Here is a 70,599-nt window from a genome sequence, read left to right on the forward strand (position 1 = left end):
CCATTCACCCTTTAAACACACAGGCCAAAAGGAAAATCGCACTCTTCATTTCAAACATGGCACTGGAGCCCAGAGCCCAGTGGCTTCACCTTAATCAAGTTGCCTCCATCAACACTGTCACAAAGGTCTATGATTTTAACTACTTAAGTTTCCCTCTGACTTGAGCCTTTCACTGCTTTTCATAGGCCCTCACGCATACATGGTCTTGTTGCTCAACATGTTGGAAAATATCAGCTCCAGGAGAAATTCCTTTTCCCTTACATAGTGGTGGGCCTAATGAACACAGAAAGCCTGGAGACTAGGCTGTGTTCACTTGGGGAACTCTAGGTCCAGCAAAAGGGGATGGTCCCAGGGATCCCACACCAAGACAGCTTTCCTGGGGAAGCAGATTATGCTTAATCCTGAAAACTGCAAATTTGTTGGATATGTCATCAAGAGTTAACCATTACCCCAGGTCACTGAACTGGTTTGGGCCGAGGCAGCCTAGAATGACAGGTGACTGCAACATTCCCCCAACAGACCATCTTAGGTTGAGAACCCAGAAGAGGTCGCCCCTTACTTTTATTCTCCATAAGAGACTGAAAAACTGTCTGGATGCTTTGACAGCATTTACAGCTGCTCAGAGAAGCTTCTGACTCCATCTAATAAGCCCCTGGCAGCCATCAACCTCTCTAATTGCCATATGGGTGAAGAGGTGGGAATTTAAATAAACAGTGGATTTTGAAGATGAACAATGTTATGGAAGGGCCTAGGCATGAGAGCCAAGCATCAAAGCATGAGCACATGTGTCTCTCTTGACAACATAATCCCCAAAGCTCAGAGAAGCTGGATGTGGACCTCCCGAGCATCTGCCTCCTTGGCATTTATACCACAAGGAAACACACCAGTTACTCAAGAAAGTACAGGTAGCACCGAAACCCTCCAGATTCCTTCTGGTTCCTTGTCTACTCAGGCAGAAGAGGTCATTACAAGGCCCAATGCTACGACTCTGAGTGGCCCTGTTCCCTAATGCCCCTGGCTCACATAAAAGGAAAAGGAGGCCATGTGCGGTGGCTCACGCCTATAATCCCAGCACTTTGGAGGCTGAGATGGGTGGATCACTTCAGGTTAGGAGTTCGAGACCAGCCTGGCCAACATGGGGAAACCCCATCTCTACTAAAATTACAAAAATTATCCAGGTGTGGTGGTGCACACCTGTAATCCCAGCTACTCGGGAGGCTGAGGCAGGAGAATCAGTTGAACCCAAGCGGCGGAGGTTGCAGTGAGCCAAGATCATGCCACAGCACTCCAGCCTGGGCAACAGAGTGAAACTCCATCTCAAAAATAAATAAATAAATAAATAAAAAGGAAAAGGCATATTGTTATTCCTCCTGTTTACTTATATATTTTACATATATAATATTATCATGACCCTGCTCCTTTACTGATGAGGAAACTAAGGGTCAGAGAGGTTAAATGGCTCTCTCCAAACCTCAATAGCCAGTGAGTACTGGGGACAGGCATAGGATTTACGGTCCCTGTGACTCCCAGTTTAGTGCTCTTGGTGTCTCCAGAGAATGAGGCCTATACACTGAGCTTGTCTAAAGCATGTGGGAGGCCAGGCATGGTGGCTGACGCCTGTGATCCCAGCACTTTGAGAGACTGAGGGGGGAGGACTGCTTGAGTCCAGGAGTTCAAGAACCGCCTGGGCAACATGGTGAAACCCTATCTCTACAAAAAATACAAAAATTAGCCAGGCATGGTGGCAGATGTCTGTAGTCCCAGTTACTTGGAAGGCTGAGGTGGGAGGATCACCTGAGCCCGAGAGGTCAAGGCTGCAGTGAGCCATGGCTGTGCCACTGCATGCCACACTGGGTGATAGAATGAAACCTTATCTCAAAATAAAATAAAATAATAAAGCATATTGGAGCAAGTGGTATAATTTCTAGGGCTAAGTCTCAGCCAGCTGCCAGCCACCATGGGCCTTAACTCAGGACAGGGTTTCGTCCCTATCATTCACACTATGAAGAAAGAGTACCCCAGAGCAGATGTTCCCCAATTACCCTGGGATTCCTGGTCTACAGGATAATGGGGGCCTGAGCTGACACTCTTAAGTGCTCAACACCTAACAACCTGTGACTTTTCAAAAACAGAAGTCTAGAGATGTGATCACCCCACATATTTGCACGGTTTTCCGAGCCCTTTCCTGCTCATGATCTCATCCAACCACCCTGACAACCTTAGCCATACATTTAATTGGTTCTTTGAAGGTTTCTGGGTTTCCAGAGTCAACCTGTTCATACAAAATACCCCAAGGAAGGGATAGCACCTTATACTTTTATTGGCTCACAGCTTGGCAAGAGTTAGCAGCTGGCTGAGAATTAGGCCCTGAGAAGGAAACAGGATCAGGAGGGACTGGGAAGGGGTCAAAAGGGAAAAGAAGAATGAGATGGGGAGGTAGACATGCCCCGATGCCCTCCCAGAAGCCCGCCTCAGTTTTGCAGAAAGAGGTTCTACGTAAGCAGAAAGAAGTTCCCAGCTCCCCCAGCCCCCCTGCCACCCCTACCAGCAGAAAAACCAACTTTACCCATGAGGGCCAAAGGTACAGAGGAACAGAAGAAAAAGAGAAGAAAAAGGAGAGATGGGAAGACAGAATAAACCAACCATCGGAGGCTCTTCAATCTTAATTCATTTTATTCTACAAAATGCTACTCAACTGAAAGTGGAAATGCTAACCCCCCTCCCCCAAAAAAATCGCAAGGGAAAGAAGTTTTAATATGTTCTTTCTTCCATAGCAGCAAGCTTTTTCTAACAAGCTTTCTTTAGTGCAAATACTGTAGGCTTGTATTACATACAGTAAAACAACAAAAAAACAACAACAAAAAACACCACCGGAAAGGCTTCCAAACAAAGCTACTCCTCAATTTTCAAAACTATACAAAGATTTTGAGCTTGCGGTTCTGCCTGGAAGGTCTATTTAGGAGACTCTCCAACGGGACCATTTCACCATTACTTTAAAAAAAAAAAAGTGCCCAGAAAGGTAATTAAATTCCCCATAGAGCCATATGAACCATATACAACTTGTTTGCCTCCAGAGTCTTACAGCTGACTTTACTCCACGTCATTAACATATCTCAAATACAGATGCACAAAGCTTATTTTCTACTATACACCAAAATACTATATACATACACATCTCCCACGGCAGAAAAGACACCCTGATACCCTACTCTTTATACAAAGTCAAATATTTTCTTCCTCAAAATCAAGTAAACACAAACTAAAATAAATGGAATAAACTTTTAATCATACAGAGAAAATAATTTTTGAGAATCAGGACAGGATCTTCCACTGTGTTCTCTTACAATGTAGATGTCTTGGCGACCACTGTCCCCAGAGGAATGAAAATCCACCTTTAAAAACAGAACCTTTTTATACAGTTTATACAGCACAAATCACAAATCACTTTAGAAACAAAAATGCGTTATCCTAAATTAAAAAAAAAAAAAGGAAGTGAGAAGAGAGAGAGGAACGGAGTATTTTAATGCTATCAGTTTCTATTCAGGCTTGATACAACATAAAGAAGATGTAAACATTTAAAATAAATAATAAAATAAATGTCAATTTCTTCTCCCCCTCCCTTTCCCATAACCCTCTCAAAATTTGATCCAGCCCCTCCCGAACATGTCGTCAAGCATTGGATAAATTAAACCCCTTGGTTGATGTATGGCCAAAACACTAGAAGCATAAGAAGATGCCAGATTCATAGTGGGATGACTGGGTTTCCTTTTAAAAAGTTACAGGACACAGGCACGCCTGGAAATGTATACACACATGCGCACGCACACAGCCCAACCTGATAAATAGTGAGATGCTGGCTTTTAAGATGAATGCCAAAACAACTCAACAAGCAGAAGGTAGCAAAGACCCCTTAAGTTTTTTAAAGAAAGTTCACACATCACATATCCTATTGGTCCCCAAATTCTCTCAGGACTTGGGTTACCCCTCTGACCATCTGAGGAGTGCACAGGAGCACATGGTGGGGTAGAAGGGGAAGTATGGAGTGGGAGAATATTATAGGGGATAAGTCCTTGAGAACAAACATCAGACTGAAGGCAATCTTACCTTGGATCTTGAAGACAGTCCTTCTCACCTCTAAGTGTTTCTGTTTATCCATTACTTAGGGGCCTCTTATAAAGAGATGTCCTCATCCCTTAGTCTCATCCTAACGAGGATCTATATAAAAGCGCCTAACACAGTGCCTGGCACATAGTAGGTGTATTATTTTCCTTCCTAAAGGGGGCACAAAGATGTCCGATCAGGAAAGGAAATCGACCTGAAAGTTAAATGGCGAGATTGCATTTGCACTGTTGGTCCATCAAGGAAAAGAGAAAAAGTCCCAGTGCTCCAGACAATTCAACCACACTTGGAATCAAGTGAGAGCAGAGGGAGATTCCTCTCCCCAAAGCCTGAGAAAGAGAAGCAGCAGCCCCAGATGGCACTTGACTTTGAGATGCTTGTGTGACACACCTGGCCCCCAACACAGGCAGAATGATGTTTGACTTGGAAAACCTCCCCAGTGAATTCTCCGCTTGGAGCCGGCTCCAGCAATTTCCTAAGCCTCAGCCGGGATCTCCTCTCCTTCCTGTGCCAGCAGCTTCCCCATTCAACTGGCCAGGGAGAGGACTATTCGCAGAAAAGACTGGCCAGGAGGCCAAGAGGACAGTGTGTTTTACACCAGCTGATCAAAGTGCCTGCCCTGTGCCGTCCCAGAGCTGCCTGCAGCCCAATCGGAGTCCACACCTCCGAGCTGCCTCGCGAGTGGAGCCACGAGAAGCACAGAAGTTTCTAACCCAAACACAAAGGCAGCCCCAATGCAGCCAATGCAGCTGTTCCCATAGCTGGAGCCATGGAGGTGTCTGGTGATTTTGGAACAAGGATGTGTGTGTGTATGAGAGAGAGAACTTGGAGGGCAAGCCATAAGGAATTAAAACTCAGGATATGCTCATGACTGAGGTGTGAATATTCAGTCTTCCCCAAATCAAATCACCTCTGACTTTGGGGAAGCTGAACAACCTCCTATGACAAAGCCTGGGTGTCTTCACAGGGAACGTAGCTCAGAGTCCTCTTACAGTCCTGTGTGTTGGCTGGACATTTGCCTTCTGCTGGTCCCAACACCAACACAGCTTGAAATCTGAACTGAAGGCAAGTTGTGCCTCAGGAATTTGTCCAGCCTGGCCACAAATCAGGCTGTGACCTGCACGGGGATCTTTGCTGCACAAAGTGGGGTATAAGGGGGCTTTTAGAAATAAAAGACAAGAAAGCAGCTTCATTTAAGAAATACCTATATGCACAAAAAAGAAAATAGCTCCCACCTGGCTACAAATACCACTTGAGATGATTACCCCTGTGAGAGCTGAGTGCACCCCAGTTTTCTTTGCCCATCTCCTGCTACTCCTGGCTCATTCTGCTGCTTGGATTCATCTCAAGCCAGAAACCCAACTGCCCAATCTTCTTAGAAGGGTCCTTCCCAGAGCCCCTGGGAAACCGGGAGGGCGGCATCACAGCCAAGGGATGCAGGAAATAACATTTTTAAAGTATTTTAAACAAAATCCTTTTTCTTTGAAACTCTCCTTTCTGCATCACTTGTACATGTCACTTCCAGTCCCACTGGCCCATGTACTTTAAGCATACGGCTGTTCCACTCTGTGTGTCTAGTGCACAAAAGCTGGTCATGTTCATGAAATAACATGCGAGGGAACAGCTGTGTGAATGTGTCACTGCGTTCTCCACGGGGGATCTTAATTGATCTTTCAAACGAGGATACTGTGACCTCTAGAGCTGAATCCCCAGCAGCAGAGTCTTTGCAGAGCACAAGCCCCACAGAGGCTGGTTCTGGCCAGGAGCTACTCCCTGGATTCCTGTCAAGGCCCTGCTGGACAAGAAACTCGGCAGGAGCCATACCCTGGGAAGAAAAGGCTCAGAGGGGTGGGCAGCAGGGACCCTGCTGAGCTGTGCTCCTGCTGGAGGTCAGGGGGACCCTTCCCCAACCCCGTGAAAGGCGGCAGCTCTCCTGCAGTGGGAAGCAAAACATCCTATCTCCAATTCCAGCAGCCAGAAAGATTCAACAGACAACCAGGAATGGCGCATGAGCCACAAGCCACAGCGACAGCTCAGGCCAGCTGCTCACAGCTTGCTTGCTGCCTGGGCCAGAAGAGCGCACTGGGGTGGGGACAGGGGAGTGTAAAAGAGAAAGCATTTGATCCAGCAGGTGGCAGATGATCACAGAGGGCAGGAAAGGCCCGGCGCCCTGCGGGGAAGTGAGCAGCCAGGACAGGCTGAGCGGGTGCTGGGGCAGCAGCTGCTGCAGACGCCACTCCAGTGATGGCCTCCCGCCTCCCTCCCCTGCCTCTCCATCCTCAGCAAATGCTTCTTTGAGGCTTGGGGAGGGGCTGCCTGGCAGCAATCTGGGGAAGGTTCAGGCCCACGCTCATTAAATCTCTGTGGGTGGCGTCACCCTGAGAGCCAGGGTGGGGGAAAGGCGGAGCCCGGCAGGGACTTGGAGTATAATGTGTGGCTCCTAGGGAGGGACGCCTCCCTGGTCTGGAGAGAAGGGTCCAGGGGCAGAATGGCAAGGCAGTAATTACAGGAGACGCCCTACTCAAGACACCAGGCGAAGGGAAGCTGGCTAGGACACCCGTGTGGCTTTGTTGGCATTATTCCTGGCCTGGTAATTAGGCGTTTGGCAAACCCAACCTGTGCCCCACTGTCTCACTCACACCCTGTCTTCTGGCCAGGTCGCTCCTCCAGAAGCTGTCTCCGAAGGTGGGCAGGAAGGGTCCTCTGAGCCTCCCAGTGATGGCAGCATCTCCTTGAGAGCTCAGGGAGCCCCGCTGGGAGTTCTGGAGATGGTGACTGGGAGGCGTCAGGGTAGGGAAGGCTCTGTATTGCACTTTGTCCCCTTCTGGACAAGTCAGCCCCAGCAGAAGAGTCACCTGCTGCCCCATCTCCAGAAATGAAGAGCTTTAATATTCAGACCACCCAGATGAAATGTCGTGGCAAATTTGATAAAAACCAAGAGGGAGTGAAACTGATGCTGGGGGAGGGAAGGGGCAAGTCGAGGGAAGGTGAAACCAAAAGGCACTGAGCATGCGTGGTGGGGCAGGGAAGGACACCATCACTCCAGAGACAGTATGGTAACAAAGGGACAGGAATGGTCCAGGCCAGCTTCAGGCTCTTCAGAAGCCAGAGAGATGTCCAAGTCTACCAAACCGAGTTCTCCAAGACTTTTCAAGAAATGGGATTTGCTTGCAAGATGAATGAGGGACGAGGTCCCATGGCTTCCAAGAGATCAACCCAAGTCTTCCAATACTCACTGCCAGGTCCCACCTGGGTCCCCCAGAGCCAGGAAGCTCCCTGGCAGGTCCCCCTCTTGCCCTCACGACCCTGGAACGCTTGAAGGTGCTGGTCCCTGGGAAGGAGGAGCGAGCAGGACCCCGTCCGGAGCTGGGGAGGGAGGTGCGCTGGGTTACAGAGCCAGCAGAGTGGGGGAGTTCAAGGAGTCTGATGACTGGTCCCCGCTGCTACTGCTTCTGCGGTGAGCCTTGGAGCAGGACTCAGAGGGAGATGCAGGTGATTCCTGCTCCAGGACGCTAGGATAGGTGAAGACGAGGTTCGAGGTGCCCGGAGTGACAGCAGGTGTGGAGGTCACCACGATGGGGGTGTGCAGGGGCTCCTCGCCGTAGAAGCCCCCAGCAATGCTGATGGGCTTGATGACAGAGCGCTGGGCCTTGTCCAGCCCCGCCGATGAGGACGAGGGGCTGTCCTCTTCCAGGGGCTCCTGTTTCACCACTACAGCGCCCACCGCGCCACCCCCGCTGCGCATGGGCTGTAGCCCAGGGGCTGGGGGCGATCGGCGCTCATCGGGGCTAATCTTGCACACTGGGCCGTGAGCCACCAACATGAACTCCAGCTTCTCCTTCTCCTTCTGCAGCTCAGCGATCTCCTTCTGCAGGCCTGACTTCTCCTCCTCCAGCTCCTCTGTCTCCTGCCACGGAAAGAGAGGGATGTGAGGGACAGCAACCTGCCAGGGACCAATCTAGGCAGGAAAGAGAAAACCAGTAATGTCCTCAGACACTGTGAGAGCAGAGGCTCACACACCTAACCACAGACCCCAATGGTCTGAGTCTCTCGGTCACCTGGAGGCTCAAGATTCCTTTCATTTCCAAAGAAGGAAAGTCAGCTTGGAGAGGGGGTAAGACAACAACTGCAGCTGCCATAACCCAGCACCTACTTCGTGCAGGGCACTGTGTTAAGCATTTCAGAGATGATCTCAGTCAATCTTCCAGGAGTTTTTAGAAGCAGATGTTATCATCACCCCATTTTGCAGATGAGGAAACTGAGGTTCAGAGGGGTTCCGTTAATTTTCCAAAGTCACCGAGCTAGCAGGTGGGGTAGCCCAGATTTGATTCCCAATGTATCTGACTCCAGGGTCTATGTGCTACTACTATGTTCTGTGGCCTTGGTGCCAGGACTGCCCCCTCGGTACCCCTGAGGAGTGAGTACTGCAGAGATCTGCATGGAGAAGGGGGCACAGAACACAGCTCTACCCACCTCTCTCCTTCTCTTACTCCCCAACCGCATGCCAGCCCACCTGTGGATGGATAAACGCTAAGCCCTAGGCTGCTAGAGAGTGGAGACTTTGTCATGCATACTGCTGTATCCCTCACGCCTAGAAGGCTTCTCAGAAGTGCTCAGCAAATCCCTGTGGGATTATCACAGCCTCTCCTCCCTTTTTTCGCTCCAATTTCTTTTTTTTTTTTTTTTTGAGATGGAGTCTCACTCTGTCTTACCCAGGCTGGAATGCAGTGGCATGATCTTGGCTCACTGCAGCCTCTGCCTCCTGGGTTCAAGCTATTCTCCTGTCTCAGCCTCCTGAGTAGCTGAGACTACAGGCACCTGCCACCACACCCGGCTAATTTTGTATTTTTCATAGAGATGGGGTTTCACCACATCGGCCAGGCTGGTCTTGAACTTCTGACCTCAGGTGATCCGCCCGCCTCAGCCTCCCAAAGTGCTGGGATTACAGGCATGAGCCACGGCGCCCGGCCTTTTGCTCCAACTTCTTAAGCACATATTTCAGGACTCCCAGAACCCTCAGAGAACATTTGGTTCAGCCACCATGCTTGACACAGAAGTAACGTGACAGCCTGAGAGGGCCTGTGAGGATGCCAGGATCACCCCACGAGGAGCTCAGCCCCCTTCTTTCATCCCCAGCCAGAGAAGCAGAGGCAAGCAAGTGCACGTGGAGGGGCCGCTGTGGGAGGGGAAGAGGTGTGTGTCACCAGCCTCCTCCCCACGTTTTCCCTAACATGGATTCCTGTTCATCAGTGAGGACATACGGGCAAGGGCTTCGTTCAGCAGAGTACAGCATATTCCGGAGTGAAAAACAGTTTCCGTCTGTCTCAAGGGTCTGACGAACGTCATGAGCTTCTGAGAGGCTTCCTGTGGAGGATGTGGCTCAGGGGCCTGGGTGGCTGGGTCAGAGGGCGGGGGGGCAGGGGAGTAGGGTGTGAGGCCTCTTGGAGGAGGGGAGGAAAGTAGAGGAGCCTCAGGGGGCAGGGCTATTCTGGGGCGGGTGGTGAGGAGCGCCACATGGGGCACAGCTCCTTGAAGTGCCAATCAGAGAAAGGTTAGTGGTGGGAGGGCCTGCTGAGGAAGTGGATTGTGGATCTGCCTCACCTGGGAATGAAGAATTCCCACTCATCCTCCCCGGCTCTAACACCTCCGAGGGACATTACTACAGGCATCACAGAATTCACGCAATTCAATTCATTCAACACCCCAGAGTGAGGGCTGCAGGACAGAGAAAGACAAGCCTAAGCGGGTGGATGGTACCTGGGAACATTAACTCAAGTGAGGGGATGGGCCAGGCATAGTGGCTCACGCCTGTAATCCCAGCACTCTGGGAGGCCAAGGCAGGCAGATCACCCGAGGTCAGGAGTTCAAGACCAGCCTGGCCAACATGGTGAAACCCTGTCTCTACTAGAAATACAAAAATTAGCCGGGCATGGTGGCAGGCACCTGTAATACCCGCTAGTTGGGAGGCTGAGGCAGGAGAATTGCTTGAACCCAAAAGGCAGAGGTTGCAGTGGGCTGAGATCATACCACTGCACTCCAGCCTGGGCGACAAGAGTGAAACTCCATCTCAAAAAAATTATAATACAAAAAAAAAGTGAGGGGATGTTTTCCAAAGCCCCATCCTGGGCAGTCACTGTGAGGACCACTGACAGAGTCTCTCTCATCTCCTCACTCTGAAAGCATTCCACTGGGGAGAGTCAACACTGGCTCGGGGCTTCCTCCACACAGCACACGGCCCTTCCTGCAGGGCTAGGCTCTGAAGGGAGTTACGTGACGTTGGTCAGGTCAAGCTTAACAGAGGGAAGGGCAGGGCTGTGGGTCCCCAGGTCTGGCAATTAGGCGGCACGGGAGAGTGACTCACAAGAGCAGCATGCAGTACCATGGCCACAGCTCTGAGTTCATGATAGAGGTGGGGAACCCGCCTGCCCATAAAGGAAATGAGAAAACCCCAAGAAAATACAACCCGGCTGCCACGTGACCCATCTCCATCAAGACCTCTCCCTGGCCCAACCCAGAGTGCTTAGGCCAGGCTGGGCCACTCCTGGTGGCGGCAGGCATGGGAGCGGCTGGAACCTTGGGAAGCAGCCCTGGATGGGGCAGGTCTGGACCTGCCCTGGCTCCCACCCTCCACCATCCCTCACCCAGGAGCCCCCACAGTTCTGTGAGCAGAGAACACTCATGTGCTGCGTAAAAAACGTGGCTAGCACCCCCACAGAAAGTTGTTCATTTCTTCCCTCTGGGCCCTGGCTGGTGCTAAACGCCACCTCCCTCCCTCTCCTTTTTCAGTCAACACAATGCTGACCCATGTGTCCAAAGGAAGGAAAGCTCTATCTCCACTGACTCATCTGTAGGGCACTTGTGGGTAAGGAGACAGCTGTGGGAGAGAGGATCAGGACCCCCGGGGCTCTCACTCCAGCCCACCCAGAGGTGCTCCCACCCTACGCAGAGTTCCTCACCGCCTGCAGCTTCTCTGTCAGCTCCCGGCGTCGGTTCCGGCACTTGGCTGCAGCCAGCTTGTTCCTCTCCCGCCGGATGCGACGCTTCTCCTCCTCTTCAGGAGACAGCTAGAGGCCAAAGCCAAGGATCACGATTAGAACAGAGACAATGGTTCACAGCATTTTAAAAAAACTGTATTTTAAGTAAGGCAAGAAGCCCTTCTGGAAATGCAGAAAGGAGCAGGAAGGGGAAGAGGAGCATGGCTGGACTCAGAGGCCCCAGAACATGTGGATCCCTGATGTCTGGCTGCCTGGGAGGGCTCTTTGAGCTGAATCTGCCCCGGAAGGTGATGTCCAAGTTTAAAGTCCATGTTTAAACAGGACAGCAATGGGTCAGAGATTCACCGGCCCAGGCATGATGGCAGCACCTGTCACATCAGCCCTGATTCAGTGCCCAGGCCAGAGACAAGGAGCTAGGGATGCTTTTCCAAGAGTCCCCTCCTGCCAGCCAGGCGTGGCCCCACCCACTTAAGCAGCTTCTTCCAAACCCTGGCAAATTACTCCTCCCATCACTCTGCCTGCTCTGCAAGCCTCATTATCCCCATTTTGTTAAGTAGCTAGGCCTGGAGTCCTCACACAGGTAAGAACCACCCAGGGGGGAATGTTTTGTTGCTGATGGGAGGGCCAAGAGTGCCACTCCACTCCCGATTTCCTCTGCCAATCCCAGGGTGCCAGCTGCTCACGGTTCAACCCCAGGTACTCCCCCACATGCCTGGTACAGTGCTAAGTTGGACAGGACATGCAAAAGGAAGAGGAGCCCCCGGCAGGTAAAATCCTGCTGCCCACCATATCCGTCCACTCAACAAGTGAGTACCCGGTTCCATGTGCAAGATGCAGTTCTAGGGGCTTGGGATTTATCTGCGAACCAAACAAAGGAAGATTCCCCTGCAAAGAGCTTAGGGTCTAGCTTCTTCCAGTGAGACAGTTAGGAACTTGTCACTCACACCAGAAAGCATGAACTCTGCTCTACTGAGCAGGGCAAAGGCTCTGGTTCCACAGAGCCCTGCAGAGCTGTGACCCCAGTGCCTCTCTCAGGCAGAGGTGACACAAGGAGACGGCTGTGGGCCAAAGCAGAAAGCAACGCAAAGGGAAAGACCACCCATTCAGTTATCAAACATTGACTGCACACCTACTAAGTGCCCGGTGCTACGCTAGGAGCTTAGAAGATCTCAAGGGGAATAAGACCTGGGTCAGCTCTCACTGGACACCTGGGGGCAAAATCAAAGCTACTTTTGGAGGAGCAGGGAGAAGCTACCCCAAGGAGGGATACTGCCTGGACTTCAGGTCACCCCATGAAGGAAAGTGCCACCGTCCTGGTTGGGTCCAAGTCAGAGTCCCACAATGCTCCCTTTAGCCCTGGAGGTCTGTTGCTGTGATGTTTTGAACAGCAAAGAGAGGATAATCATCACGGCACCAGAGAGGACAATCCCATGCCTGTCACACAGAGAGGAGGCCACAGCCCGGCTGAGGTCACGAGGCCATTTGGCAAGGCCCTGAATACTTGCTGCTCCTAAACCTGTCTTGTCTTGAGCCCGGCAGAATTGCCAAGAAAGCCTTATGGCCCTGCTGCAGGCCTGGGTTTAGGGCTCACCACTGAAAGGGCCACCAGGGCTCCCCTTAAGGCCCAGGAAGCCCCCTAGATCCCTCGCTAATGAGGGGCAGAAAAGAAGGAGGCTGGCCTTGACCCACTTCAAGCCCTCCTTCCCCCTTGGCTGCTTCTGGACAACTTTTGGCCTCCTGACTGACCTAGAAGTCTCTCCCCTGACTGGTGAGGTGTGGGGCAACTTGTGGGAGCTGTCGACATAGGAAGTGTTCAGGGGTGGTGAGATCAACATGGTTCCAGCTTGAGTGTGTCAGCTGCACCACGTACCCACCCACAAGCCACACACACCCTCCACTCCCCACCTCCTCAGAGTCGCTGCCACAGGGCACAGGGGGAACCTCCCAGGCGGGCTCCAGAGGAGGCCTATGAGGCACCAGGCCGGCTCCGGAGGCAGGCTCTTCCCTAGCAGGGAGGCTGGGGGAGGCTGGGGACGGCCGGAGTAAGCTTCACAGCAAAGCCCTGAGGGCTGGGAACTTGAACAGCCAAAGTTCTAGGCTGCCACTGCCCAGGCCTCCTCAAAGCTGCTGGGAGATGTGTGAATTCCCAACTGATGTGGGATAAAATGCTCCTTATTCTCTCCCTCCCTCCCTCTCAAAAAAGGAAGGAAACTCTCCAGACAGATTGTATGAGGCACGCCTAGGTGGTGTGGTGGGAAAACCACAGGGCTAAAGGTCAGGAGAAGTGGGTTCCAGTGCTGGCTCTGCCACTAATTCACTGTGAGACTCTAACAGGGCCCTTCACCTTTTTGGGTCTCCGTTTCCTTGTCTATAAAATGGGTATAAAGGGAAAATGAGAAAATTAGGTGAGGTAGGCCCAGAAGAGAATGGAGAGCGTGGCTGGGCGCGGTGGCTCACGCCTGTAATCCCAACACTTTGAGAAGCTGAGGCGGGCGGATCACCTGAGGTCAGAAGTTCGAGACCAGCCTGGCCAACATGGCAAAATCCCATCTCTACTAAAAGTACAAAAAAATTAGCAAGGCATGGTGGTGCATGCCTGTAATCCCAGCTACTTAGGAGGCTGAGGCAGGAGAATTGCTTGAACCGGGGAGGCGGAGGAGGTTGCAGTGAGCCAAGATCGTGCCACTGCACTCTAGCCTGGGCGACAGAGCAGGACTCCATTTAAAAAAAAAAAAAAAAAAGCGAATGGAGAGCATTCAGCACATCCTCAGGCTTTGTGGTCCTGCTAGCCCCAAAGAGTCCCTGGCAAGCCTGGCTCTCACTCAGGATCACTTATATCCCAGAAGAGTCCAGCTCATCAGTGAGTATAAGGCTTTGCACCTTGGATTCCGTGAAGGAAGCATATTTATAAAGGTCATTATAAGCATGGCTACTGCAATATTTACAACTGCAATTATAGAAAGCAACTGTGAGGAGGATACTGGCCACTTGCTCCAGCAGCAGAGGCCCAACATGCAGCTGTGAATCCATTACAGTGTCTAGCAGACACACCTCCCCAAGTGGCTCTGCACCATGGTTCCGCCATTAACAGAACAAACCAACAAGTAGTGGACACAAGACTCAGCTTTGTCCTTGGAGGAGCAGAGCTCCTGAGAAAGCTTCCAGTTTCTTGGTGTGGTGATCCCTGTAATTCCAAGTATCCTGGGGTCTGGATCTACCCTGACCCACTGGGAACCATGTTTGAAAGGTCCATATATTGGAACATTGTGGCCCTGGGGATCACAGAGTGAAGATGGACAGTGGTTGAAATGAGGAAGGGTTCCAAGGCTGTCACTGGAATAGTTTCCCAGGATAACAATTCATTTGAAAAAGGGATTCCATTGCTAAAGTATTTTTCCCTTTCCTGGGCTCAGGGTGGCATAGCCTTGGAGAAAGAATACTGCATAGGGGGTCCAGGGAACTGGGATCTAGCCTAGACTTCCCCACTCACTGGCCGAGTGGCCACACACAGGTATGTCTGGCCCTTGCTTGTATCATCTGACGTGGGGGAGAGATGGGGCTCTCTGAGGCTTTATCCCATTCTTTCTGGAATTATGCATGATTCTGATTTCCCTTCCCAAGACCAGGGGACTTGGCCCTGCCCTGGCTCACTGCTGATCCAGGCAATGAGCCTCTTGAGTATTAGGTAGGTGCTGCCTAAATAGCAGAGCCCCCATTCCCCATTTTCTGGCTTCCCTCCCCAGCCAAGTTAATTCTTTCTCAAAGCTGAGCCCCTTGAAGAGAAAAGGGCTGATGTCTGGCCTCCCCTGCCTCATCCTCCTGTCTGTTCATGCCACTAAACAGACTCCTAAGGCCCCAGAGTTACTGCACCGCTGGAACATGCATTCCAGGCCCTTGAAATGGGCTCCTGCTCAGAGTTGGAGGCCTAGAACACTGAGGAGGAATGGCAAGTCGTGGGCAGTACCAACCCAGAGCTTGACCCCGTAGGTCTGCTGGGTGCCTGGCCTGCACTAGACCCTGGGAGACAGCTAAGGGATAATCCTAAAAAGCTCACAGCCAGGGTTCATTGGCTGCTTGTCCCATGGCCCTTTTGCCAAGGATCAGAGAAGGATCCTGCTGTGGGCAGGTCGTAATGGTCCTTCCCATCTGTAGCCAAGTCCTGGCTTGCAGGGACCATGATCCCCATTTTGTGGTAAGATGACAGAGCCAGCCTGAGTCTTGGCTCTCCAGCTCGGCCTCCAGTGAGGGGGATGACGTGCTCTTCAACCCCTAGCTCCCTTGTCTCCCCTGCTCTCAGAACATTAACCCTACCAGTCTGCAGAAAAACGTTCTGTGTTTCTGGGGCTCTGAAAGTCACTGACGTGGCTCCTTCCCACTGGTCTGAGCTGTACCTGCTCATCTCTCCTCCTGCGGCCCACGGTGGTGCCAATGGTCTTGATCACGCCGGGTCTTGGGAGGGCCATGTGTCCAGGGACAGAGGCCAGGCCCGGCAGGGGGCTGTAGGGGTGTGAGCGAGGGTACGGGTTGGACATGGAGGTGATCACTGTGGGCTGCACCATCCACTGCAGGTCCTGGCTGGTTGTGATGGCGTTGATGGTGGGGATGAAGGCACTGCCTGAGCCAGGCATATCTACACGGAATTTCTGAAATGAGGAAAAAAAAATACAAATGAGCCAATACATACTAAGCTGAACAGGATACTTAATAATAATTGAACAGAGCTGAGGCAAAAACCAGCATAGAGCAGGGTCAGTGTTTGGAGGGCAAGGTCAGGACCCCAGGTGGGCCTGAACAAGTCCTGTGTATCCAAGACTCAAGGCGGGAATCTTAACTATGCCTGGGGCTTCACGTCGGATCTGCTCCCTGACTGGGGTCCTGAGAACTCCATCCCCAGGTGGCTCAGTGAGGATACTGTGATATTCCAAATGACTTCCAAGATAGATGTGGTCCCCAGCACTCACACTCGGCAGGCCCTCTTGGCAGCTCTCCAGGATACACAACTGCAGGATGTGGCACCTGGGTCTCTTAAGCCTCTGAGTCACCTGCCAACTGTTTCTCAGGGTACCGGCTCAGGACACCTTGAAGGGATTTGCACACCAGTAGCTTTGGACCAACAAAGATCAGCAAGGGAGCATACTGTGTCTGCCTTTGTCACTTTCCAAAGAGGTTCAGGACAGAGCTATGACTCCATCAGGGCACAGCCAGGTCCATGAAAAGATGTCCTCTAACCCATGAGACTAACAAGTAGTGGCATTTGCAGCCAGACATCCCTTGCTGTCCTTGTCCCTCCTCCCTTCCCATCATCAGCATCTTGCTTGGGGCAGACCAGCTGAGTGTGTCTCTCTACCCAGCTACATAGGCACTGATCTATGTTCACAGATGTTTCTGTGGGAAACTCTGGTGCTGCTAGTGCAGTTTTCTCCCCGCTTCTTAATTTATGCCCAGACCACGTTGCAGAGCTCTCTGGAACATGCTGCAGGAAGCATTCTATTTAAAATATAAGATGATGACAGAGTATAGAAACTAAAATGGGCTGTGCTCCTTAGCAGCTGGTCTTGACCTTTCTCCAAGGCAGCTACTGGAAACTGGAAGAAGCGGGAAGGAGAGAAGAGCCCCCTACTTCCAGCTTTTCAGAGGCAAGTTCCCCTAATGGAACCTGGGTGAACCTTCATCTTCCGATGACTCCTGTGTCCATATAAAGCTTCTCCAAGTAGTTTCTTCCCCACTTAAAGACTGGGTGAGATGATGACAATAGCTAACACTTCCTGGGCACTTACTAAATGTCAGACACCATGTCTTACCTAGATTATCTCACCAATTCTCCCTCTGAGTGAAGAATGACCATTAGCTCCATTTTAGGGACAGAAATTCAGGCTTAGTGAGATTAAGTAACATATCCAAGGCCACATTGCTAATAAGCAGCGGGGTCAGGATTCAAACCCAGTCCAGCCCGACAAAGAGGCCAGAGCCCCTGAACACAGTGGTATACAAGCTCCTTTGCCATTGCTTCTTTCTTCCTCAAAATCCTGCCCTAAGTGCTGGTTATCCACCCCCCACTTCCCTCAGACAGAGTGTCAGGTCATCCCCTATAGACCTCCCCTCTCACCAAGAAGGTCCCACAGGTCTGTGTGGCCCCGAATGGAACCCCACTATCATTAGCATGGATGCTGTAGAACCCTCCCTATGCTGGTCCAATCAGACTAACTAGGATAGAAGTATTCGCAGCAATGGAAGCTGGCACCACCATTGTCTTTGCCTTGTCACAACATCAGGGTTCCTGCTGTGTAAATAACGCAGAGTACCTCACTACAGCTGACAGAGCTGGAGACCCCTTCTTGCTCAATTCCCTGCTATCTGCCTGACCCCAGTCTGTATGGTGGAATGGCTGCCTCACCTCCCAGACCACCTCCGGGGCCCAGGCCAAGGGCTTCAGTGAAGAGAGCTGCCAGCACAATGGATTCTGGGATTCTGGAGGAAAGTTACCCAGTGCAATGGATTCTGGGGTTTGGGAGGAGAGCTGCCTAAAGCAATTGGTTCTAGGATTCTGGAGGAAAGTTACCCAGTGCAATGCATTCTGGGATTCGGGAGGAGAGCTACCTAGAGCAATGGGTTCTGGGATTCTGGAGGAAAGCTACCCAGCGCAATGCATTCTGGGATTTGGGAGGAGAGCTGCACAGAGCAATGAGTTCTGGGATTCTGGAGGAAAGTTACCCAGCGCAATGCATTCTGACATTCAAGAGGAGAGCTGCACAGAACAATGGGTTCTGGGATTCTGGAGGAAAGTCACCGGTGCAATGCATTCTGGGATTCAGGAGGAGAGCTGCCTAGAGCAATGGGTTCTGGGATTCTGGAGGAAAGTTACCCAGCGCAATGCATTCTGGGATTCTGGAGGACAGCTGCCTGGAGCAATGGGTTCCAGGATTCTGGAGAAAAGTTACCTAGTACAATGGATTCTGGGATCCCGTGAAGAGAGCTGCCCAGGGTGATAGATTCTGAGTTGCATTTCTGAAGGCAAAGAAAAGTGGGCTTTTTATCAGGCGCTGACTGAAAAGCAGCAGGTGTGTGCATGTGAAAGAGGGAAGAGTGCAGTGAACAGGAAAGCATCCAAGTGGGAAATGATCTTCAAGGAGGAAAAATGGCCAATTGGGGCTGGGCTGTGAGTAGGCAGAGTCGTGAGAACAGCAGGCATGGCTGAGTGTGTGTAGAAGCACCAAGTCCCAGACAGCTATTTTTTTCCTGAGCTGCTGGATGGGAGGGGCGGGCAGTCAGCCCTGCACTCAGGGTCAGGAGGCATGGGGTTGAGGCCTGGCTTAGCCACTGAGTGCCTTGCCCTGGGCTCAAGGACTCAATTCCATGGATGTAAAGGGGAATACTCATCAAACTCACTGCACTGTCATGAGGATTAAATAAGTAGCTACTTGTAATCACAGGCTATAAAAGCACGCCAGTGGTTCTCAACCCTGGCTACGCATTAGAATATTCCAAGGAGCTTGTAAAAAACATACTAATGTCAGAGCCTCGCCATTAGACCTCTAAAATAATTGGTTTGGGGCAGGGCTCTGATAAGCCTTTTTTTTTTTTTTTTTTTTTAACTCCCAAGGAGATTCTGTTGTGCAGCCAGGGTTGAGAAACATTGCTCCAAACCAATGGAAGGTCACCATCACCACCACCATCATCATTAGATGTGCCTGTGTACTCTGCACAGGAGGCTCCGGGGAGAAGTGCCAGCTTCCCACTCCTGGGAAGCACCCAACTTTTAAATTCCATTTCTCTCCCCAAGCCAGGTTCTGGGTTTGAAATGCACCTGAGGCATTCAGCACAATGGTTTGATATGACCCCCTCCTCCACGGGGAAGCTGTCAGCTTTCCTTTTAGGAAAGCACCTAAGAAAGTCACTTCTCATTCCAACAAATAAAAGTGCTCCCGCTTTAGGCTTGGGGAACCCAGCAGAAAATCTGAAGCAAAGCTGAGGGACAAAGATCCCTTCAGAATAAGTGGATGCCTATTAGCCCCTCTGAGGCCCTCCAGTCCACCCGCTCTGGAGGGCAGGTCCGTGGTGTGTGCTCCCTGGTATACATCAGCCGGATTCCTCGCAGCAATGGCTTGGTCTAGACAAAACAAGACAGCAATAAAAACCAGCCAGGAGGTAATGACTGCCTCTGAAACGCATGTACACCTTGTTTCAGACAGGAGGCAAAGCCATCTGGATAATACACTGGCTCTAAACTGCAAGGAAAACAATGTCCCATCCCCAGAGGGGCCCGGGGCTCTGATAAAGAAGGCTTTTGACTCCAAGAGGAGCCTCTCTGGGAGACACACAAAAGTTTCAATTAGATCTGGCAGATGGGTCTTGTCTCAACTCCCAACATGCTATTCAGAAACGTGTTATTCAGAAACGTGTTATTCAGAAACGTGTTATTCAGACACTGGGGTAGGAGAGAAGAGGTGAAGTTAGGAGTTTGTGCTCCCAGAAGTTAGCCTAGCATTCTTCTATGCCAATAGACCCAAGAATAAGCCAAATGTCACACTGGAGATAAATCGTGGTTCTCTATGGACGAGTGAACACTAAACACAAACCAAGATAGAGCTGCTCAGCTGGGGGCTACAGGGCAGTTTCAGACCTGCTGCAGTGCCAGGAGTGTGCTGGGAGTGATGGGATCAGGAGAGGTAACCCAAAACCTCACTCGGCCGCCTGGGGCTGTGTCGCCAACATGTCCTCCTCTAGGACACTTTGAAGATGCTGGATGCCTATGTAGCATTCCAGCCTGGCAAAGCCTCCAAATATTTCACTGTGTCACCCTGTCAACTGCAGGGTGGGCAAGAATGCCTATAAAAGGATATAGTGGTCCCCATCCACCTCCTAGAGCAGAGTTTAGCAAACTTTTGCTGTGAAGAGTCAGACAGCAAATATTTTAGGCTTGGTGGGCTATACGGTCTTGGCTGCAACTCAATTCTGCCACTGCAGTGCGAAAGCAGCCCTAGATAACATGTAAACAAATAGGCACGACTGTGCCACTGAATCTTATTTAGAAAAATACTCAGGCCATAGTTTGCCAACCGCTGTCCCAGAGGTTCATTCTCATCTCCCATGCTCAGGCTGGAGGGAAACGAATACAGAAGAAATAAGAAAGCAAAAAGTCAGAACTGAGATGTTCCTCCAACCCAGGTAGCCGAGGAGATGGGCTCTCACTCATCAGCTTGAACCTCCAGACCCTGAGCCGACGTTCAAACCCTTACAAGCCTTGTGGTCTTTGGGCATGGAAATTCCCATCACCCTGCTGTACCCTGTTGCTAGGGTGCCACGGGGCTGCTTAGGAAGGATGCGTGTGCTGCTTCCACTGCCAATGAGAAAGACGGCCGAAAACACGGACCCTCTAGGGCCACCAAACCTCAGCAGGTCAGAGAAGTTCACCCCACAACAGTTGCTGATTTGGGAAAACTGCCTCCTGAGACTCTACTGGAGCCTTGGCTTCAGCTATGAACCCATGGCTTTTTGCTGACAGGTATTGGAACTAGGGTTTGGGCCCCTACAGGCCCGGATGGGGCCGAGGGCTTATCCCAGAGATGCGTGAGCGGACAGAACTGGTATGTGAGATGGAAGTCAGGGTTGGGGTTCTTGGCCCAGCCCCTTGGCCAGGCAATTCTCCATCAGATAGATTTTTGTCTGGGTTATCAAGCATTCAAGCCATGAAGCCCTGTGGACTCTGTAACCTGCCTTGCCAGGCAAGCAGGTACGATTGAGTGTAACTGGGAAGGGACTGGGTTCTTTCCCTTTAAGAATCCTTTCTTTAGATTCCCAGGATGGAAAAGGGACAATTCCAACATCCTAGAAGATTGGCTCCCGAGAACAGAAAAGGATAAGGGCACAATCTGTCTCATACTTCCCATCACATCCCCACTGAGGTCCAGTTTAACGCAAATACTCTGTATTTTTACTGAACCTGGGATGTTCCCCAAAGCCTTCCATAAGGAATGTAACCAGTCTTCACAGGTTCTGCGTTGAACATCACTTTGACCTCTGACCTTTCATTCCTCTCTGAAGAAATACCACTATGTCACAATGGAAACTGTTGCTAATAAGTTGTGATTTCCCAAAGCGTTACAGTTTATAAACGCTCTCTTAGGTGACTCGCCTCCCTTTAGCCTCCACGCTTTCCTGGGTTCCCTTGAAAGAGTTACTCTATCCTCCTCCACCTGGCTGCCTGCCAGGGGGAAGAGAAGCAGGGAGGGAAAGAAACAGAAAGAGAAGGCCTTAGCCCTCCTCCAGGTTCCCCAGCTGCTTCCCTGCCAGGGCCCTTTTGGCCAGAAGCGCCACTCCAAAGCACTGGGGAATTCACTCCACTATTCTGTAGGCCCCTTTGGAGCCCCCACAGCTCCCCAGCGGCTCTGTACTCCATGGGAATGACATGTCCTCTCATCCTCCCTTAAAGCCACAGGAAGGTGAGCCTAGGAAAGTCTCACTGCCACGGGACAGGGCCGAGAGACCAGGTGGGCCAGGAGAAATCTTATACCTTCCCTCTCTGGCCCAGGGAGCGGAGAAGGGATAGAATTACCAGATGGGGTTTGGAACAGATATATTTGCCTCAGTCAGGGCAGCTGCTGTCATTTTGAAATACTGTGGCCACCAAAAGACACCACATACAACATAGATGAGACATATCCACAAAGTAATGATGCTATTTTTTTGTTTCAACAAATAGACCAGAACGTTCGTCTCCTTCTCACAACCAGTATCTTTATTCTATCTAACAAGTGAGAAAAAAAAATCCAAGTTATTGACGGCAAAGGTGCCTGCTTTGGTGTCCTTTGTCGTGGGCGTGCTCTCCCAGGTAGACTTTAGAGGCCTGCAGGACACGGGGTCACACCCTACTTTGGACTCAGCCTGATCATCCAGACTTGTATGTCAAACTCGGCTCCAAAGAGGCTTTTGGTAATTTCCAAATATCAAATTCACCCTTCAAAGGACAAAGATTTGTTAGCAGGGAGGATTTTCAAAAGAATACACTGAAAGCAACTGCAAAAGAGGGGGTACTGCAAAACCTTTCTGAGTCTAAGCATAGCCGCAGCATTCAGATAAGCATTTAGTCTCCTCAAGGAAAAAACAAGGAAGGGGATGACAGTGATTTGGATGAATAAGTTCTGCTGTGTTTGTATTAAGATAGAGAAGAAAAAAACAAGTCTCCCAATTTTACCCTCACCTTGAATAATAAGACAGGCAGAAGCAGAAATAGGTAGTGGAAATGCACTCAGCATTTTGGATAGGAAAATTCAAATGCCATTCAGACAATACATGACTGCTATTTCACCCCATTCCCTTTGATGAAAAAGTGAAGCTGACTTCCACCATCAAGAATCAGCGGAACAGACAAATTCTTGGGATAACATTTTGTTTGATCCTAATCTACAACATCTGTAAGATCAAGGGGGAAAAAAAAAGCACCCAGACCCTTAATCTATGCCTCCCACATTCCCACCAACTGAACAAGCCCCCTCCTAATATAAGCACATAGGAAAACATGCCTTTGGAACTTGAAAAAACTGGAAGGCACCCTAATGAACAGACAGACATCAAAATAGGAAAAGAAAAAAGCAATCCTTTTTTTTTTATTTTTTTTTATTATACTTTAAGTTCTAGGGTTACTTGTGCACAACGAAAAAGCCCTCCTTTTTTAACCAGGTTTTATTTAGAACAAAACAAAAAAGAAACTCAAAGTCAAGTAGTTCCTAGTTAACCACGGTTAAATATGTGGCATTTATTTGTCCCTCATTAAAAAGAAAAAGCATCCTAAGAATTCCAAACTCACCAATTTAACACTCTCTGGGACTGGAAAAATACATTCCCAAGATAGTTTCCCTAAAAATTTCCCGTAGAGGGCACTAGAGAGGTATGATTGAGGCTGGCTTGGGAATCACAGTCATTTCTGGTAAAACTTCTTTGATGTGAGGAATGTCCCAGTCTGGTACAGTTGGCAAAAGTTCACTCTGGGGAATTTTGTGTGTGTGTGTGTGTGTGTGTGTGTGTGTGTGTGTGTGTGTGTGTCTTGGGAAGGGGTGGTTGAGGAAGAAGAGTGCTAGTCTGGTATTCCTCAACTCCAAAAAGGAAATACTGCCTTTGATTTATTTTCACAAGTTATCTGAGAAACAAATAGCAGCCTTGGAAAAGTTCTAGGTCTTGTTTTTGTTTTGTTTTTTCATTAAAAGGGGGCCCAGCTGATGAAAACAAGTTATGAAATGACCTATGTTTGTGTAACTGGCTGGATTGCGTAATGCTCAGGCCCTGAAACCGTAATAGTCAAGCAGCCAGGCAGGGCATATATCTGGGAGATGTTTTCCTAGGAAAGTTAGGAGAGAAAAAACAACAGCAAAAAGAAAAATCCAAGAAGGGGAGGTGTGTGCAACGGTTACTGACAAAACAAAATCACCAATGACCAACCTTTGAGATTAAAACTATAACTGGAACAGGAAATATTTTTCATGCCTCAAGTTCCTGCCATATATAAGAACAGAGACTGTAACAAAGACTAGTCTGCTCCCCCCAACCCCAAAGTCACTGGAGCTCATGGTCATGTGTTAAGATCCAGCTTCATGAAGCTAGAGGGGACGAGAAAGCTCTGGGTTGAAGAACTAGCAACAAACTGATCAGGAATATTGGACCCCCAAAAGAGAGACCTGAAAAAAATAAAATTCACTTCCCCAAAGAAAAACCAGAGAACTGTCTCACATGGATCGGTCCACTGAGATGCCATAAAAGAGAAAGGCCCATCCACTAACTGCCGGGAAAGTCTTCCAGTAAAGGAAGCTGAGAGAAATAAAGTGATTACAGGTTTTATCTGGTATGTAGTAAAGTTACCTTGAGCCCAAGATCGGGCAAGGTCATAGCACAGACTTGTAAAGGAACAAAAGCCTCTGAGGTCAGTCCTTAGGACCACAGAACAATTTTGTTCACAGTTGGAGCAATGACAGAAAAATCCACCCCGTTCCTCCTCGTCCCCCACCCAACCACCACCACACCAAGGAGCGGACAGGCCAAGAAACTAGTCTCAAGTGGCATTACCTTGCCAATCCCTCCGGTCTGAAAGGCGCCTCACACACTGCCGGGCCGAATGGGCAGGCGTCTATGCGAGAACCCCGTGCACTGGTTATTGCTAATTGCAAAATCCTCATGTGTTACAGCATGCTAGGAATTAGCCAACAGATGCTTTTTGCTTCGGTAATGAGGCCCTATTACACTCTGCTGGACTGAGTTCTCTTCCTTCTTCCTAGCACTGGTTTCCTGTCTGATTTTCTTCCAAAACCGGGAATTGCCTCCGCTCACATCCTGGGCTCAAAGCCCTAGTGACACAGATTATTCAGTTGGGGCACTGATGTCCGGTCTGACTTCCCTCCAGGCCCCAAGGTCTATGCTAAACCAGGCAGTGAGATTGTAAAACTCCAATGATCACTGCCAAAGACACATTCGGGAAAAGAACAGAGAAGAAATCAAAAGATCCCTTCCTGATTTCAGGGAGGAGGAGACAGACAGCCGTTTGGGGTTTGTTGAACGGGAGAGGGAGGGAGTGGGTACAGACTTCGACCTATTCCCTCATGATGTTTACACTCAATACAAACCACTAGCGGGGCTGGGAAGCAAACATAATCAACAACTTTTCGGATTTTAAACTCATCACCTTGGTGCTCATTACGAAGGGTGCATTGACTGCACCCTCAATGAACAGACTAGGCTGTCTCTACTGTGGGTGCTTATAGGAGCACCATGGGAGGCAGAGGGAAGACAGAAAAGCCATTTTGGGGACTCACCAGGTATAGGAAATCACTTTGGAACAAGGGACCCCCCCATCAGATCCAAAAGAGAGCCATGTTCCAAAATTCTTTCCAGCTGAGTCCACCCTCCCTGGAAGCCCACCCCAGCCCCTTCTAGAGGCCAAGGCCACCTTCTTATGGAGCATCCCTTGCTGCAGCCAACTGTGCTAGACTCCACAGATGCTGACCACGGTGGGCTTCATGTTGTATTGGGCCTGCGTTAACCCAGCTCTCTCTCGAGACAGAGCGGGTGGGGGAGCTGCAGCAGAGGGCAGGCACGCCATCAGCACCCCCCGCCAACAGCACCTTCCTGGTATTTATAAACACAGAGATCACACGCACAATCCCTCCAGTGCAAACCAGTCCGGCTGCTTTAGAAACAAGTTGTTTTCTGCTTCCAGAACCACCCAGGAGCCTGCGTGATGTCTCTTCCCCCACCCGACCCCCTCTTCTCTCTGCCGGTCTCCTTGCTCCAGGTACCCCCAGACCCTCAAGGTGCTCCTTCGTTCCTGGGGGGCAGTGCAGCCTCCTGTCCCTGACCCTTACAGAAGACAGGTGGGCGGGCAGGCAGGCAGGCAGGCAGGGGCACACAGGCGGCATGAGCCAACCAAGGCTGGCTTCTTCCTTCCTGACCTTCGCACCTGATTCCCAGAGCGGCAGCCCTCGCCCTCGCTCCAGATTACCTGAAGGAGTCCAACCATGTTTCTGGGTCCCCAACCCCTTTCAGAAAGGAGCTAAGACTGCTGGAGAACGGGGAGGAGAGAGAGAAGGCTTTCCTGAAGGAATAGGGTCCCAGGATGTCGAGAGGTGCCAGTGGGTGCAAAGATTTTCTTGTCTGTCCACCCAGAGAGAAGACGCGGGGCGGGGGCGGGGGTGGGGGGGGGGCGGACACTGGGGAGGGGGAGTGGTTCTTGGAGGGAGGTAACAGGCTCCTGGTAGGGGGCCTACAATTCCAGGAGTTTATCTGGGTAAAATATAATGTGGGAGGAAAAGGGCATGTTGCCTCTTCAAGCCCACTCCCCAATCCCCTAGTTTAAAAGGGGGTGGGGGAGAAGGGGAGGACGAAAATCCAGAACTTACAACGCTGGCCCGTAGGTATTTTCTCGCCAAGAAAAGGAAAAGAAAGCAAAAGAGGCCGTGGCGGCGAGAGGAGGGCAGGGGTCCGCCCGCGCCGCCAGGTGCACCGGGGCCCGCACCTACCTGCTGGCCGCCGCCGCCGCCGCTGGAGTAGGACTCGGCGTGCGCAGGAGAGCCGCTGCTGCCCCGGGACGAGGTGTCAAAGTTCCCGGGATAATCCTGGTACATGATCCGCGGTGGGGGCCGGAGAGGAAACAGGGTGTTTTTCTTCCCCCGCCCTCGCCGCGGCCGCGCACCGGCTGCTGCGCGCTCGTTCGTCCGCCGGCCGCGCCGCGGGCTCCGGGCTTCGCTCCTGGGTTTCTCCCCCACCGCGGCGGGCGAGGACAGGGAGGCAGCGACACCTCAGGAACAGCGTCCCCCGAGCGTCTCTTACAGCACTTCTTTCCGGCTCTGCGAGCGCCGCGGGACCAGTTGTCCACCCGATCCCTCCCTCTAAAAAGTCGGCGCGTCTCTCGGTCCCTCCCCTGCGCGCGCCCTCCCGCCCCCGCGCGCAGCCGGAGCTCAGCGGGGACCCACGGTCCAATCAAAAATTGGAAATTAAAAAAGACTAGGAGCCCAGCGAACCTGGCCTGCAAGCCCCGGGGACCCCCGATTTCAGACAGGGCCAAAAAGGCGGAAAGAAAAGCTGTCCGCTGGGAGAAACTTCTGTTTCTTCCTTTTAGAAAAGGAGGCGGAGGATAAACTTCCCGTGGCCGACTCGCCGCCGGAGTTTCGGGGCGGCTCGGATACTTCACTAGGAGAAGGCGGCGTGCGCCCGTCCCGCGGCCTCGAGCGCGCCAGGGGGACAGCGGCTCGTGGGGCTCAAGTAGAGCTGGCGCTGAGAGGGACGCGGCTCCGCTCCCCGCTCCGGCGCCCAGACCTGCACCCCTTTCCCGGCGCCCGCTCCCGGACGGGCCCGCCTCGCCCGGCCGCGCCTCTCCCTCTCCCTCTCTCTCCCTCTTTCTGTCCCCGCCGAGCGCCGCTCGTTCGCTCGCTCGCTGGTTCGCTCGGAGCCCTAGCGCTCTGCCCGAGATGAGTCACTACAATGGCACGAGTTCAACTCACACTCTTTATTCTCCAGCCCTGTACCATGTGGATTCACTCACGTCAACCCCAGACTCCACCTTGCAGGGAGGAGCGCACGAGGAGGCGGGGGGAGGAGGCCGCGGAGGAGGAAGAGACGCGGGAGGGGAGGAGGCGGGCGCAGCTCTCCCCTCCCAGCGCCGGCTCCCGGCCGCGCTGACGCCAACCGCGCACCCGGCGCGAGGAAGCCAGGCGGTGGCCCGGGCGGGAGCGGGCTGCACGCACGGTTCGGGGGCGCCGAGGCAGCCCCGGCCCTCCCCAGTCCCCCTCTCACCCCCCGGGCCCAGCGCCCTTGGTCTGTTCCATTGGCGCACGTTGCCAAAGATGGTCATTTGCGTTAGAGGACGCGAGTGCGGGTTTCCTCGCTTTCGGGTGACGTGGAGGGAGAGGGATTCCCTCGCCCGCTCCCGAGTGCGCTGCGGCCTCTCCCCGCCCTGGGAAGGGGCGCGGGGCGGGGCCCCGAGAGCGGCCGCGCGGGTCTCGGCTCCGGATTTTAGAAAATAATCACAGCCCTGACGGCGTGACGGGCGGTTCGGTGCGGCGCCACCGGGAGGCCGGGAGCCGGGCGCACAGAGCCGCTGGCAGGGAGGGCGCGGCCGCGCGCGGTCGTAGGCGCCCTCCGCGGCGCCGCCGAGTGCAGCGGGCGCCCCGGGCGCGCAGGGTGCCCGCGCCGCCCTGCGGCCGGGTCTTGGCGAGGCGCGGCGCCGGGCGGGGCTGGCCTGCCTATTTTTCCTTCCGTGGCGGGCTGCCTACCGCTTCCCTTTTTGTTTTTCATGTCTTCGGTCCTACAGTTAGTTCGTTAGGAGTAGGCTTGAAGATGAAATTAACCAGTCAAGACATTCCGGCCGCCCTGTACGCCGGGCAATTAGGACGCACCTAATAAGAGTAATTGGGCGTTATAAGCAAACTCCAGACTGTTACGAATTACAAAGAAAAAAAAATAGCCAGCGAGAGGGTGTGCCCCAACGTTGTCTTCAGCTGTTTTGGAGCTAAGTTCAGGGCGCGGGTAGCCGGACACTTGGGTCCTCCTCCCTCGCTGGCCGGGGCTGGGAGGGGCGCGGCTTAGGGTACAGAGCACAGACCTTGGAGCAGGAACGCCCGGCTACGCTATTTACGAGCTGTGAGATCTTGGACGAATTCCTTAACCTCTCTGGGCCTCAGTTTCCTCCTATAAAGTGAAGGAGTTTGGAGACATGACCTTAGGCCCTTCTCTGCTCTGGAGCTACAATCCTTCCGCTGAGATGATGGTGTGTGTGAATGGAGAAGTACTGTAGCGGACGTCAGGGAACTTAGGTTCTGGTCCAGGGTCTGTGTTAGCCTCAGTTTACCCAATTCTTAAGTAGCGCCAGCCATCTGTACCCCACAGGGTCCTTATGAGGACCCAATGCTAAGAGGTGTTGAGAGTCCATTGCGGACAACTCGCTGTGCACCGTCACACAACTTCTGTCCTCAGTTTCCTTATCTGTAAAGTGGGGGTGTTGGTAGGAAAGAAAAATAGAGCCGGGAACGCGAAGCTTTCCTGGGGCTCTATATAAAGCGCTGGCATTTCCGGGACGGCTGGCGGCATCTGGCCGCCCCAAGGGCCCCAAGATACGGTAATCCCAAACAATACTCGGGGTCATTGTTTACAGCTATAAAACACATTCTGTCCTGAACGCTATCCCCAAGGACGCGCGCGCGTGCGCGACGAGGCGAGGCCAGCCAGACTCCTCGCACCTCCGCTGCTGCCCGCTGGACAGAGTCCCTAACTCCGCAGGCCCAGGAGAGGGGTGTGGGGCAGGCGGACGCGCGCGCCGGCCGTGGGTGCTTTGCTTTTTTCTTCCCCCTCCCCATCCCTGCGTCCTGGCCTGCCTGGGTGTTTACGCGCCTCTCCCAGCAGGACTGAGTAAATGCAGTCCTTTGACGCAAAACGAATCAGTCCTTCCCCAGCGGCAGCAGCAAAACCCAGAAAACTGGGGGTGGGGGTAGGGACGGGAGGGGCACAGAAGAAATCGTGACACTTTCCTACTCGCTTCTCAGCCCCTCCCCGCGCCACGCGGGCCTCAGGCCGCCCTAGCCAAGTCTTGGGGGTTGCAAAGGGAGGCGCGGCCAAAGCGCCCTGAGCCCTCCCAGTAGCAACCGCGTGTCGGAGCGGCGCGAACAGACGCACTTTTGGTTTTCCTTTGAGCAGTAGAGGCTGCCCCGCCCTCCCCCACCTGGCGCTCGAAAATCCGGGTGCTTCTGGGTCTCTCCCACACAGTCCTTCCAGTAACGCGGGGGGAAAGAGGCGGGGGAAGGGGAGCGGGAGCTTCCTCCGCGGCCTCCGCAGTCCCGGGCGCGCCCAGCCCCGGCCAGGCGCCGCCGGGAGCGCGCGGGCGAGCGCACCCTCGCGCCTTCGCCCGCCCTCGCCCTGCCAGCTACCCGGTCCTTTCCTTTCTTGTGGGTTCCCGTAAAGCCCAGCAGCCTGGAGACGTCTGCAGAGCATCACGGAATCTGTGCTGATGCAATTCACTAGCCTCCCTTTGGTGCGCCCTGGCCTGCCTCAGAGCGCTTTGATCCCGGCCCTCTCCTACTCCAGAACTCGTGCTGGCTCCCTCTGCCCGCCGGGAGGCCTGCGTTGCGCAGCCCGCTCACCCCCTTTCAGTCCTCCCAGTGCTGGACACACAGCGCTGTGCCCCGGTGCTGCTGCGGGACTGACCTCCCCCGGTTCAGCGAGTGCCTCAGTGAACTGTGCCTGCCATACAGAGAATTCAGCCTCCAAGTGCCCTCTCCTTGGGAAATCATTCCAGAATCATCCAGTTAGAAAGGGTCCTCTGGCTCCCTGGAATGCTAAAAATAGAGGTGACCCTTTATCGAGTGCTAAAATCAGAGCCAGGCACAATGCTGAATACAGGGCTTGTTCCGTGGAAGTCTCACAGCAAACGCTGGAGGTGGGTATTATTCCCTGGTTGCAGAAGAAGACAGTGAGATTGAATAACTTGTCCAGGGGAACTGGTTAGTGAGTTAGTGATCTGTTAGGAGTGCAGCTGAGATTCTCCGACACCAGGCTCTTCTTCTTCCCCAGGACATGGCATGACCTGCCTCCTGATGGAATGTCTTTGTCTCTCTCTTACTGGTCTTTGGAAGCCATGGTCTTTATGTGGTGCATGACCTTATCCTACACTTAGAGGTGCGCCTTAATTCTCCACTGAACAAATAGCCTCAACACCATCCCTCAGCTTAGAGAAGAGCCCATGTCAAGTGAGGGAAGGGAAGGGGAAGAGGGAAGCTGGGGTGGGAAGAAAAGGGTAGGTGAGCTGTTTTCTCATTGTCTCTCTGAGTCTCTGAAACCTCTCTTGCCCTACTTTTGCCGGTCTCCTTGTTTCTCCATCCTGGCCAGTGTTTGGCCCCTGAGAGATGAGGAGTCCCAGAATAGCTGCCCCCTCAGAGCTGTGCTGGCCCACTCATCTCAGCACGGGATACATGAAGCCCTTTCACACACATCGCCTCACTTGTCCTTACACATGACATCTCTGAAAGGGATATAGACAGCAGAGTGACTCTGGATTGCCAGAGAGGAGGCCGAGGTGCAGAGTGTCACAGCAGCCTACTCAAAATTTTCCAGCTGTAAGTGTCAGAGCCTGAGTTCAAAGCCATCCCATCTGACTTTAAACCCAGCGCTTTGCTGTTTGCCATGCTTCCAGCCTTGTAAGTTTAGGAGCAAACTCCATCTTTTTTTTTTTTTTTTTTTTGGAGACAGAGTCTTCCTCTGTCCCCCAGGCTGGAGTGCAGTGTCGTGATCTCAGCCCACTGCAACCTCTGCCTCCCAAGTTCAAGTGATTCTCCTGCCTTAGCCTCCCAAGTAGCTGGGATTACAGGCGCACGTCATCGCACCCGGCTAATTTTTGTGTTTTTTGTAGAGATGGAGTTTCACCGTGTTGGCCAGACTGGTCTCAAACTCCTGGCCTCAAGTGATCAGCCCACCTTGGCCTCCCAAAGTGCTGGGTTTACAGGCATGAGCCACTGCGCCCAGCTTACATCTTTTAATGATACACTGTCCTCTATATCCATCATGCCTGAATGAACCTGCCATCATTTCTTTATAGTAAGCCATACTTTTTGATGATGTTTTAACATTTCTGAAAGCCAGATGTATCTTATAATCGATGACTATTGAATATGCAAGTGTTCCCGTTTTTGTCCAAATACCTGTGAATCAGTCATGGGTCCATCAGGAAACAGACTTTAACCCAGATGGTTCAAAGGATGAAGCTTTAATGGAGAAATTCCTTATAGAGGTACGGGCAGAGTTAAGAGGGAACTTGAGGCACCTAGAGCCTAGTAACAGCAGGAAATGATGACCATCCCTAGGATTGAAAAGAGGAGGCAATCATGTTATTGGAACCTAGAGAGCTTGGGACCACGAAAGAGGGGCCATCCAGCAGGTAGAGGGAAGGAGCCACTGCCAGAGATAGCCCGCCGAAAGGGAGGGAGGAGTTGGGGTCAAGAAATACCAGACCATCTCTCCCACCTCCTGCCTCCTTCTCTGGCCAAATGGCAGGGGGCTGCTGATCCATGCAGTCCACTAAAGTTGGCCTCCCAGGGAACAGAGAAGGGCAAAGAAGGGTAGAGAGCGGATCTAGTGGGGCACTCAGCAAATGGGGAATAACCAGTATAGATCCCATTAAGCACATGAGGGATCTAACGAAGGATGGTGTTTCAGAATGAAGGAAATAAGGTAAATCAGTGAGCCTTACACCTCACCTACTGTGGAAGTGAACATTGGAATAGCCTGAACAGCTTTTTCAAATCACATCTCCCCTTTTTACTGATACACGAAGCCACTCGCACTGATGCATGAGCCACTGAGGCATGTATTGTATCTCTCAGGTGTGGGGCAGAGAAAAGGCTATACCCACTGATGAACACGGATCCACACCTGGGGAAGAAGCAAGTATGACTTTCTCTCCTGTGGCTTTATACAACCTCCTTGAAATTCCAAGAGCAACCCTCCCAGCTAAAGTCTTCTCAGATGTGACACATAAGCTTTGACCAAACATGATTCCCATTTCATGAATGGGCTATACACCAATGGAGAAGAAATGAAGACAAGAGATATCACTCTAGGGGCAGTCATAATCATAGTTTTAAAACAACAATCTCCATCTGGGTGGGGTATTACACATCTGTGGGTATGTAAAAGTTCATCCACAGGCTCTGCCCTTAGGATTACAGCATTTTCTTCATTTTACTTTATGTATGTTACCCTCAATTTAACAAAAAACAAGAAGCAAACAACAACAACAAAACCTTTTTATTTCCTTAGAACACATTTTGAGTTATGCTGAAGTGTGGGCAAGACTTTTGAGAAAGCACATGCAATTGAGGCCTTTCTGGCCACCCCCACAAGGCCCCTAGGAGACTGAGTGGAATCGTGGAATCAGTACCCTGTGGGGGGGCGGGGGGCAGGAAGAGGGTACTTCCCTGCCACCAGTTTTTTGGTTTTTTGTTTTTTTAAAAGCCGGATACATTCCAGAGATAAAGTGACCAGTGCTATTATTCAGAAATATCTTTATGAGTCAGAACAGAAGTCACCCTGGTAGGAATGTTTGTCAGGTTGGGAGAAGAGAAACAGGACAACTTGCCCCGCTTCTTCTCTGGTTCTAGGATCTGCACAAGCAGAGGTGGCACAGGGTTTGGCTTCCAGTTGGGAAATGAAGCTCCAAGGGCAGCCCTACTATGATGGGCTGTGTGACCGGGGCCAAGCCCCTTGACATCTCCATACCTCGGCTTCCTCATCTGCCACCAAGATGCTGGATTGAATGTTGGGTACGTTGTAAGGCAAGGGAGACACAGAAGTCCTAAAGGAGGTAAAGCTTTTCCCCACTGCCCCTCCATCTGGACAAGTCTCCTGCCAAGCATCTTCAAGTCCCACTTTGAAACATGATTCTGCCACCTTCCTGTTCTGAGGATCTGGGAAAGCAAGGGGGAAGGGGCTGTTGGGAGCCCTGCTTGCTCCAGGCCCAGACCAGGAGGCTCAGGCAGGCTTATCTACTTCCGATGTGGTGGGGGGCCTAGGATGCTGCCAGGGTCTCACAGCCATGATCTCACAGCCACTATCAGCCTGTTCTCAAGGGTATAAGAGAAGCTGGAAGCCTAGATGGGCACTGCCCTCAGGCAACTTCCAATCCAACCCAGAAGAATAAAGAGTAACACACAAAATATTGGGGGCATGAGGCAATAACTGTGGGTATACCTATAAAAACCTCTAATTGGGCTTACCTGGTACCAGACAGTGTTTTAACTGGATCATATATACTGCATTAACTCAGCTAATATTCGCAACACCCCTATGAGGTAGCTACAATTATTATCCCCATTCAGTGATGGGGAAAACTGATGTCAGAAGAGGTCAACTTTCCCAAGTTTCCAGAGCTGAAAAGCAACAGAGCTGAGATTTCACTGCAGGTATTCTGGCCCCAGAGTCTTAGTACAAATGGTGTTAATGAACTCTTCTGCTGGTAAGAGCACCCCGATTTTCCTTTGGAGAACCTCCACTTCCTCATTTCATGTGCCATGGGTGACCCTACCCTTGAGCTCTTGGGGTGAACACGTGGACACACGATCCAGTCCTGACCAAACAATATCTCACGTCCCTGGCTACAGTTAGTGATAGGTTCAAGATTGTAGCAATGACCCAAGACTGGCTTCTGAGAGTCACATTTGAGACTATGGCTCAAACTCTTAGAGAAGCACTCTTTTTACAACTGAGACACCAGTCTTTACTACTCCTTGAAGACAGACTACCAGGAAGAAAGCCAACCTAGAGGGTTGCAAAGCTGAGCAGTGGAGAACAGCAAGTTCCTGATGACACTGTTTGATGGCCTAAACCCTACTATACTTCCAGTGGTTATCTCCCTGGACTTTCCTGTTACACGGAAATTATCCCTTTTGTGTTGAAGCCAATTTGAGTTGGATATCTGTCACTCACAACCAAAAAGGTCTTAATGTACTAGTGAACACAGAGCACATACTGTGAGCACTTACTCTTTTTTTTCTTTGTTTCTTTTTTTTTTCCCAAGACAGAGTCTTTCTCTGTCACCCAGGCTGGAGTGCAGTGGTGCAATCTCGGCTCACTGCAACCTCTGCCTCCCAGTTTCAAGTGATTCTCCTGCCTCAGCCTCCCGAGGAGCTGGGATTACAGGCACGTGCCACCACACCCGGCTAATTTTTGTATTCTTAGTAGAGACGGGGTTTCACCATGTTGGCCAGGCTGGTCTCGAACTCCTGACCTTGTGATCCGCCCACCTCGGCCTCCTAAAGTGCTGGGATTACAGGTGTGAGCCACTGCGCCCGGCCCGAGCACCTATGCTTTTCAAGACATTTCCAGAAAAACAAATACAGGTAAGAAAGGATCAGTCTTCAAAGAACTTGGAAGCTGGTGAGGGATTACAAAGATTCTCAAATAACTTTAAAACAAGTCAGAACACAATTGACAGCACAAGGCAGCTACCCGGGTTCTCTGGTTAATGCAAAGGGTGAGAATTTTCTATATTGGATGGAACACATCAGAAAAGTTCTCACGAAGGTGGTAGCAGTGAAGTTGGCCTCAGAAGTCTAATAGGATGTTGGCAGGTGAAGGCAGGGAAGCTACAGGGCAGACAGCCTGAGGAAGGGCCCAGGTTCAGGGAAGTATGGGCATGCAGGGGCAATTGTAAATTGATGGGATTGCCTGGGACCAGAGGAAAGGTCTAAAACGTACAGTCTGAGGCTGAGGCAGGGTGGGGAAAGGATGGTTCTGAGGTATCTGAAGTATCTCCAAATATCTGAAGATATTCCCCATGGAAAAGAAACTAGGCTTATTTGGAGTGACCCCAGAGGACAAGGCTAGGACTAAAAATGGATGCTCGCAAATGGAGGAAGTAGACCTGACCCCTGACTAAGGAAGATGGTGCTACCTGTTTGGGGCAAATGTTCAAAAAGAGGCTGGGTCTGTATGGTGGATGCTGTTAAAAGGGACTCAGAAACCAAATGAGAGTCTGAATTAGCTGAGTTTAACATTCTGTGAGTTTTGTGCCAGACTTGGGACTACTGCAGAAGACCCTGGGAGAGTTGGGATTGAATTCCAAAGGCAGTGCTGATGGACACTGGCTTAAGGCAGGAACAGTGGTGGGGATCACAGCCTCACTTGTATCTGTGCACTTCTGTAAATGCACAGACTGGGAATGTTTAATATGAACTGGGTATTAGGTGATGCCCAGGAATTGTTCTTAATTCTGTTAGGTGGGATAATAACATTCATTGTGCTGTGTAAGATAATGTCCGTATTGTTTAGAGATGCATACTGAAGAATATAGGATGAAATGACATAATGTTTGGATTTTTTATTTTAAATATTTCAGCAAAATATGGGGACAAATTTTATATACATTATTTTTTCACACATATGTGATATTCATATATACACAAATGTATATATTACACACATGCATATGTACATACATATATGGGTGTATATCTATGTGGGTATGTGTATATGCTACATGCATGTACATAGCTGGTTAGCAAATAGAATAGTAAACAAAATAAGCCAGACACAAGATAATACATATTGTTCCATTATATACTTTTTTTTTTTTTGAGATGGAGTCTAGCTCTGTCACCCCGCTGGAGTTCAGTGGCACGATCTTGGCTCACTGCAACCTCCAGCTTCCGGATTCACAAGTGATTCTCCTGCCTCAGCCTCCGGAGTAGCTGGGATTATAGGCCCTGCCACCACACCCAGCTAATTTTTGTATTTTTAGTAGAGACAGAGTTTCACTGTGTTGGCCAGGCTGGTCTCAAACTCCTGACCTCGTGATCTGCCCACCTCGGCCTCCCAAAGTGCTGGAATTACAAGCATGAGCCACCGTGCCTGGCCTATATACATTTTTGTAAGGCAAATGAGTCTATGATGGTAGAAGTCAGGACATGGTTGGCCTTGTTGGGTCAGGGGAAGGGAGAGACGAGAGAGGTCCAAGGGCCTCTGGTGCTGGCCGAGTGCTGTTTCTTGGCTGAGTAATGTGTGCACAGGCCTGCTGGCTCTGTGCAAACTCATTGAGCTGTGCACATGATTTGTGTACCTTATGTATGTTTTAGACTTCAATAAATTCACTCCAAAATACCACCCCCTACACACACACACACACACACACACACACGGAAAGATCTGAAGTAAGTAGGATTCCTCCATTGATCATTTCTTGAGAAGCGGGGAGAAGACATGCTCTGGGCTATGCTTTAAGCAAGAGTTTTCCAAACAAATTTGCTACTTTCCAGATTGAGATGTTTTCTTCCCATGACCCACGGGACACATGTAATGGGCTGCAGCCTGAAGTTGAAAAGTCTGGTTTTAAGCTGATCTCTCTGGTGGCAGGGTAAAGAATGGAAGGCAACAGGAAGAGCCCAGAGAGGAGGCTGGCAGCTTGTGTCTTCTGCCATGGTTCAGGAGAGAGGTAGGGAGACTCTGTAGCAGGGCCAGGTGACAGGAAGGCAAGTACGCTTCAGAGAAAGAGTCCAGCTTCATTGTGTGGGCAGGCCCTGCCACGCCAACTGCCTGGGGTATGCTCAGAGGGACAGGGGAGACCTGCACAGACTCAGCCAGACACCCCAAGGACAACGCACGCAGAGTGGGACCAGGTGCTGCCAGAATCCCCATGAGTGTCCCCCTAGGTGTCAGCACACCCACCCCGCACCCCATGGATCAGCTGCTGTGGGTCACTGAGCACGTGCGTGCTGCTGCCTGGGGCCCGCACTCCCCACGCCCCTAAAGACACACAGAGCCTGGGGAGTGGTGGCTCTGTTATCTGCGCCAAGGAGCAGATCATGCGATTTCCTGCTCAGGACACGTGAGAGGAGAGGGGATGTTCCTGGAAAGACAGAAGCAAGGGAGGAATGAAGAAAGGGAGGGAAGGTGGAAGGAACTGCACTGGTTTTTCTTTTGAGGCAACTATGATGTTTCCAGAAACAGCCTTACGTTTGTAGGCAAAAAATGGGGGTTCGATTCCTGGCTCTGCCAGTTGGAGCTTCGGTAACCTTGATGAAGTCACTTCATCCCTATATACCCAGTTCATCTGGAGCAAAGAATGTTGATTGTGTCCTTAGCACACAGCAGAAAGGGCCATGAGCTTAGGCCACAGAGGCCTGGGTTCAAATCTTGGTTTTGCTGCCTGATAGCCAGGGGACCCTGGGTAGGTACTGAACCCCTCTGCGCCTCACTTTCCTTCCTTGTGATGTGCTGATGATAATAACATCAAGATTTCCAGGCCACGGTGAGAATTACACATGTATGTATTTATCTAACTATCCACCCACCGTCTATTTATTTATACTCTGCCTTATTCCCCAAAGGATTTCTCTAGCTATAGGAAGATTCACTGAAACAGCCCGGAAGGGGCACGGCACATGGGTGATGCCCACATGTTACGTTCCTTTCTCTGCCCATCTCACACGGTTGTGGTGAGGCTCCAGCGGGATAATGTTTCTGAAAATGTCTCACAAAGTGGGAAATTTCATACACATGAAAGTGGGGAAGAAAGGAAGGGTCTGGGGAAGCTGAGGCGGGAAAGCGTGTCCAGCAGCTCACAGAAAAAAGAGTTTGGGCTGCTGAAGCTCTGAGGTCTTCCACCTACCAGCTGGGGGCCCCTGTGCTGTGGCACCTGGAATAAAGCAGATCTGGGAGAAGCTGCATCTACAGGATCCTGTAATGTCAGAACTAGAAGGAACCTGAGAGTGTATTTGGTGCAATCCCCCACCATTATACAAATGTGGGAACTGTGGTTCAGAGAGGGAAACAGGCTTGCCTCACATCACCCAGGGCGCCAGAGGCAGAGCTGGGCCAAGACCCCCATTTCCTGATGCCAGGCGCAGGGCGCCATTTCCACTGCCCCATGCACCTGGGAGCCCAAGGCACCTCCGTCACTCTGGCCTGGGGCACCTGGAAGCAGGTCTGCAGGAACTTCACTTCCCAGGAGGAATTCTGGGAGCTTACGGCAGAAAGGCTCAGTCTGCTCACCTGTTAAGTGTGCCTGGGGCCCTACCCTGTTGACATGCCCAGGGGCTCCTGAGTAGTGACGTTAGCCAATGAATAGAACCCGCAGCCAAGACCAAACACAGAGCCTTATTGTTAGGGACACTGATTACTGCACTGGGTTGGGCATCTATTTATTATCACATCTTTCTTTTCATTAACAGAAAGCAAACATTCCCCACCCCAGTAGCTAGAAGGCGACTTACCTGCACGAGAAGACAGGTGATGTCTCTCAAGCTGGGTTAGGAGCAGATCCGACCTGCTTACACAGTCCTTCCATCAGATTCAGCTCAGGTGAAGGGAGGAGAGATTCAGGTCACACCTGGGGAGAGCACCCTCAGGATACAGAGGCTGTTACTAAATAATGTCGAAAAGCTGTGGTGTGGGGTCAGGAGCCAGACAGAGCTGGCCCTGCTCCGCGCTTTGCTTCTTAACATTTGACATGACACTAAAACTCCCTGAGTCTCGGTGTCTTCACCTGTAAGATTTTAGAGGTTAAAAGGATTAAATAATATGTATGTGTCAGCAGCTAGCATGGTATCTGGTACGGGGCACTCAGTAAACAGCTGTATCTCAGGGCACAGCGAACGTTGTTTCTACAGATGAAACTGTTGGGTAACAGACACTCCATAAAGGTTGATCCTCTGAGGCTGAGTGTCCTCTTCTAGTAGTCTTAAAGACAGAAAAGGATAGGAGAGGGTAATAGCCCACATGTCATCTCACGCTGGGCAGGGGGAGAAACGTGGTAGCCTTTTCAAGACACTCCATTCTCCTAGTTCAGCTTTCCTGTCAACGTTTCCGTCTCCCTCAGAGCTCCCAGCTCCACCGATTCCATCAGTGAGTGATCTTCAGTCTCTCTCCTTCTTCCATTAGAACAAATCATTCAGATTCTTCTTTCTCCCCACTAGAAGCACCTTTCATTTGGGAGGTCCAGGTATTCTTTTTGCTCCCACTTCATAAGCTTCAACTCCGTTGAGACTGTGTGTGTGTGTGTGTGTGTGTGTGTGTGTGTGTGTGTGTTTCCGCCCTCCACAGCCAAGGTAGAAGTTAATTGAGACCTTCAAATAAAGCTTCCAGAAGACCTGATTCAGAGACAGCATTACCTAACGAGGATGGCTGAGCAGCACTGAGTCTGAAGTTGAGACAAGGTCTGGATCTCCAGGGGACAGAGCAACAGAAATACTCCTTACTTCCCTGGCTTCCTCCCACAGGGGCCCTCAGCTTCCTGTGGTGCCAGGTAGGGGCTAGAGAGGCCCAGGGCCCCTAGGCGGAGGCCATCACCCACAGCCTCACCCTGGCTGTCTATGGCTTGGGGCAGGGGCCTCTAATTTTCCAGATTATCTGTTACCTCCAGCAAAATGCTTAACAACAGCACTAGGGATGGGCATCTGAGCACATGAACTATTAGGTTTGACCTAAACAGATTGTGAAAGCTGGAAAAGACCCCGAGGCATCACTGAAAGCATTTCCCCAAACAGTGAGGAAGTTTTGCAAGGTGATAAAAGAAGATGGTAGTGGATAAAAGCACCGTATTTTCAAGTTTGGAAAATATTGGGGTTAAGTGGATTTCTTTATTTAGGACTTCTCAGAGCCTTTAATGTACCAGTGCAAACTGTGAATCTCCAGGATGCATTTCTCAAAAGCATCCCATGAAACGGTGATTCGGCAACTCTCTGGTGTTACGGCAAGGAAACAGGCACAAAGTCCTAGGGACAGGGCCACCAGGGAGACCGGGTCTCTGCATTTGCCCTGGTATCAAAACTAAGCCCATTCATCCTTTTTCTCATTTTGTTTTTGTCTTGTAATCAGGGGCAGAGGTGGTGGGATTGGAGGGTTTATTTATGTAGATGTATGTACTCTAAAGACCAGAACTAAGGCCAGTGGGTAAAAGTTCCTGTTGAGCAAAATCTCAGCTCCACCCAAGTAAGAATTTTAAAATAATTAGACCTGTTTGGACATAGATGGACCAACTCATGCAGCAGTGAGCCGCCCATCACTAGAGGGGTCTAAGTCACAACCTACCAACCACTGAATGGTATAGCAGGTTGAATGGTGGTCTCCCAAAAAGATAGGTCTGTATCCAGATCCCGGGAACTTGTGAATGTGAGCTCATTTGGAAAAAGGGTCTTTGCAGATGTAAGGAAGTTAAGGCTCTTGAGAGGAGGAGATCATCTTGGATTCTTGTATTATCTGGGCAGACCCTAAATTCAACAGGAAGTATCCTTATAAGAGTGAGGTAGAGGGAGATGATGCACACAGAGAAGGCCTCACAAAGACAGAGCAGAGACAGATGTAGGGACAAGCTAAAGAATGCTGACAGCTCCAGAAGCTGGAAGTGGCAAGGAATGGGTCCCCCCAGGGCCTCCAGAGAGAGCGAGGCCCTGCCGACACCTTGATTTCAGACTTCTGGCCTCCAGAACTGTGAAAGAGGAAGAGTCTGTTGTTTTAAACCACAAAGTTTGTGGTCATCTGTTATAGCAGCCACAGGAAACCAAGAGAGGTAGGGGTGCTGAGGAGGAAGACGGCGAAGGAGTCTGCGCTGAGTGATCCCAGGGCCTCTTCTGACCCCCTGCCCACTGGTCGTCACCCCCAATGATACCTTTGATTCAGTGATGAGAGAACTGTGGTAGGATTCCCCATCTGTCCCTGGAAGGGGGAAAGCAAATGGACTCAGCTTCAAGGCAGAACTTGAGCTGCTACTTCCACAGCTCTGCCAGAGCCACCAGCAAAGGTGCCTACTTTGGCCTCTTTAGAAGATAGTCCCTTAAAGTCAAAGAACCTACAACCAGCTTCTAGCCCCCAGGGTGTCAGACCATCTCCACTAAGTGGTCAGTGGGCTGCCAGGCAGGTGCCAGTCAAGACTGGCTGAGAAGCTAGAGTTGGGCTATGAGACCAGCTTCGGTCAGTGTCAGTCAGCACAGGCAGGCTGAGCAGCTCAGGCACCGGCTGCAGCTACAGAGGCCTTGCTGGGTCTGTTCTGTGTCCTGGGGTCCCCTGCCTCAGTGACAGAAATCAGCCCAGTGACCCTCTCCCCGCCACAGGCACACAGAAGGGAGGAGAGCTGGGCACCCATCCTCCACCCCACATGCAGCCTGTTCCCTTCCTTTGCTACACGCATGCACTTTTACACGCACTCAGGAGCTCTGTTGCAACAGCCTCTGTGCCCAGAGACAAGCGATAACACGCCCTCCTGCCCGTCTCTTCTTGCCTTTAGTGCCTGGCAAATTAAGACCAAACCCAAGTTGCAGGGCACAAGAGGATCAATTACCAACTAAAGGAGGAGGCTGCGGTTTGAATGTCTCAGCAGCATTTTGGGGAGACCTGGGGACAGGAGAGAGAGGGGCTGAGGCCAGTGCTCCCTTCAACGCTGCCAGTTGTCCAGATGCCTGCAACCATTGGTAAAAGCAAGTCTCAGTTGCTTTGTCCCTAAAGCCAGGAGCCCAGTTGGTTGTGTCAATCAGGGCTGGCCGCTCCCTTCCTCCATGGGGAGCAGAATGAGCTTTGCCCACCTGGTAGAGCGGTGCTGGGTGTCCTGGGCAGGAGTTCCAGCCCTGGCACACCTGTGTGTGCAGTCTGACTGGCTTACCCAGAGCCCAGCAGCCCTCAGTGTCCTCCCTCCTTCCCTCCCTCTCAGGGTGGGGAGGGTTCCCACCTGCCCAGCTTCAGTCCGGGCAGACCCGTGCTTCCCCCCACACCCTCAGAGACCCAGGCATCCACCTTCAGAGGTGGCCTCTATTTACCTCTTGGTTCCCCCTTTCCAAATTAACCCCAAACCCCAATACCACTCCCCAAACCTGAGTCTGGGGGGAAGGGAACGTGGCATTCTCCCCTTTCTAGGTCAGAAATGTTTTGTAACCAAGCCCTCGGGCTCTGCAAATGTTTGCTTGCAGGTTGCTTTGCTCAGCTGGGGCAGGGCTGGGCTGAAGCCCCCCTGTCCTCAACTGCCTTCTCTCCCTCCCTTCACCACCCTAATTTCAGGCTCAACTGTGCGCGTTTAGGGCTTCATTAAACTCTTGTCTTGCTTTCAGAAAAGACACTTTCTGCCCCGGGGAGTTGCTACCATGCTTTGTGGAGAGGGCAGGTCTGAGCAGGCTCCAGGTGAGGGCCTGCTGGGAGGGAGAAGGAACATCCTTGCTGGAAGCTGCCTAGCAGTGGCCCAGGGGGAGCTAGCAGAGTGGGAGGCTCAGAGGGTGCCCACCTTGGTGAGAGTCCCCCCCAGGCAACAGAGGGTCTCCCTATCTCCACCACCACCGCTGCGTGCCTCGTTCAATGATCGCAGGTCGCGGTGTCCAGGTCACCCTGTTCCCGGTGCCTGCCCCGCCCTGCCCCACCCTGCCCAGTCAGCGAGCAGGAGCCTCCCGCACCTCCCACCTACTGCTGGCCGCACCCTGCCCTCACCGTCAGGAGGGCCAGGCCTCCCACCCCAAGGGACCTCGCCCACTCTGCCCTCACCTTGCACATGGGGCCAGGCCCCCCCACTCTAAGGGAACTTGCCCACCTCCTGGGGCCCTTGAGAGGAGGAAAAGGACCCAGAAAGTGGGCTCTGTGATCCAGACCCTCAATGCAGGCACGTGGTGACCACACTCCCAACCACTAGGACGGACCTGCCTTGTACTGGTCCCAGGAAGGACTCCGTGGTGTGAAACTTTCTAGACAAGCATGTCTCAAAGGGCCTGCTGGCTTCGAGGCCTGGGTTTGCCCCTTACTACCTGTGTGTCCTCCAGCAGATTACTGCATCTTTCTGAGCCTCAGTCTCCTTGTCCGTAAATTGAGGGTATTATACCTGTTCCCCGAGGTGTCCGGGGGAATGGAATGACATAACGTAGGAGAGAAAGCCTGTTGCTCACTTAGGTAAAAGGCTACACAGACATGAGATATTACTTCTATCAAGGCTGGGCAGGCTGTGAGCAGAACTGTAATAGAGCTTTTAGCATTGTCCCCAAAAGAAAATGCTACGTGCACCACCCCCATTTCTTTCTGTAAGTGCTGTGTTCCCTACGTGCTCTCTCCCTGGCCAAAAAAAGCTCATCTTGCCACCCCCTGCATATATTTGCTTGGGCTTCACAAGTCCCCTCAGGATTACTCCATTGGTATTCTCCATTGCTGTTTTTACCAACAGGGAAACTGAGGCAAGGAGCAGGAAGGCCCTTGTGCGGATCACACAGTATGTCTGTGAGATGGCCAGGAGCCCGAGCCGGGGCTCCCGGACACCCTGCTGGATCCTCAAGGTCCTGCCACTGTCTCTGGGATGAATCTGCTTTCTAACATTCTTTAAGCTTATGCAGGGGCAATCATGAAAAACAGATAGTGTTCTGAAGAGTGTGGCTCTAAGATAAGGGACTGGGGACTGTCAGAGCTGGCAGGGACCTCAGAGGTCTCCTAGGTTAACCCCTTGGAGCACTGGGCCTGGGAGAAGGGGAGTAGCTGCCCCATCGCACAGCTCTGGTCTCAGTGTCTCTGCCCCAAACAGAGATGGGCTCACCCCTCTGTCCCAGGAAGCATGGTCCTCCCCCAGAGAAGCTCAGAGGCAGGACATGTCCCCAGGTGATCCCCAGTCAGCCCAGGTGACCCTGCTGTTTCCATTCTTCTGTGGGATGACACTGAGCCCAGGACTCCAGGCTTTTCATCTTCCCCTGGGAGGCCCCAGAGCTGCAGTCTCCACACACTTCAAAGGCCTTCTGGACATGATCTCATTCAGCCTCACCTGCTCACTTGGGGTTGGGAGGGGGTGGGGAGAGGTCACTGAAGAACAGTGGCTTGTCACAGTCACCCCCTTGAGCAAGTCAGTGTTCCTCTGTGTACCTCAGTTTCCCCATCTCTAACATGATGGTTAATAGGGCCCAGTGCTAATAGTACCTAGATGGCCTGTGGTTGTATTAGGGCCAATGAAGGCAACAGCAAGTTGCCTCATGGGAACAATATGCCCTTCCTCACAGGTAGGAGGAGACCACAACACAAAAGTTCCTCTTATGGGGTCTGGTGTATGTTGGAGGTTAAAGGTCATTAGCTCTACTAGCCACAGAGGCCTGGGGGTGGGTTTGCCAGGCTGCTGACCCCATCAAGGGCTCAGTGGACAAATGAGTCCCTAGTCTATCTTTTTTGGAGGAGGCCCATTGACTTCCTGAAGACATTCAGGAGCAACCCTATAAATGCTACTTCTCTTCCCAAATCGCCAGGCCAGGCCAGCAAAGCCCATGCTTATGGGCCTCCTCCTGTTTTCCCAAGTCTCCCCTCTGCAGCCACTCCAAGGGCCCTGGTGGGCTGGGAGGCTCTGCTGCTGCCCTGCTGGGCTCCTGCTCACTGCCTGGCTAGGTGGAAGCCCCCATTGTCTGAGCCCTTCCCAAGGGCCGGGGGCTGTGAGTTCCAACCTTCATAAGATTTCCAACTTACTGTGTGGCCTCAAGCCAGTCTCCTGGCTTCTCTCAGTTTCCCCACCAGTAAAATAGGGCTAATGACCATCAGCCTCCTGTGCTGGGGTGTTGTGAGAATAATTAAGGTTTGTGAAAGGCTTTGAGATCCGTGGATGAAAGGCCCTGGAGAAGGAGAGTGTTATTATCCATTATTAGTACTGTTATTTTCCATGCAAGGATCTCAAAGCCTTTCACAGACAGTAATTAGTACCGTGCAGGGGTGTTTTGAGGGTGATTAGTTCCATTTCACATATGGGAAAACTAAGGCACAGAAAGAAATCAAAACAGGGCAGAAGGGTAAGTGCTCATCTAGTATACCTAGAATTTGATGCTGCCCAAGCCTGGGTGCCCCCAACCCCCAGGGTTCACTTAGGGCACCTTCCTTTGGACCAGTCAGAGTCCACAAGGGGCCAGTGAGAGGCTCAGAGCAGGCATCTCATGACCTGCTTCCCTGATTCTTCCCTCCGCCTCGTGCTGCCCCAGGAAAGTGTGCACCAGGCAGCCCATCTTCAGTCTGGTTGGGCAGCAGAAGCTGGCATTGAAGGCACTGGAAAGAGGGCAGCTGCAGGAGATGGAAGCATAGGGCATGAAGGGGCAGAGACAGTCAAGACCCCGGGCAACCCCTTTGCTCCTGGGCTTTGAGAACAGACTCCCTCTTTTTCTCTGCACTCCCCAAACTCCTCTGGTCACCTTGTATGTGGGATCACATTGAGGCTTGGGTGAACCAAGGGCAGCCCAGCCTTTCAAGCTATCTTTACATGAGCAGCCAAGAGAGGTAGAAATAGGAGGTTACAAGACTGATGAGGTGGGGTGGGTGCCAGGCTGCCCACCACATTGAGGGGACAAGAGGGTCCTTGGTTTACCTTTTCAGGAAGACATGCATTTGCTTCCTGGGGACAATCAGGATCCCCTGGTGCTTGTGGTTGGTTCTATGGCACCCTGCCATGTGGATATGGTGACTATTAAAAAAAAAAAAAATAGTGTCCCAGGGCTAGTAATTTGAAGATAGGTTGCACTTGTTTGCATAATAAGTCATAATTCTAAGCACAAAAGTAAAATCAATTCATTAATGCAGCAAGCTGCAGAGGCATTCAACAGAGGTATTCAACAGCAAGCCCAGCTTCAGAGCATCAATCCCTACCAGGGCTGCGCTGTTACACAACTCCACGCAATCATCCTGCAACCCACTCCCTAGGACAAGAGCACAAGATGAGAGACATTGATACTCAGTGGTGTACTGGTAAATGTTTAATATCCAGTTCTTAAAACAACCCTCCCAAGTAACCCCCAAACCACAAAACAACAATAACCTGATGTATAGCATTTGCAAATTGTCACATTAGGGAAATTCAGGGAAGACTCTTCAGGTTGGCCTATGTTTGCTCTGAAAAGTAGGGGTTAGGTCATCTGACAGAAAGGGATGGGGAGAGAGACAGGTGGGGACTTGAGGACAGAGGTAAAAGTTTGGAAACTCTGTCTCAGGAATGAAAGGGGCTGTTGACCATGAGTAAAAGCACTCGTGAGCATTGGGCACCACACAATGCAATTTGCAATGGGCACCACACAATGCAATTTGCAATGGGCACCACAGATGCAATTTGCATTGGGCACCACTCCTGTTGGCAGAGCTGTGCAAAAGCTAGTTGCAGGGTAACCTGGGGTGGTGTTATGTTTATTCACTAGTAATTTATTTTGAAATAACTTTAAACTTACAGAAACATTTCAAGAACAGTGAAAGAAACTGCTATATCCCCTCCACCCAGTTTCTCTGATTGTTAACATTTTACCATATTCGTGCCTTCTCTGTCTCTCTGTGCCTCCCTATTCCTGTCTCTCTCTCTTTCTATGTATATATGTATAGACAGTTGCATCTTTTTTTTTTTTTTTGCTGAACCATTTGAGAATTTCAGAACAATTTATAGACTTGATGCCTCATTACCCCTAAGTACTCCAGTTTATATTTCCCCAACACAACATCTTCTCCTTGTTACTATCATTAAATCCTCCAAATTAGGAAGTCATAATTAATTTAACACCATCCTCCAACCCATGGACCCCATCCAGATTTCTCCAACTGTCCCAATGATGCCTCATTTGCCTTTCCGGTCCAGGTTCCAAGTCAGGGTTCTGAGCTGCATTGAGTTGTCATGCCTCATTAGTTTCCTTGAATAGGAAACAGATCTTCAGTCTCTCCTTGTCTTTTGTGACCTTGACAGTCTTCAAAAGTTTGGGTCATTTATTTGGTAGAATATGGCCCCCAAATGAGTCTGTCAATTGCCACTCTTGGGCTGGGCATTCTTGGCAAGGATGCCACAGAAGAGATGCCATGTTCTCCTCAGGGCATCACACATCGGGCTTATGATTCTGACCTGTCCCACCATTAGTGACGTTAACCTTGACACCAGGTCAGGTTGGTGCCTGAAAGATTTCTCCACCATAAACTCACCGTCTTTCCCTTTGCATTTGATAGGTATGTAGTGAGGAGATGCCAAGACTATAAAGCCTGTTCCTCATCAAATCTCGCCCACCAGCCTTAGGATCATTTGATGACTCTGACCTTAATCAATCACCATTATGATGGTTGCCAAACAGTGACTATTTCTCTCACTCACTCTACATTTATCAGCTGGCATTCTACTGTAAGAGTTTTCCTTTCTCCCTCATTTATTTATTCATTCATTCACTTATATCCATCTGGACCCATGGATCTCCACTGTAGTCAAAGCGTTGTGATCTGTTACTGTAATTATTTATTTTGATTCTCAAATTCTCTCAGTTTTAGTCAGTAGAAGCCCCTTCAGGCAGACTCCTGTGTAATTCTGACATATCCACGTTATTCTTTGAGCACTGCCTTACTTTCTGACACAAAAAGATGTTCCAATCTCATCTTTCATTATCTCTGTTCCAGTCCTGGGATCACCCCTTTCTCCAAGGATCTCTGGTTCTATTTAGTGGAGAATGGCATTTATTTATGTATTTATTTATTTATTATTATACTTTTAAGTTCTAGGGTACATGTGCACAACGTGCAGGTTTGTTACATATGTATACCTGTGCCATGTTGGTGTGCTGCACCCGTTAATTCGTCATTTACATTAGATATATCTCCTAATGCTATCCCTCCCCCCTCCCCCTACCCCACCACAGGCCCCGGTGTGTGATGGTCCCCACCCTGTGTCCAAGTGTTCTCATTGTTCAATTCACACCTATGAGTGAGAACATGCGGTGTTTGGTTTTCTGTCCTTGTGATAGTTTGCTCAGAATGATGATTTCTAGCTTCATCCATGTCCTTACAAAGGACATGAACTCATCCTTTTTTATGGCTGCATAGTATTCCATGGTGTATATGTGCCACATTTTCTTAATCCAGTCTATCATTGATGGACATTTGGGTTGGTTCCAAGTCTTTGCTATTGTGAATAGTGCTGCAATAAACATACGTGTGCATGTGTCTTTATAGCAGCATGATTTATAATCCTTTGGGAATATGCCCAGTAATGGGGTGGCTGGGTCAAATGGAATTTCTTGTTCTAGATCCTTGAGGAATTGCCACACTCTCTTCCACAGTGGTTGAACTAGTTTACAGTTCCACCAACAGTGTAAAAGTGTTCCTATTTCTCCACATCCTCTCCAGCACCTGTTGTTTCCTGACTTTTTAATGATCACCATTCTAACTGGTGTGAGATGGTATCTCACTGTGGTTTTGATTTACATTTCTCTGATGGCCAGTGATGATGAGCATTTTTTCATGTGTCTGTTGGCTGCATAAATGTCTTCTTTTGAGAAGTGTCTGTTCATATCCTTTGTCCACTTTTTGATGGGGTTGTTTGATTTTTTCTTGTAAATTTGTTTAAGGAGAATGGCACTTAAAAATTGGGATCTGGGGCTTTCTAGCTTACTGCTACTGGGGTATCATTGCCTCGTGGTAATTGCCTCTAATCAACAGCATTGGTTTTCAGTTCCAGAATGATGTTAAACAATAGTGGCAAATCCTGGCATCCTCTTCTTGTGCCTGACTTCAACAGCAATATCCCTTGTGTTTTAGCATCACGCATGGTGTTGCGTATTGGTCTGACACAGGTATTTTTTAATCACATCAAAGAAGCATACTTCTATTTCAGTTTTACTAAGAGTTTTTTTTTTAAAGCAGCTCTGTTGGAAGTTATAAAATACATTTTTTGGCATCTATCTAGACAGTCAAATTGTTTTTCCTCTTTTGACCTATTAATGGGAATTATAGTACAAAGTTCCACAGTATTAATCATGCTTGCTTTCCCTGAATAAACTCTATTTGAGCAGGATGTGTTTTTATAATATAATGTTTGATTCATCGTGCTAACATTTCACTTAGAAATTGTGCACTTAACAGTCCCAAGTGAAAAGAACCTAGCAATTCCCTTTTTTATCATTGTGTTCAGATGCTGGCATTGGAGGTGAGGTGGAAATAGAATAGAAGTGAATGTGTAACAGAACTGAGAGACTGGGGGCCATGGAGGGAGGGAAGGAGGAGCAGTGGGGAGAAAGGAGGGGGTAGTCCCTGCAGGCTAAGGGAGAGTTGGGTGCACAGGAAGCCACAGTCTGAAGGGGGATTTTAAGAATAGAGCCCTTCCAGGTGGGGTCAAGCCTCAGATTTTGGCCAGGGAGTGGCTTGCTGAGAGAAAGCTGGAAGTCCACAGGATTGCAGAGGTCAAAAAGCTGTAGGCAAGGGTGCTGGATGGGTTGCCCGCCAGGGTGTCGAAACCTTCCCAGGTGGCGGCCCAGAGGATGGCTGAGTCAGTGCCATGGCAAGTGGGGTCATGATCTGGAGGCCAATTGGGGGATTACAACTTGGAAAGGAGAAGGGAAAAGCCCCCAAAGTGGCAGGCAGCTTGTTTTTCTTTTTCTTTTTTTGTTTGAGACAGAGTCCCGTTCTATTGCCCAGGCTGGAGTGTAGTGGCACGATCTCTGCTCACTGCAACCTTGGCCTCCCAGGTTCAAGCGATTCTCCTGCCTCAGTTTCCCAAGTAGCTGGGATTACAGCCCCGCACCACCACGCCCATCTAATTTTTGTATTTTTAGTAGAGGGGGGTTTTGCCATGTTGGCCAGGCTAGTCTCAAACTCCTGGCCTCAAGTGATCCACCCACCTCAGCCTCCCAAAGTGCTGGGATTACAGGCTTGAGCCACTGTGCTGGCCTATTTTTTTGTTTGTTTGTTTTTTGTTTTAATGAGGGTGAAATAGCCTGATACAGACCAGTGTGGAGCTGCAGAGAGCCCCCTGTCCTCTCCTCAGCTCAGGTGAGGACGTGAGAGCCAGGGGAGCTGAGAGCCCTGCTCCTGGAGGCCGGGGATTGGGGAAAACAAAGTGGTCAGGCCACAGAGCTAGGACGGCTGGAACCGCTGCTGAAGAAGGGGCAGCTGTTCTATCCCAACCCAGGGACCAATTCAGTTAAATGAGTTCACAGATGTAAAGCACTTAGTGCTTGGCACTGAGCAAATCTAGTAGCACTATTATTATTAATTTGTACAAAGTAATTAAATGTTTTTCAAGTAATGCTAAAAGGCAGTTCCAGACACTGCCCACGAAATGTGATTGACACATTCTGCTACAGGCAGGCAAGATGATCTTTCCCCCACTTTCCCCACTCCCTTTCTCATTTACAGATCCTTCTGGCAGCCTTTCATATCAGCCAGGCCCTGGCTCAAAGCTCAGAGGCCACACTGACAAGTGGCATGGACTCGGGCAAACTTGGGCCTCATCTGTAAAATGGGTCACGATGCCTCCTGGAGTTGGAAAGGGCATCTGTGCTATGGTCGCCTGAGCTATGGTCCAGCCAGCACCCTGAGCCCAGGATCACCAGTGCCACAGAATTGGTTGCTGCTCAGAGGCTGAGCAGATCCCAGGAGCAGAAAAGGGAAGAGAGAGGGGGAGCTCCAGCCAGGTTCTGGAATCCCACAGCCCCGGCAGAGAAGCAGGAAGGAAAGGAGATGGGGAGAGGGCTTTTCATTCCACAGAGGCGGTAATTCATCATGTCTTAAGATCCAGGAATATAATCCAGACACTGGGAACTCCAAGGCTCAGGAGCACAGAAAGGCTAAGTTCCTTCACCTGTGGTTAGGTGGGTGGTCTCTGCAGTTCCCCATTTAAACTGGGAACTAAGCAACCAGCCACTACCACGTGCCTCTATCTGGCCCATTTCCAGCCATAGTCTTAGTCCCAAAGGCCCTTCTAGGGGCCTTGGGTGGTCACTGGCCCTTCCCAGGGTCCCTGCTGGGGTTCCCCGTCCCCCGAGTAGACTGCTCACTCCTCAAGGGATGGAGCTGGCAGGAAAAGCTGGGATGAACTTGGGGGCTTGTCCTAAAAACACCTCGTCACAGAGCTGGAAGTGACAGAAAGGAGGGCCAGGTCAGAGCTTCTTGCACTGTGAGGCTCTCCCAGGGGGCCTTCATCCTGGTGCGCTGCTGGGCAGGTAATGATGAAGATGGGAACATTCATTCACACCTGTCCCAGGTCTCATTTCACAGGCGAGAAAACTGAAGCTTGCAGAGTTAAATGTACCAAACCTAACAGAAGCGGTGAGTGTCAGAGCAGGATTCGAACCCACATCTTCAGAGTCCCGATGCCTGTGCGCTGGCCCCCTCCACATGCAGTGCACAAGTATTCAGTGAGTGGGGTGAGCCCAGCTCTGGCCAGGTGTTGGGGAGGGGTCAGGCAGGGCCAGAGGGTACATGGCATAGAACGAAGAGGCTGGATTTCAGGGGACACACGACTCTCAGTCCCAGCTCAACCACGCCATCAGGGGCCTCAGCGAGTTACTTAACCTCTCTGGCCTCGGGTGCCCATGGTGGAAAACGGGGATAACAGTTCTGGCAGAGAGATGCGGAAAGGAGTAAGTCAGAAAATGTAGGTGTAACCCAGATATCAGCGGGGGACTCCCAGCTTCCTGAGGTCTAAGCATGATGAATGTGAACCCCTATGCTGGGGGCGGAGGAACCCAGGGCCCTCCCCAGGATTTCTTCTGGTCCCCTAGAATGGCAGTGCGGTGGGGCTTAGGTTCCGGGGGTCCTCAGCCTCTAGGCCCTGCTTCTGCATTTCTCTCTGTGCCACCCTGTGATAACCCAGGTACAGCATCTGTCCCTCCCTCTCTTCCCATTCTGGAGCAGGGAGCAGGTGGGGGCGTTCACTGCACAGTGGATAGGGAAACAGCTTCTCCTGGAACACAGCACGTTCAGATTCTTCACATGCCCTTCAGTCGCTTCACCGGGGACTTTGGCCTCCCCACTGCACAGTGCCAAAGTCTCAGCCGCCGCCTCTCACAGCCCTGCCTGACCCTGCCACCCCTCTCTCCCCCTCACCCCTGCTCTCCCTGCTGTGTTCTCCAGACTCCTCTCCCTTTGTTCAGGCAGCCCATGGGGCCTCCCGTCTCCTCTGCTGACTCCTCTAGACCCCTCTCTGCACATCCAACCCAGCCAGGTGCTCGCAGGGCAAAATGATCTTCACGGAAGCCACCTTCTTAGACAGCAGTCTTGGTTATAAAAAATAAAGGCAGGGGCTGTGCACGGTGTCCCACGCCTGTAATCCCAGCTACTCGGGAGGCTGAGGCAGGAGAGTCGCTTGAATCCAGGAGGCGGAGATTGCAGTGAGCCAAGATCGCGCCACTGCACTCCAGCCTGGGCAAAAGAGAGAGACTCTGTCTCAATGAAGAAATAAATAAAGGCAAGGAGGGCACACGTGGAGTGAGCTGCCTCCCCATCCCTGCCTTCGATCCTTACTGGCAGCCTGCCCTTAAGAAGTGCACATGGGCCGTGTGGTAAAACCAATTCTTGTGTTGTGCTCTGCGAAGACTATTTGGGAAAAAAATATTGCTCTGAGGGGCTCCATGCAAACTCAGGGAGAGGACCAATTTAGGGAAAACAGACAAGCAACTCGGGTTTTGCCCCCACTGACAACTCACTATGTGACCTCCTTACCTCAGGGACCTGGACTTTCCAGTCACCTGTGATATGGGAAAGGGGGGTGGGATTGAACCAAGCGGCCTCCCAGGGCGCTTCTGGCTGTCACTTCCTGGAGAAGCCCTGGGAGGAGTGACAAGCCCCACGTCCCCCTCAGCCAAGTCACTGCCCTACCCCTGCAGCTTGTAGCAGCCGGGCAGCCCCTGCCCTCGGAAAGTGTGTGCGAAGCCAGATGCAGGCAGAGGGGCTGGGACCCTCGATAGGGAGAGGAGCGTGGCCTGAGCTGGGGGCCTGCATTGCACATGAGGAAGGCCTGGGAGGGAGAAGTGGGTCCCGTTTCCTGGCCCAACCACTGACTGTGACTTTGAACAGCTAGCTTCCTCTCTCTGAGTCGTGGTTTCTTATCTGATAAGAGGGAGTGCCTGGCTTCGAGATAGGGGCTGGGCCATGGGTTGGCCTGGCCAAGACTCAAAAAAGGAGTCTTTAAAGGCTTAGCCAGCCTCTGAACTCTACCCTACACACAACGAAATCAACATTAAGAAAGGAAGAGAAATATTACAGTGCAGGAGCTTAACAGCCTAGAGGGAAGCGATGGGAATTGCTCACAGCACCCTGGTCAGCAGCCTGGTTCATTCAGCGGACACCGCCTTGGATCTTATCAGTGCCAGCCCTGGACAAGGCCGCACAACCAATCCTGGTCACACCCAACCTGGCCACATCCCCTCCTGCCCCCTGTGGTGTTTCCTTCAGGCTCTGATCCCACCACTAGCCTCCACTGGGCGGCACCCCCAAAAAGCTCCATCATCTCAGACCGCGCAGCCACCTGACTACCCCATCGACCTTGGGTTTTGAGTGAACGAATGACTGCTGTCAACAATGAGTGTTTATTGGGTGCCAGCCCAGAGTTATGCACTGAGTATGGTGGGCACTGTGATGCCCATCCCAGGTCACCCTTTGGTGAAAGACTTGCTGCCCCAGCTGCTAGGAGGGTGACCGTTTAGCCACGTGCCCTTTCAGGGGTAGCTTCAGTGGCAGGGAGTCATCTCTCCCAGGATCTCACCTCTTCCCGGGCAGCCAGCTTCAGTGACTGAAGGATGCAACAGCAGAAAGGCCTGACACCCTTGGCCCAAGGGGGAGGACTCTGAAGAGCAGTTCTGGCTCCAGAACCCCCATGGGGCTGGCTGAGGCTGCCCTTGGGCCCACATCCCAGCCTGGCCTCGCCCTGCCCAGTCCTGCTTCCTGTCCCCCTATCCACAGGAGGCCCCACCCCCTCAGAGCCTGCTTCCCACTCACAATAGAGACTCGGCCCTTATGCCACTCAAGAGTGCTCAGCCTAGCTAGAAATAGAAACAACAGCAATAGCAGTAACAATAAATACCATTTACTCTACTAACTACTTCCTACATTCACTCTACTGTCTCCCATTGGCCAGGCAGCATGCAATGCGTTTTATATTTTCTTTCTAAAATGGTTTAACGTATTTTTTTGTAGACACGGGGTTTCGTTTCGCCATGTTGCCCAGGCTAGTCTCATACTCCTGGGCTCAAGCCATCCTCTCGTCTTGGCTTTCCAAAGTGTTGGGATTACAGGCGCGAGCCACTGTGCCTGGCCTTCAATGCATTTTACATCCACAGTCTCAGTATAACTGAGAGTCAGGCCTCTCTCAGTTGAAATAGCCAGAAATCCAATTGAAACAGCTTAAGTAAAACAGAGAATATATTGGTCCAGGTAACTGGAAAGTCTAGTAAGTCCAGTAGACTTCGTGCTTCAGCTGCTGGGGGAGCCAAGTGTGGCCACAGGGTCGAGAGTCCACGTCTCCCTCCTGGCGGCTCTGATTCCACGGTGCTGGCTTCAGTCTCAGACACAGTCTCTCCATTTGGTGTCTGTGTTCATTTCCTGCAGCTGCTGTAACAACTCACCATGAACTCGTGTAGCTTAACACAACAGAAAGTGATTCTCTCCCAGTTGTGGAGGCTGAAAGTCTGAAGTCAGGGTGTGGGTAGGGTGTTTCGAGGCTCTAAGGAGGAGGCTGTCCCCTGCCTCTCTCCAGGCTCCTGGGCGGTGCCAGCCATGCTTGGCATCCCTCAGCTTGTAGCTGCTGCGCTCCCATCTCTGCTGCTGTCATCACTCGGCCTTTTCCCTGTGTGTGTCTGTGTCTCGATTTCTCTCTTCTTAGAAGGACACAAGGCATTGGACACAAGCCACAAGCCACCCTGATCCAGGATGGCTTCACCTTCACTTGCCTACATCTGCAAAGACCCTTTTTCCAAATAAGGCCACCTCCAAAGGTGCAGGGAATTAGAACTTGGGGTACACAAGTTCACTTTTGGGTGAACTTTTTGGGGTACACACTTCAACCCACAGCAGTGGCTAAAGGCTTCAGCTTTCCTTCTATCTACCTAGTGACTCCAGTGGGAAAGAAAGCTTCAATAACTCCAGCTAACACCCCAAGTGTGTTCCCACCAGCCTGTTTGGAGTCACAAGTTCATCCCCAGGAATCTGACTCCGTGGCGGGGGCGAGGGAATAGGGAATATTCTCATTGGCCAGGCCTCAGTCATGATCTTATGCTGGAACCAGGAAGTGAGGTCAGCCAGCCCTGGACCACATACCCAACAGAAAATCCAGGGGACATCACCAAAAGAAAAGGGAAAGGATGCTGGGAAGGTCAAAAGAACAGATTCCACTCAACCATCAGCACCCCCAGGCACCTACAGTATGGGCCTGATTTCCATTTACTGAAGGTTGACAAAGTTAATAACTTGCAACCAGCTAATGGGATTGGAACTGAGCTGAGACTCTAACTCAGGCCTATCTGGCTGCAAAGCTAGGCTCTTTCCCCAACAGGAGTTCAGAGGGTGGTGTCCCTTGCAACGGAAGAGGTGGGACTTGGGCTGTGCCTTGAGTGTAGGGAAAGGGAAGACCGCCCTGGGAAGGAGAGGCCTGGGGTCCGCAGAGCCCGTGGCCTTCAGCTCGAGGCAGAGGATTCTCTTGAGGGAGGGATGAGAGTGAGGTTCACTGTGCAAGGCCTCAGGTGTCTTCTGTTTTCCATGGACAATGGGGAGTCACTGAAGACTTATGAGCTGGAGAGACTCTGCCATGGATCAGCTCACAGTGCTCTGCGTAAGTGGTCCTCCGGGAATCAGCAGCTGCAAAGGTGTGAAGTGTTGATTGGGCGGGGAGACGCTGACAGGGAGGAGGCTGTGGCCACAGTCAGGTGAGCGGTGATAAGGCCCTGGCACCTCCACCCACCCCCACCCAACAGGCCCCAGGTCCCCATCTAACTACATCTCACCCAACCCCCACCCACTGAACTCCAGTGATACCCCGGGTCCAAGACCACCTGGGACTTTCCTCACACTCAAAAACCCCTCTCAGCAAACTGTTCTCATGATCAGTGTATGAGCCAGCCTTGAGTGGCAGGTCATCACGTCCTGGCTAGTCACGTTCTGCTACCGCCAAAAGAAATTTCCCCAGCCAAGAGGGCAAGCGAGGCCAGCCGTGGGGCCAGCTTCTCTGCTGCCCGTGATTCAGGGAACAGGGACGGGGACTGGGAGAGGGGCTGCCGTGCCCCAGGGACCCAGCGGGTGGGCTCCTCTGCGTGCTGTCTGCAGTGATGAATGCCCACCCACTGGAAGACCCACAACTGAGGATGGAAGCCCACGGGCTGCTGGGGAAACATCCCGGAGGCTGGGAAGGGTCTGGGAAGGGGAGGGGGTGAGGGGCCACTTCCTTCAGAGCCCAGATTGGAATTTCCCACCTAACAGGTGGGTAAGAACTGGGGACTCCGTGAGTCTTTCAAAGATGAGGCAGAGGCTGGCAGGACAGGAAGGAGATTCCCATCGTCCCCTGAGCCGAGCCAGGCAGCAGTGCCCTGGTGAAGTGTGTGTGTCTGCACGTGCATACACACACTGGGGGTGAGGGCTCAGGGCGCCATTCTCTGGTGATACCTATGTCCCTGAAGAGGGTCTCAGGCCACAGTTAGAACCATGCTACTCCCCCTGGGTCCTGGAGGAGATGGAATGAGACCTTTCCCGGCTGGGCCCCCAGTTCTTTCGGGTGACTCAGCGTGGAGGGCCCTGCTCACCTTTCCTGTGCCTGCCGCTGCTGAGAGAAGGGGAAGCCAGTGAGGGGAAGTGCAGGCAGCTCTGGGATTTCTCAGTGAGCATTCCCGGCCCCGCCCCTGGGGCACTTGCTGCCGTAGCTGCGGGGAAGCACCTGGAAGGGGCTTGCTGTCTGCAGCGCAGGGAAGGCCCTCATTGACTCAGTGGCTTGGCTTTTTCCTAGTTTTCCCCTGGTGCTGAAAGCGAAGAGTGTCCTTCTCCTGGGACAGTTGAAGGTATCGCTCTGAGGGCTCTCAGGCTCTCCAAGACCCCAGGCTTCCACAGGGTCTGGAGATGCGGAGTGGGATGGGATGAAGAGCAGACCCCATTTCTCCGGAGTTGATTAAAAAGGCGGACAGGGTGAGGTGAGGGGGAGCCTACCCATTGCATTGTTTAATGTCATTCATAAAGTTTGAACCAGAAAAAAATCTTCTATTCCACTGGAAAGCTGTTATGCTTCCTTTTATCAGAAAAGGAGAATTGATACCAGCAGCCTTTATGTTTTGGACGAGACGCCAGGAGGTTGTGTTCAGGTGAGGCTTGCTTGGCCCAGGTTCTGGGACACTGTCTCCTCTGCAGCCTAGGCTTGTGTTCTTTTAACCTGAATTTAAAGGCCTATTATCGTTGCATTTCCATTGTGAGTCATCTCAACTCTTTCAGAAACAGGCAGGATAGCATACACGAATGAATGAATGAATGATAGCAATTATGGAGTACTTACTATGTGGCAGGCCCTGTTCTAAGCACTTTACAGTGTGGGCTTATTTAAGCCTCCCAGTGACCTGATGAGGAAGATATTATTTGTATCCCCATTTTACAGCCAGGGAACTACAGCAGGCAGGGAATAAAAGCAGCTGGTGGGTGGTGGAGCCGGGCAGTCTGGCTCCCGCATCCTCCTTCCTACTGGCCATGCTATGCTGCCTCTGAGAATGATTGAATGAGAAAAGCTCATTCATCACACCTGGAGGAGGAGGATGGATGAGGGGCAGGGTGGTGACCTGGTGCTGGAGCTGGAGGGTCAGTGTCGATGCCAGCAGTGATGGCAGCCAGGGCGATGGAGACGGGGCTGGTGAAGAGTCCTTCCTGCCTGGCTGCGTCCAGCTGTCCCATGAGAGGGTTCCTTCAGGGAAGACATGAGACAGCTGCTTGCCCTCTCTTGGCCTCCCTCTACTCACTTGGGAGATGGTTAGTGGGATTCAGGGATTTGGGAGGCCTTGCAGCTTAGACACCCATGGCTTTTTTTTTTTTTTTCCTCTCTAACAGACACAGTCTTGCTCTGTTACCCAGGCCGGAATGCAGTGTTGTGATTTTAGCTCATGGCAGCCTTGACCTCCTGGCCTCAAGTGATCCTCCCACCTCAGCCTGCTGAGTAGCTGGGATTACAGCTGCATGTCACCACACCTGGCTAATTTTTGTATTTTTTGTAGAGACAGGGTTTTGCCACATTACCCAGGCTGGTCCCGAACTCCTGGGCTCAAGCAGTCCATCCTCTTTGGCCTCCCAAAGTGCTGGGATTACAGACGTGAGCCACTGCCCAGCTGGACTCACGGCTCTTCTTTCTGATCAGAGTTGAGCAGCTGAGCCCTAGCAGGACCCGAAAGGATGGGAAGTCCTTGGGGCTAGGAGAGGGGCACCAGCCTCAAGCCCATGCCCGGCCCAGACCACCCTGTCCTTTCTGAGAACAGCTGAGGTAGAACCTGGTTCTCAGAGCTGGGAAGGGACCCAGAGACCATCTGACCTGAACTTCCATTGTACAGACGAGAACACTGAGGCTCAGGGAAGGAAAGAGATGCTCCCAGGGCCCCAGGAGTGACCCTGCCTCACAGCCAGCGCTTCCCACTGTCCATTGCTCTTTCCTGAAAGCCCCAGTAACCAGGCAAGAGGGTGGGCCAGTTCTGGGTTACAGGCAAAAGGAATCTTGGAGCATCTGGCTGGGCCAGTGGGATCTCTGGCTTGTCCCTCGGGGCTTTGTGTCATCCTGGGCCACGAGTCAGAAAAGCATCACTGGGACACCAACCCAGGGCACCATGGCTTTTGGGGTCAGTTGTTGATGACAAATCCTCACGTGTAAGGTGCTGAGTCAGCCCTGGGAAAGGGGCAGGAGAGGCTGTCTCTTTTTGGCAGCTTTCCCTGGCCCCTGACTCCCATGACCCTCTCCCCGCTCCACCCCTCCTCCCCACAGTGCTTCTCAGCCCCAGGCTTGCCCTCTGCTTGTAGCTGGTGGTGTCTTGAAAAAGGACCTGATGGGTCGGTATTAGGATGATAACGGTAGAGACAGGCCAGAGAAAACCCCACAGCGAGAGACCAAGCTTCGAGCGCCCATGCTGCCACCTGCTCCCCACTGTGTGGTCTTGGGCCAGTCCTTTCAGCTTCCTCCTGTAAAGCACAGGCTTGGTGGTGGGTGTCTGGATGACCCTCTGCCTTCTAACATTTGGGGATTGTGAAGTACGGCCTCTCTCATGGTGTCTTTGTGTTATAAGGAAAAAGAACTGAAAAGGGGGAGCCATAGCCCAAAAAGCTGTGACTCCACTGAAGAAATGCGGGTTTCAGGAGGCCTGTGGGAGGAATTGGGCTGAGGGTGTTTTGGTTGGGCAACCCCACCTGCATTGCGTCCTCCCACCTCCTGCCTGAAACAGCAGTTCCGGCCGGCATGCCCTCAGGGGCATCAAAGCTAAGCTGTGGCCCCACCCTGAGGCAGAGGGCCTGGGGCCTGGGGCCTGGGGCGGGTGAGGACATATGGACAGTGTGGGCACCACACCTGCCCCTACACTGCCACCCAGGCACACCCAGACACACAGGGGACTTCCTTTAGGAACCCCCCAAACTCACGCAGCCCTAGAGTGGGGGCTTGGAGACCCCGAGATTCCTGAGAAAATTGAAGCCCCATCGGACCTCCCTAGACAGCTCTCTCTGCCCATGTTTAAGTTGCCCGCTGGCCCCCGCTCCACAGAAGGTGCCACCCACCCCCCTGCCACTCCCATCCACTCCCATGAGACGGAGCTCCCACCTCAGCCAGCCCATCAAGACCAGTGTCTGGGCCCACACTTCGGGGCTAGTTTCTCCAGGGAAGCCTGCTCAAAGCATTGACAGAGTAAGAGAACAGTATTGAAGAATAAGCCTTACCTTACGTAATCTCTCACCTGGAAGGCAGGGAGTTTGGCAGGTGAAGAAACTGAGGGCTGCAGAGGGGAGGGGGCTTCCTGGGTCGCAGTTAGCAGGTGGGAATCGGGGCTTGAAACCAGGACCCTGCACACAGGCCTCAGGCTGGACGGCACCCAGCATGTGGGCGAAGAAGCTCCGTGGTCTGGAGGCGAAACACAGGCTGGAGCCCCAGCAGCCTCCCCTCCTTCCTCTGTGCGCAGGCTGTGTCTGCCTCACAGGGTTCCTTCTTATGGGACGGTGCTGAGGAGGTAAACAGGGCTACAGAGACACATGGTCAGGATGCGTTATCGATATTATTATTCTTGCCACTATTATTATGCCCGCCATGGCAAACGTGACTTTGCGTGCCTCAGGTGCCAAGCCCGAGACCTCGTGAGATGCCAGCAGAGACCGCCCCGCCCAGCAGGTGGCGAGTCTCCCACAACACCTCAGGAAGCTGTCCTCTGGCCTCTGACGTCCGTCCTCTCCGGGGCCTCTCCTTCCTTGTGGTTCCGTGTTAAAAATCTCCCTCTGTCTTCCCCCCGACCCTCTGACCACAATGGCCCGGGCTCCCTGTCCCTCTGTGTGCATGGTGACTTTTGCTGAAAAGCAAATATCACTGGGGCGCCCAGCCTCGTGGTTTCAGGCTGTGCGGTTTACCTCATGACGTCATTTTCCTTCCTCCAGATAAACCAGAAGATACTTTACTGCTCAGCTGGTCCTGGGGAAATGGTGCCTGCCCTGACTTGTGGAAGGTTCAGGGCGGGCATCTGGGCCGTAGCCAGGGCTGAGAAGAGGTCCCCAAGCTTAGCCAAGGCTCACAGTGACCGATGTCTAAAGGAAGATTTCTGGCACCTACTTTGTTAGCATAGACTCAGACAGCCCAGGGGCTGGGGCTCCCAAGGTGCAGAGGAAGGGTAGGGGGCCACAGCAGCCAGAGGCTTGTCCTGAAGCCCCCGACTGCCACTCCCAGCCACCAGAAACGGTGGACCTTCTGGGCCCTTGTGGCAGACCACCAGGCCCTGAGCCACCACCCACACAGGGAAGGAAGACAGCGGCAGCCCAGCCTGGGGAAACTGCCCTGTCCCCAGACCGGGTTGTCCCTTCTCCACGTCTCCTGTGCTGCCAGCCAGGTAGGGGATAGGGTTTCCCAGGGGCAGGCACAGGGGAAGGGGCTACCACCTCTCCTGAATGCCCACCCCTGCCCAGGCTCTGTGCTTTATGGTCTCTTTGACTGTCCTCACAGCCCTTTGAAGTCAATCTTTTATAGAGTGCTCTGTTTCCAGATGACAGGCCCAAGGCTCAGAGAGGTTTGGGACTTGCCCAAGGTTGCAGCTAGCAATGGGCCTGGCACGCAGTTGGTATTCGGGAATGTTTGTTTCCCAGAAAGGAAGGGAGATGCTACCTTTCCTCCGAGAAGCAACCAGAAGTCTTCAGGCTCGAAAGACAGTTTCCCTCCTGAGGATAGCTGGACCCGTGACAACGTGGGGCCCTGACTGGGCTGTGCCTCCTCTCTGAGGTGGCTGATACATTCTGCTCCCTCAGGAGCTTGGATATCAGGCTGCAGTCTGGTGTCTGGAGTGGCCACAGCAACACAGAGTCATCTCTGTTCAGATCTGGCCACTGCTGGGGAAAGCCCTGGCCCTTCTACCTTCCCTGTGGGGTCCCCTTTCCTTCCACCTGCACCAGGTTCTCATGGGCTCTCTACCCATGCCCAGCAGGCTCCCTCTGCAGGGCACTGGGGGGGAGGTAGGAGTGGACGGGAGGGCAGAGAAGACTGAGACAGAAGACATGTTCCTGTCTTCAGAAAATCAACACTCTTTTCAGGACTCACCATAGGAACGATGGCCACTGCCACCATCACCACGATGCGGAATAATCACTGCACATCCTGAGCCCCAGCCTAAGCAGGTCCCACAGGTGTCTCATTTTAGTCCTCCTCCGCTTTAATCCTTGTTAAAAAACAACCTGTGAGCTGGGTGCGGTGGCTCACACCTGTAATCTCAGCACTTTTGGGAGGCCGAGGCAGGTGGATCACTTGAGGTCAGGAGTTCGAAACCAGCCTGGCCAAAATGGTGAAACCCTGTCTCTACTGAAAATACAAAAATTAGCTGGGTGTGGTGGTGGGCGCCTGTAATCCCAACTACTCTGGAAGATGAGGTAGGAGAATCACTTGAACTCGGAAGGCAGAGGTTGCAGTGAGCCGAGATCACACCAAGAACGAAACTCTGTCTCAAAAAAAAAAAAAAAAAAAAAAAAAAAAAGCTGGGCACAGTGGCTCACGCTGTAATCCTAGCACTTTGAGAGGCCGAGTCAGTTGGATCACAAGGTCAGGAGATCGAGACCATCCTGGCCAACATGCTGAAACTCTATCTCTACTAAATCACAAAAAATTAGCCAGGCGTGGTGGCGGGTGCCTGTAGTCCCAGCTACTTGGGAGGCTGAGGCAGGGGAATTGATTGAACCCAGGAGGTGGAGGTTGCAGTGAGCCAAGATCACGCCACTGCACTCCAGCCTGGGCAACAGAATGAGATTCCATCTCAAAAAAAAAAAACCTAATAAAACAACAAGAAAAACAACCTGTGACAAGTGGCTATTATTTTTCCCATTCTATAGATGAGCAATTGAGCTTCAGTTTCCTGCCCAAGATCACCCAGCCAGGAAGTGGCGGAGCTGGGAGCGGACTCTGGGATGCTCAGGCTGCAGGACCTGTGGTCCATAGTGTGCACTGTGCCTCAGACCTGAGGCAGAAGGATGCACATTCCAGAAAGACGTGCTGTGCACGTGCAGAGCATGAGAGGCTGGGAAACAGGGCCCTGTGAAGGGCCTGAACCTTGAGGGCAGGCAGGAACTAGACTGGCAGGGGGAGGCACGGGCACTCCCAAGACACGGACTGGCCTGAACCCAGTTTCAAGGGAAGGAGCCATGGTGCCTGTGTGAGGGCAGCAAACTGTTCTATGGGGCCAGAGCCCAGGGCCTGGGGAGGGAGAGCAAAGCTAGCCAGAGCAAAGCTGGTGCTAGGTGATAGTCTGCCTGCCCACCCTCCCTTCCTGCTGTTCAGGCCTGGGCCCCACTCAGAAGCCTGTGTCCTCAGGGTCAAAGGCCTGTCCAGGGTGGTGCCACCCTCCTCCACTTGAAGCCACTCTCCCCCATCTCTCCCTGTGGCCCAGATGCCTGCCAGGGTCAGCTGTTGGGACTTAGCTGTTCCAGGGAGGGAGGCCTGGGCAGCTCGGAGCCAGTGGGTTTGTGGGCTGAGCCAGAGGGCTGGAGAATGATCCCAGCTGATAGGGCCCACGTGGGTGGTCTCTGGGAGAGCCTGGGAGGGAACAAGGCAGGGCGGCTCTGTTCTTGGCCTGGGCTCCCAGAGCTCAGCTGGACTGTTCCTGGACAGGCTGTGCTGGCTGCAGGGCCTCCAGAGCCCAGACTCTATCCCCGAGTCATCCATCGACACCAGGAGTCACTCCTAGGTAGACACAGCTGCCTGCTCAGAGCCCTGGGCAGCTCCCTCTGCCCCCAGTCCCCAGCCACCGTCTCCTCTCAGCAGCCTGTCCTCTGCTCCTCCATCCTCAGGAGCTGAGCCTCAGTGAAGTGGCTACTAGGTGCTCCAGAGTGGAGGCAGGACAGGACTCTGAGCTGGACTGCCAGGCCCAAGGTGACTTGGAGGTGGGGAAGAGGCAGGGCCACAGGCAGTGAGCCCTGAGCCAGAGGCGGCAGGGACAGTGCCTGAACCCAGCACTCCCTTCCTCACGCCCCTGGCAGGAGGCCCAGGCACAGAGCCAGCCTCACAGGCTGATTCGTGACTGAGAAGCTGCCTCGTGGGCCCTGCTCTGGATGGGAGGGGCCGGGAAAGTCAAGTCTCTGGGCCTTTGCTGCTCTGTGGGGCCTGCCCAGACTGTGTGTGGCTGCTGGGAGGCACTGAAAAGCCGTTTTCTTCATTAGGCATCTGTGTGGAGATGGAAGGAACCAACAGGGATGCTTCTCTAATCGTACAGGCTTGGGCCAGCCGCCGCTGCCTCAGTTCTTCACAGTTCTCCTTGCCGTCCCTCCTGTTGTGGTCATTAATTTGGGAGGCTCTGGAGAGGGTGGGTGGCATTGTTCCCTGCCATCCTGCTGTCCAGGGCCCAGTTCCATCCCTGGCTCTGGAACCCTAGAAGATGCGAGGCCCCCAGGACACCATTGCCATCCTCAGTGGGCTGGGTGAGGCCTGCTCTGGGCCCACTCACAGGCCAAGCTTGAGTGACACAGGAGCCAGAGATGGGGCTACTGCAGTCCCCAGGCAACCTTATCTACAGTGGCAGCTGTGGCCACAGTAACCTCTCCAGTTGGGCAGGATGGTGAGGTCAGCCATCAACAGCCAGCCTGACCTTTCTGGAAGCCAGCCAGCCAGCCACGTCTGCTGCATCCAGGCAGGACTGCAGCTTAAGCTCTGCCCTTGGAGAGCCGGTTGCCCAGGCGGACCCATCCCTAGACACAGCTCTCTGCGTTGATGTCCCAGCCCGGGAGTCCAAGAAGGGGGCCTGGTCTGTGCCTCTCATCAGCCTCCCAAGCACCAAGCTCACAACCAGCCAAGTGTCCGTTTTTAAGTGTTCCCGCCTGTAAATGAGGGCCTGGGATGGACTAGCACAGAGTGGGTAGTGCAAGGAGAACTGATGGGGACAAAAGGGTGGCCTGGCCTCCAGCCAGGGCTACTGGAGTGGGCAGGGCAAGAGATGATGGCAGCTTGAAGGAGGGGGGTGTGGGCAGAGGGAATGGGGCAAGGTAGGTGGATCTGAGAGAGATCTTGGAGTGAGAATAAACAGGACCAGTGACTGGATGTCAGGATTAGACAGTGGGGAGTTCTCTCTTGCACAACCTGGGGTGCGATGGCCTGAGCTGGAGGCCTGAGGCTCCCGACCTGCTGAGCGACTTGCCACAGGCTGATGCCTCCTGGGCCCGTGCTCTCATCCCTCAACTTCCAAGGGATCCCTGATCCCACTGACTTCCAAGGTGGGAACGAGTGAGGTCTCATCCTCTCTGCTCCAACCACCCTGCAGAGTTGGTGCTGTGGGAACTCATGGGTTCCTGCCTCCACTTGTAACTAAAACCATGAAAACTTGAAACACACAAAAGAAGAAGAAACTATCATGGCCCTGTGAGCCCATCACTCAGCTTCAAGGCTCATCGCCATCTTATCTTTTTTATTTCTTTTTTCTTTTTGAGACAGAGTCTCACTCTGTTGCCCAGGCTGGAGTACAGTGGCATGATCATGGCTCACTGCAACCTTGACCTTCTGGGCTCAAGCGATCCTCCCACTTCAGCCTCCCGAGTAACTGGGACTAAGGATGTGTGCCTCCATGCTTGGCTAATTTTTTTTATTTTCTGTAGAGATGAGGTCTCCATATGTTGCCCTGGCTGGTCTTGAATTCCTAAACCCAAGCAATCCTCCTGCCTCGGCCTCCCAAAATGCTGAGATTACAGGTGTAAGCCACCACAACTGGCCCTTCTTTACTTCTTAGAGCACTTAAAAAAAATCGGTATTTGATAACAGTGCCAGACACTATATTATTTTATCCATAAATACTTTAGTTTTTATGTCCAACAGAATGAGGGATTCGTTTTTTTTTTTTTTTAACATAACTATAATGCCAAGTCTTAGCAATTGTTAATAAAGTTAACAATTTCTTTTGTAAAAAATTTCAACTTTTGGCCATGCACAGTGGCTCACACCTGTAATCCCAGCACTTTGGGAGGCTGAGGGGGTGTGGATCACTTGAGGTCAGGAGTTCGAGACCAGCCTGGCCAACATAGTGAAAACCCATCTCTACTATAAATATATATATATACACACACACACACACACACACACACACACACACAAATTAGCTGGCCGTGGTGGCGCGTGCCTGTAACCCCAGCTACTTGGGAGGCTGAGGCAGGAAAATTGCTTGAACCCAAGAGGTGGAAGTTGCAGTGAACTGAGATCATGCCACTGCACTCCAGCCTGGGTGACAGAGCGAGACTCCGTCTCAGAAAAAAAAAAAAAAAAATCAACTTTTATTATAAAGGGTACACCTGCAGATTTGTTACATGGGCAAATTGCATGACACTGAGGCTTGGGGTCCCAGGGATCCTGTCGCCCAGACCATAAGCATAGTACCCAACAGGTGATTCTTCAGCCCACACCCCCCTCCCTCCCTTCCCAGTCCAGTGATCCCCAGTGTCTACTGTTCCCATCTTTATGATCATGTGTATTTAATATTTAGCGCCCACTTATAAGTGAGAACGTGGTATTTGGTTTTCTGTTCTTGCATTAGGTTGCTTGGGATTATGGCCTCTAGCTCTATCCACATTGTTGCAAAGGACATGATTTCATTCTTTTTATGGCTGCATGGTATTCCATGGTACAACAGTTTCTTAATATCATATAAAACCCAGTTCAGGCCAGGCGTGGCGGCTCACACCTGTAATCCCAGCACTTTGGGAGGCCGAGGCAGGTGGATCATTTGAGGTCAGGAGTTGAAGACCAGCCTGGCCAACACGGCGAAATCCCGTCTCTACTAAAAATACAAAAATTAGCCGGGTGATAATGGTGCGAGCCTGTAATCCCGGGAGGCTGAGGCAAGAGAATTGCTTGAACCCAGGAGGCGAGGTTGCAGTAAGCTGAGGTCACGCCACTGCACTCCATTCTGAGCGACAGAGTGAGACCCTGACCCCCCAGCCCCCCTCCAAAAAAGAAAAACCCAGTCCAGGTTCCCACTTCCCTGGTGGTCTCATCCTTCTAGGAGCAGCAGGGACTTGGTTTCTAGGCGTGGGGAGATTGAGCAATCTATTCCTACGGTGCTCAGCCCTGTGCCAGAGGCTGGGCTGAATAGGCGACGGGGACAGGCCTTGCCCCAGAGGAGTGCTCAGGTCACTACCACTGGCCGCTGCACGGAGAAGAGTCTTCTTCCACCAACCTGGAATCCAGGAAGACATAAAATCTCCTGCCTCCCCAGCCTTCCCAGGAGAAACTCAATGGGGCGATGAGGCCCTCTAATGGGGCCCGCACCTCCCTCCAGCCCCTTTTTCTGTTTGCCCTTCTCCGCGCACCCTGTGTGCCAGCCAGCTGGGGCGACCAGGACTGATCGCTGGCCCAGAACACCCCTTCTTCTCCCTCCCTTCTGGCTCCTGCTCCAAACCTTGTCTGTGCAGCTCCCCCTGATCGGCCAGGGTTATTCAGGTGTCCGCAGCCTACCCTTACCCCCCCATCCTGCTGTGACGACTGCTCAGTGTGTCTGGGAGTTTCCGAAGGGCAGGACAGTGTCTGCTGCATCCTTGTGTCCCTAGTGGTTCACACATAGCCCTCCGTGTCAAGGAGGTGCTGTGTGTTTGCCGTATGACTGTGGTGTGCAAGAAAAGGCAAGAATAAGTGGGGGAACAGGGAGATGATTGGCAGGGTGGGAGAATGGGTGAATGCCGTCTCAAAGTTCTCTGTCCATCTTCAGAAGCTGGGAAACAGATGGAGCCAGTGAAAGTGTTGGGGACACTTCTCTGCCTTGGGGAAGATGTCTCCCACCCCTTCCCAACAGCAAAGGCCTGCCCCTCTGGTGTCCCCTGTCCCTGGGCTCCCTTCCCTGCTGGCCTCTCTGCACCCCCAGGGCAGTTTCCCTCCCCAGGGCAGGCTGGGAACAGCCATAGGGAGCACAGCTCACGCCCAGACCCTGTGCCTGCTGGTGGGGTCTGTTTGCACAGGGTCATCTGGTTTCAATCCAGTGAAGTCTTAAAACTTTTCCATGGGAACTTCTTCTATTTTAAGCTCCTCCCGGATGGGCCGGACAAACTCAGCCTGAGGAGGCTTTGAGTTCCTGGGTTGCTGCTGGTGGCCTCACCATCCCCAACTTGTCCCCAACAGACAGGAGCAGACAAGGCTAGGGGCTCAAGGACTCCGGCCCAGCTCCAACTCTTACCCATCAGATGATCTTGAACAAGTTTCTGCTTTCTGGGTCTCGGTTTCCTCATCTGTACAGCCTAGGGTTAGTAACAGGGAGCCAAACTGCCGGAGTTCAAATCTGGCACCACCCCTGGGTTAACTATGTGACTTTGGCAAGGCTACTTAACCTCCCTGGGCTACAGTGTCTTCATCTATAACATGAAATAAGTTGAGTTGCTGGGATTACATGAACTGGTACCTGTGAGTACACAGCACAGTGCTGGGGATATGTCGAAGCCTATATACTCAGTGCTGGTTGATACAGATCTACTTCTTAGCGGAAACCCATGGTCGTATGTGTTTCAGAATGTCTGTGCTTCTGGAGTTTTAAAAAGGTAACACGCATATTCCAATATCATGTATAACCCAGTGAGATCTGGGGAAACACCCCATGGTCAAACATAGTACTGTTTCTTCATTGAAATGTGAATCTTTGCTCAAAGTGAGAAAAGTAAGGACTTAGATTAGGCCAGGTTTTGCTAAATAAGGTATGCAAAAGCCGGCCGGGCACAGTGGCTCACGCCAGTAATCCCAGCACTTTGGAAGGCAGAGGCGGGCGGATCACGAGGTCAGGAGTTCGAGACCAGCCTGACCAACATAGTGAAACCCTGTCTCTACTAAAAATACACCAAATTAGCCAGGCGTGGTGGCAGGCACCTGTAATCCCAGCTACTCAGGAGGCTGAGGCAGGAGAATCGTTTGAACCCGGGAGGCGGAGGTTGCAGTGATTCGAGATTGCAACACTGCACTCCAGCCTGGGCGACAGTGCGAGACTCCATCTCAAAAAAAAAAAAAAGAAAAAGAAAAGAAAAAGGCTTTGGATTTTCAGAGCTTTGGGAGTTTGGAATTGTGGACGAGGGATTGGGGACTGTATTGTTATTGTAATTATGTGTTTAGGAAAAAGGGGTGGTCCCTCCTGCCAGAGGGGGCAGGGTAAGCCTGCTGGGAAGAGGGCGGCCCCTCCTGGCAGGCTCAGCAACCACTGGGTAAGACCTGGCCCTGTAGATGGAAACCTTGTATGCAACAAAAGGCCTCCCTTCCTCTGGGCAGGCAGCACCACACCGGCAAACCACACAGCCTAACAGGGAGGCCCTGCAGGCCGACGGGCCCTGGTGGGCTGACATCACCCTCGCCCATGTGGACACTCTGAAGGCCCACCTGTGTCTGAGCGGTCACGGGTAATGTAGCTGGCGCATCACATAGCTCCGGAAGGAGCGCCTTCAGGTCAGGACATCTGCGGCTCCCTGAGCTGTGCCTCCTGACCCATCTCCCTCCCCAGCCCTCCACTCTGGTCACTTGGGCCAAGGGGTGTAGGCCCAGGGCTGTGTGGGAGGAGGGAATGAGCTCGTTTCATCTTAGAATCCGAGTCAGAGTGACAAGTCTGGGCTGGATGTCCCCATGGATTCGTTTTATCTCACCCATCCCTCATCCTATGGAGAGGGGTACAGTGCCCTGAACATTAGCACAGAGCTTTAGCGTTTACAAAGCACTTCCACAGGCTGTGATGTGATATTAATAAGAGTCTCATCCCCGCTGTCCTATGTTTTATTAAAACCAGGACTCGGAGTGAAGTGAGCTGCTCGGGGCCACATAGCAGTGCATAGTGGGGCCCAGGTCCCCTGCCTCCCTGTTTAGTGCTCTCCTCCGCAGACCTCGCTGCCTCTGGGTCCACTACAACTCCACGGTGGCCTCCCAGGGATGCCTTCCCTGCTGGCTGCTGAGGATGCTGGGAGCAAATACCTGACCAGAGGCAGGGAGGGGAGAAGACGAGCTGGGCACAAGCCCGGGAGGGACCCGGCCCTTGGGTCCCAGGAGCTGGCAGGGATTGCGTCCTCCGCCTCCACTGCATCTGGCTTGGGGAATTCCCTCTTGCTGAATGCCTGAGGATTAAACGCAACACCTCAGCTCACAATAAAATATAAAGAGCAAACAGGACAACAGCTGAGGTGGATGAAGGAAATTAATACTTGTAAAGGGCTTTGAGCCCCTGGAAGAAAAGACAGACCAAACTCAAAGCCTCCCTCCCCAGCTCCCGTCAGCCCATCAGGCAGCCAGGGCGGCTCTGAGCCTCCTCCTGGAGGAAGAGGAGGAGGAAGTGGAGGAAGCTCAGGCCCAGTATGGGTGTTGGGGTCAGCCTTGGGACTATCTGGTGGCCTGGGGCTGCTCAGCCCTGGAAGCCCAACATGGGCACCTGTCCCTGGTCTGAGCTACTCAGGAAAACACTTCCCTCCCTCTGGGCGCTTTCTGGGCTGGCTGAGGTGATGCAGGGGGTGGGCACGGCTTTGGAGGCCAGTGAGTCCACCTCAAGGCTTACCTAGGGGTCAGTCCATGGTACACGCAGAGGACAGTCACCTCCACCATGTCCACAGCTCATGGCATCAGCGAGGAAGGTGGGCTGGACACTGGCACGGGGACTCCCATGGACAGCCTTGCCCTGTCCCTCCCCTGCTGCCGCTGTCCTCCTGCAGCCGCTGTCCTCCTGCAGCCGCTTGGTCACCTCAGCTTGGCTGGGAAGGCCTTCAGAAGCCAACTCTTTCAACCATGGCCTCTCTTCTCCTCACTCCCACCCTAGGCGCAGCCTGGAGGCTCAACACGCTTCTCGCTGTCTCACGGAAGGCACCCACCTCGGCCCTTCCTCCACTGCCCTGCCAGAATATTCCAGCACATTCACTTCTTTCCCCCAGCTCTGCAGTCTTTTAGGCATGAACTGACGCCATCACCGCGTTCGTTTCTCCCTGTTGCTTGCTGACCAATCTTATGTGAATCTGACCCAGGTGGTGCCTTTCCTACAGAAAGGTACAAGTGATTATTGATGGGATAGATATATAATAGGGAAAAATCAAGAAATAATTCAAATGGCCAAAAAATAACAGAAAGGGGTAAGTGAACTATGGAGAAATATGAGATGGGTTCACAAAAGATGGCAAGATG

The 70,599-nt window shown here is 52.1% G+C and overlaps 1 protein-coding gene across 1 annotated transcript; it reads right to left on the reverse strand.

Annotated features, from left to right (window-relative positions):
- Positions 1–2,655: 2,655 nt before the first annotated feature.
- Positions 2,656–27,073, reverse strand: FOSL2 (FOS like 2, AP-1 transcription factor subunit). Its single transcript, XM_003262668.4, has 4 exons — positions 26,114–27,073; positions 15,506–15,757; positions 11,076–11,183; positions 2,656–8,026 (listed from the first exon to the last, which is right to left on the reverse strand). Exons 1-4 carry the CDS (start codon positions 26,216–26,218, stop codon positions 7,508–7,510), a joined length of 984 nt encoding a protein of 327 aa, XP_003262716.1. The 5' UTR covers positions 26,219–27,073; the 3' UTR covers positions 2,656–7,507.
- Between the last annotated feature and the right edge of the window lie 43,526 nt (positions 27,074–70,599).

Source organism: Nomascus leucogenys, chromosome 19, assembly GCF_006542625.1.
Source record: "Nomascus leucogenys isolate Asia chromosome 19, Asia_NLE_v1, whole genome shotgun sequence".
Lineage (NCBI taxonomy): Eukaryota > Metazoa > Chordata > Mammalia > Primates > Hylobatidae > Nomascus > Nomascus leucogenys.

Coding starts and splice junctions, on each gene's coding strand:
- FOSL2 (XM_003262668.4), bottom strand. CDS start 26,218: ATGTACCAGGATTATCCCGGGAACTTTGACACCTCGTCCCGGGGCAGC. Junction 11,184..15,505: donor GCAGGAGGAGAGATGAGCAG/GTACAGCTCAGA, acceptor TTTGGCCTCTAG/CTGTCTCCTGAAGAGGAGGA. Junction 8,027..11,075: donor TGACAGAGAAGCTGCAGGCG/GTGAGGAACTCT, acceptor TTTCCGTGGCAG/GAGACAGAGGAGCTGGAGGA.